The following is a 60,948-nucleotide window of genomic DNA, read 5'->3' as shown; positions in this document are numbered from 1 at the left end:
CTTGTCTGGGCTCTGGCTATTTGTAGGTTCTGAGAAAAATGCCCATGAGTTTGTCTGGCTGAGGGAATCACTGCAAGTCCCCCCTGCCATTTGCTAAACTCTGGCTGGAGGTGTTCCTGGTCAGCTTCTCACAGTGCATACTCACACTGCTTTGTCAAAATCTTTCTGTTAGGATTCCTATTCTTTCCCAGATATTGAGTTATCACCAAACCTAGGAGAAGCAAGTTTGTGTTATTCCTGACAAACAGTGAGCATTATGCCGAATTTTGTGAGAGGTTGGAAAGTAAAATCTCTGATCACAGCACAAAAGTTCATTTTCTACTGCTTCTCTCAGTATCAGGGGGTAATGTTAAGAATTTCCTACTATTTACTTTAAAATTTCTCAACTTCAAAGACATTACATAAGGAAAAAAAAAAAAAAACAAAAGAGAAAAAACCCAAAAGCACGATAGTATTGGGATCAGACCTTTTGTCTATAAAAAAGTCAGCTTTTAGGTATAGAGTAAGTGCCATTTCTGCCCTGTTTCATTCATTATTCATCACCTGGTAGTAACATTTTAATTTATCACTTCAGTAGAAGTTCTATATGCTACAGTCCCCTATTTTAGCCAAAGAAATATGAAGCAGCTCCCTTACTTTAACCAATCTTACAGCCACACCATAATCTAAAATGGTCTCATATTTTCTTTTCTTTTGTATTTATCACCGTGTATTTTACTCAAGAAAATATTTTCAGCTCTTTTCAGCTAGACTTCTATTTATCTTTCATGTAAAATAATAAAATAACTCACTTCATCCATGTGAGAGATACATTCTCTGCTCCATCCTGAAGTTTCCAGTTTGCCTCATTTCTCTTATTTAGCTTTAATTCTTCATTAAAGTACACAGGGTAAAAGGAGGAGATACATTTAATACAGCTTTGCTACTGTTAAATATCTATTTCCCCCTTTCAAAAAACCCCAAACAAAAGAGCTACTAAAGTGGCAAAATGACAGAAACAAGTAGACAAAGGGACGTGTTAGAGGCAACTCAGAACTAATGTCCATCACGTGCTTTTCGTTCTGGTGTTCCCTTTAAAGGCTGTTGGGTTGGAGGTGAGCCATTCTTCATCAGATTCCTTTCTCCCCCTGCTTTAAGAGGGTTTAACTTTCACCAGAAAAAGTTTATTGTAAAAAGAAAAAAAAAAAAAAAAACAACGAAAAAAACCCACCCAAACACCAAAAAACCAACCAAAACCAAACAAACAACCCCACCCCCAACCAAACAACTGTTATACAGCCAATGCAATGTGCCAGACTCTGAGAAGTGCCACCTTGGTTTTCGTCTTTCTGGGATTTAAGCAGTTGTGAGGGGAACAGCTGCATATCTGTAAGTCCAGGGCAGGTGGCCCCAGTCAGACACTTGCCACTCACAACGACAAAGCTGAAAAATCTGACCAGTTCCTTGATAGTCTGCAAATGTTCATGAGTTCCAGTTTCTTCTCATTTTACTTTTGTATAATGCAAAATAAAAATCCAGTTCAAAACTGATGAGTAGCTTCCGCATGGTTGCATTCAAGAAAACTTTCACTGCCATAAAAAAATATTCACACCACTAAAAAAACCCCACAATTTCCTCTGCTGTCTGTATGAAGCCCAGTGGTTTTGCATCACCATCCACAATGTGATTTGACTCTTTCAGAGTAGTCTGGCTGCAGGTCTGGGTGTGGGGTCTGCTTAAATAGAAGTCCAATGTCTTTGGCTCTCCTCTTGCAACAGAACGACTTTCATCTCCGAAACAGTCTAAAGCACCACCCTTGCAGTGCCAGGTCCTTTTAAATCCCGTTGTCTTCCCCCGAGCAGCAGGGCCTCTGTGGGCTTGGAAAAGGGCAGGGGGGATCTGAGAGTCTTTGAGTCAGCATCAGCTCAGAAGGGATCCACCACAGAAGGAGTAACGGCGAGCTGCAAACCAAGATCAGAAGCTGTTACAAACTGACCCGATTTCAGCTCTGAATGCCACCATGTCTAACTGGTAGAGAGCTACAGGGGAGAGCCAGGGGAAGAAGAGTGAAGGACAGCTCTAAAACCAGTACAGATCCTTGCTTTTATCCTGAGGTTGCAAACCTGAGAATGGAGAGAAAAAAAAAAAAAAAAGGAAGAAGAAAAATAGGTACAGGCATTTAAGAATAGAGGAAAACAAATTTCATTTCTTGCCAGCTGAGATCAGTCTAAAGCATGGAATCTCCAGAGCCCCAGAAGGCTGTGAAACAAGGAGAAGACCCCAAGCCAGACTGGAGAAAGTCCCTCCTGTTTAAATTGAGGATACCATAAGGAGCCATTAGTGGCTGCAATAACGAAACCAGCATGGAGCAGACTTTCCTCCCCTTCACAAACACTGACTCAGGTCACTGCTGGCTGTGCCTGTGCACCCATTTTTGTCAGCACTACAGCCACAACCTTGGTTCCAGACACCCCAACAGGCACCACCAGGGGAAGACCACTGCCTTTTTTGCTCAGCAAATGCAATTGTCCTTTCATCTCAAAACCTGGAAGGAGAAGACCACTGCCTTTTTTGCTCAGCAAATGCAATTGTCCTTTCATCTCAAAAACTGGAAGGAGAAGGTAATTAAGGACAGGAGCTAGTTCATGAACCTGCATGGTGTCTAGAAATGACCCCTCAGGGCAGCACAAGGATGGAGCCAAGCAGTGACCTCTGGGGCTGCTCCATTCTGCTCCTAGCTCTCACTGCTCGATGCAGGAGCAAGACCAGGGCCAGGACAGAAGTACCTGTAGCCTCAGAAATGTTTGAGGGCATCAGAAATTCAAATAATGATGTGGAGATGTGATGTGTTGGCCTGTCCCATCCTTGCTCTCCATTCTTCACTTGCCTGGCCTGAGAGACCCAAGAAGATCACCCAGGGCAGAACTCAGGTGTCACACATGGGGCTTCCACCCTCACTTCATTCCCCCACAGCAGAACCTCAGCCACCCTCTCTGAGTCCTTCCCTACTGCTATGGACGGTGTGGAATCAGGGAGCAGGGGTGTAGCTGAGCCAGGGGACCTGGAGGGACCGAGGGCAGCTCATTACCTGTGTCCACATTGAGGCCGATGCTCTGTGCCACGTCTCCTGTTGGACTGGGGAAGGGGCCCGGTGTCGTCCAGGCCGCAGCAGCACCCGCTTCACTCTTGCCCAGTTCACAGGGGGGGCTGACTGGCGTGGATACGGAGGCGGGCGTGAGGCGGTGGGGGCGGACGGAGGCGGTGGGCACCAGGAGCGAGCCGTAGCGGGGGTCAAAGTGGGGCCCGTAGACCTCGTGCATGGCAGTGGGGCGGGGGTAGGCGGTGCCCTGTGTCCCAATGTAGGGGTGGTGGTGGTGGTGGTGGTGGTGGTGGTGGTGGGCGTGGTGCCAGGGCTCGGGGCCGCCCTGGTGCAGGTGGCCGTGCAGAGAGGTGGGCGCGTAGGGGTCGGTGGCGGCGGCGAAGGGCAGCTCGCTGTGGGCGGCAGCTGCCAGGGGGCTGCTCAGGCTGCCTGGGACCGAGGAGGGCTGGTACGTGCTGTTCCAGAAGGACGGCGGGAAGATGCGCTGGCTCATTGGGAAGGATCCATCTGGGTGAAGGAAGTGGGAAAGAGTCAGCAATGAGCACACCCCAGACTTGATCTCTTTTCCCTAGGGTTCTGTCCCTCCCTGATCCACCCAAACCAGTCCTTTCCTTCCCTTTATTCCACGAAAAACTGGCAAGCATAAGATCTTGCTCCAAACAAATATGGATTCCTCTCCGACTAAACATCCAACACACCTATACTATGACTTACCCATGAAGCTGCAACTATGTCCTCCACCTTTTCCTTACTATGTAGATGAGCAAAAGGTTGCTGCCTAAGGCAAGAGAAACATCTATTGCCTTCAGCAGTGGAAACTGAGAGTTACTATACACCACTTAAATTTTCAGGTCTGGGTTTTTCTTGTTTGTTTTTGTAATAATCTCCTTGTCTAAGATTTATGTCCAATGCTTCCTGGAAAGCGGCTGCTGCCTCAATGCAGTAGCAAAGTGGGCAGGAACAGTGAGAGATTTGACTAAAGGCAAGTTTGAATTACTCAAATACCTGGGGGCAAATCTCCATCTATTACAGCCGTCTGTTTCTTAGATATATTGTCAGCCTGTTTGGAAGCCCTCAGCAGAACTTTGGAGATTGGCAGGACAAAGACAAAGACCCTACATTTTCTTAGCCCAGTTAGCAACATGCAAGATGGACTGGTGATTATTAATATCACAAATAGATGTTATGCATAATTAATTTGGAATGCACACTGTTCTTGAAAGAAATAAAACTATGTTCCTAATACTTCTTTGCCAGGGAAGTATGTCAGCTCTGAGGCTTGGCATTTCTTGGGAGAAGGGGAAGCAGTTCGTGGTGAGAAAAAACCTCCTCTACTGCCATCAATTCCAGCACTGAATATCTCTCACCCATGAAATATTCTTAGACACTACAGACAGCAATCCGTGCAAGGTCTGGGAAACCAGCCCTGGCCAAGCAGGTGGCCCTGTGAGGGAGGGTTACTAAGGCTGCCCACAAGGAAGTGCCAGCCCTAACTCTGGCAGATGGAGTGAGGAGAAGATTATTCCTCTCTGCCCTGACTACCCTCGTGGGCCTGTCCAGTGTGAATCAAGGCATGGATACGGAGAGCTGTGCATAAGCCATGGCCTTGGCCTTGACAGCACATGGCCATGGGCAGATCTGCAAGCCCTTGTTTTCAGAAACTTAAGAGTCCTTGTCAGCGCTCCAGCAACAGTCAGGGTGGTGATACACGCAGGACAAGATACAGAGACACACACAATCGTTTCTTTTAGAGGTGGGAAGCTGATCAGATTGTTCCCACATTTGCTTTTTGCTTTGCTCCCATCACTATCACCACTCTAAACTGAAAGCTAGGGTCAACAGGGAATACACTAGTCACAGTCACACTTTTGGAGTCACTCTGTGGCTAGCTGGATGGTAGCCCTCTCAAAGTAAAGCACCTGCAGCAAAAAGACAATTTGTTTTCCCCAACCGCCTCTCAGGCTGCTTTCCCCCTGGGTCATGCCCCTCTGCATAATCTGAAGGGATTTATTCTTTCCTTTTTACCCTAGAAGGGCCAAGCAGCTGGCAGCTCCTAGCCTCGGATCCCAGGGGATGCCTGTCGGGCACCAGCCGCTGGTGGGAGGGAGGAGGGAGCCGGGCTGCGGAGCCGAGGCGGGGACGAGGTGCCGGCCCAGAGGGGCCTCGTTCGCCCCCCGCATCCCCCGCATCTCCCGCATCCCCCGCATCCCCCGCATCCCCCGCATCCCCCGCGCCGCGCCGGGCGCTCACCCCGCCAGGAGCCCGCGCTCCGCGCCGCCTTCGCGCTGCCGAGGGAGAAGCTGCTGGGCTGGCTGAGCGCCCGGCTGAAGTGCTCATCCACCACGGCGCTGATGTCCCCCTGGAAGTAGGTGAAGAGGACACAGCGGGAGCTGATGTACTCGGCCTCGGGGGGTCGCTCCTTCTCGGGGCTGCAGTCCTCCTCCTTGATGCTGGCCGCGGCGTGGCTGGAGAAGGAGCTGCCGGCGCTGCTGCCGCTCTCCGGGGCTTCCTGCATTTTGGGGTAAAGGGCGAGTTTCTGCAGGGAAGGAAAGAAAACGGAGCCGGTCACGCAGCACACCAAGGTGCGCTGGCGCGTCCTGTGCCATCCGTGCAGCGCCGAGCCCTCTCCGCGGTCCCTCCGAGAGGATGCCAAAGTCTGGTCCTCGGCTGCTCGCCGTTCCCTCAGCACACACCACAATCCCCACACCCCCGTATCGCCCTCTGTAGTCCGGGGGCAGCGACAGGACTGCAAATAGGGCTGGGGGATCGAAACCCATAAGTGCCGAACGGGATGGAGCACGAAGGCAGTCGGGTGGGAAGGCGCGGCCGGGCGGGGGTCACACCCCCGGGTCCCCCGCACCAAGCCCCGCAAAAAAAAAAGCTCTTTGTAGCTGGCTTCGGAGCGAACGGCGGCTGCCAAGGGGCTGCAAGGGGCCGAGCACCCAGGGAGCAATGCCGGCAGCTGGGAGAAGGCGAGAACGCCTCTAAAATCTATCTGGTGTAACCCACAGCAGCGAGGTAGAAGCAAAGAGGGGGGGAAGAAGATTGACAGTGTCAAACACACTTCGGGGAGAAACTCAGCATTTCCCTGGACACCAAGAAGCTCCAGGTATTTACTACAAGATTAATCTCCTTTTACTCTATTCCGCCGAGTGGGAAAACAGCGGGCGTTGTGAAGTTTGGCGGATGTTTCCCTCTTCATGTGCGTTAGCCCGCCTGCAGCTGCTGAGAGTTTCTTAGCAATAAGCGCTGGGACGCGGAGCCCGGGCTTGGCCGCCGCCAGCAGAGCCTTGGGGCGGCCGGCGGGGGAAGAAGCGAGAGGACGGGGCCGAGTCTTGGGCCAAGACACGCGGTATATTTGATAATGTCACTCGTCGCGACGACCGCCTTTCCTCTTGGCTCCCTGTTCGGCCATTGAGGTAATGATCATCCCCCTTAATAATGTCATAAAGCCGGGGGTTGAGAGGGTGGTGGGAGGGGAGGCAAAGTGGGGAAAGACATTATCTGCTGTTTGTGACGGGTTCTGGGCCACGCTGCCGGGCACTGGAGGGGGCACAGGGACCGCCAGACCGCTGCACGGCGGGGCTGCGCCTGCCTCGGGCCCGGAGCGTCGTCCCCTGTATCCATCCCCTTTTTCGTTATGCTGGGGGAGGAAGGAATTAATTTCTGGAAGGGGTAAGAGCGAGGAAAAGCTGGGCGCGCAGAGGGGTTAACAGGAGAGCGGTGTGCAGCAGGTGCAGCCGGGGAGCCGAGCCTGACCCACGCGGGACCGTGCGCGCCCCGGCGCCAGCAGATCCCGCGCCCCACGGGCCGTGCGAGCCCGAAACATCCCCGCGGCCGAGCGATCCTGCTCTTAAAACCTCGGGATTAGCTGATCCCCGCGACCGCCCGGGCGGAGCTACGCGCAGGAGGCGGCGGGACGCGGCTGCAGCTCGGGAAGCACCCGCGGGTCCCGGGGGACGTGCCGGGGTCCCGCCGCCGCCGAGAGCGCCCCGGGAGAGGGGAGCATCCTGTAGCCCCTTGCTCCCCTTCCCGCCGAGGTCTCCTCCGCCATCGCCAAACCGGGCAAACCCCGCAACATCCCGTCTCTCTAGCCTCCCCAACTTCCAGAGCGTAACTCCGGAGCACCCCTCCGAGGCGGCTGTAAAATCTCTGCAGCGAGAGGCTTCCGTGGCTGCGGCCGGGATGCCGGCGCGCCGGGGTGAGCGATGCCCCGGGAAGCCCGGCCTCGCAGCTCCCGACGGCCCCCACACACATCTCTGCCCCGACCCGCCGCGCTCGGAAGCAGCCCGTCCCGGTAAAGAAAACAAACAAGCAAACATTTTAAAACAAACAAACAAGCAAACAAACCCCCTAAAAATCCTTCTGAGGGTTAAAATCGTCCCGTCTCTGCAAAGGCATCCTGTAGCCCATCGTTTGCCGCCGGCGTACGTACCCTGCCGAGCCCCGCGCCAAGGTGGGATGCGGTTCTGCTCCGCTCACCATCGCAGGCTCCCAGATCTGCCCCCTCCCGCCCCCCCTTTCCCCTCCCCTTCTCCTTTTCCCTTTTTCCCTTTGGTGAGGCCCCAGATGGCCATCCTCCAGACGATACCCCTCCCACCTTCTGCCTCTTCACCGCTGTCCCCTACGCGTACCTGGTGGTAGGGGCTGTAGGCTGCTGCGAAGTAGGGCTGGGAAGGACCGTAGACTTGGTACATAACATCCAAACAGCTCATGGCTGGCCGCGGCCGAGAAGTATTTTTTTTCTCATCAACTCGTGTTCTGCAAAGTGGAGTAATGCTTCGGGGGAGGGAGGTTCCCGGGGGTTAAGAGGCACCACGCACTGGTGGGAGGAGTGAGGGGGGATGAGGCCGCGCTGGGCTGCGCTGACACCCCCTCCCTGCCTTCTTTCCCTGCCTTCCGCGCTTCCTATAGCGTGGCTCCCTCCCGCAAATACGCCGGGACTGGAGGGGCTCCCCGGCCGCCGGGGGAATTCAGCCCCGGGCCCGGAGGGTGGCAGAGGCGGAGGGAGCAGGGAGACCCAGGTTCCGAAGCCAGGACTGCCCGGGAGCAGCGGGGCTGGAGGCACAGGGCGTGCTCCGACCACGCAGGAGGCTGGCGGGGTGCGGGGATCGGCGAAAGATGGGGGCTCACCCAGCGAGTCAACCCATCTCCCGCTGCTTTTGATTTTATTTCATTTCTTTCATTACATTCCACGTGCCTCCTGCGCCGGGTGCTGCCCCGCTGCTCCCGGGGAGGATGCCGCCCACCCCGTCGGGCCCCGCTCCTGGCCCGGGCGAAGTGGAACTCCGGGAAAGGCAGGGATCTGGGTGACCCCATTCAAATTCCACCAAGACCGGCGTCCGCCGGAAAATGCCAACTCCAAAGCCACACGAGCTGAGAGGTCTGATAAACCGAAGGAGGAAAAACCAGTTGCTCCCGAGGAGGAATCTCCCCAGAAACTTTTAAATCATTACAAATCCCGGGAACGGCGATGCTTTTGCATTTAATAGAAACTAAAACAACGCCGAGGGCAAAGTCACGTCAAAACAACAAATTATCGTGAAGGTAAACTGGATTTACTCCCTGGCTTTCTGCTGAGTACGACACACAAAGTTGTAAATAGGTGAATGTATCGCCACTGCTCATTTTAAATATGTTGCATAGGAGGCAGTTTTTTTTTTTTTTTAACAGAGATGTAAGTTCTCATTTCAATATCAACTCTTTGAAATGTTCAGCTTCATGGTACAGGTCACAACTACTGTGAGAAGAGACCCATCTTGTTTTATTTTAAGCGCCTGTAATAAAGCAGAAAAAATTTGGAAATGCAAGGGAAATAATATTACTAATTTTTCAAATGCTGATTGGTTACAAAAGTATTGGGGGAAATCTGAAAAGAACGAACACTTTGAATTTTGAAGACCTGCAAATATTTAAACTAATTTTAGCAGAAAAACATCATATTTAAAACAAAACGTTGACTCTATTTTGTTTTCTTCAAAATGCAATTTTTATATTTCAAGTGCTAGAAATTGTTTTGAATGCCTGTCATTCACCAAAATCATATTTCAGGGCCTGATGATCATGTTTCAATGTTTTCTGCACCAGGTGCAAGGTTTAAAATTAATATTTAAATAAATTTCTTTCTCTGTATTCTTGGGAGTATGGGAAATTCGTTTTTCATACTGTGGTGTAGCCTGAAACACTGAGCCTGTGGGTTCTGCCTCAGTGTTTCTCCTTCCCCCATCACAGCCAATTTTGTGTTGGTTAGTGGTCAAGAAAATGAGGCTTTAAAATAAGAAATGTAACTTATAGTCTATATTTTTATTTATCCTGAGCAATAAGCAAATACTCACAGTAGAGGGAAGGACTCACTCTGTGGTTGGTGTCCAAATCAAGCAGTCAGCTAAAGAACAGCCCTTCCCTCCTCATGGTGAGAGACTGAGGGATCTCACTTGGGACAACGGGATCTCACTTCTCCTCTGTGTCCCTGCATGTGAGAGGTAGGGAGCTTTCCCAGCACACACAGACCTGTGCCTCTTTCAAAGATAATAGTGTGCTGGGCAAGGTACCAAAAAAACCCCATTTCTCAGAGGGTAAGTCCAATGCCCTCCTGCTCTTCGGACCATCCCTTCAGCGGGATTCTGTGCCATAGCAAAGGTAGGACCTGACACTGGCCAAAGCTGGGTATTCGCTTGTGTGGGAAAACCCAAAGTGTAACAGCAACGTGTGTGACTGGGTGCTGTGATGTGGCAGATGGTCTCCCCCTGGAGAATCTCTCCTTGAGGGCTGAATTCAGGGGTTTTACCTCACACTCAAGTATATCCTAGGGGAATCGGGTCTGATGTGGCCCCGTATGAATTAGGGCTCTTTTACAGACAGTTATTTGGCTGTAAAACTGTGCAGTGTAAGACACAAGTAAACTTCAGTGTTTTAATGCAGAGCAATAAAAACATTCGTGCAAAAATGCTGGCAGTATTTTGCCTTTGGTGAGTCTGTAAAATTAGTCCTGGTATAGGAAATTACCCTGGGAACCCCGGGTCAGAAACTATATTCACTAATGATCTCACTGTGCATTTACAATTACATAAAAACAATCTTCCTTGGTCTTAACTAAATAATTTTAGGTGGATTGAGTCACATAAGGAATTACAAAAACTTGGAAAGAAACAGCTGAGTTGCCTCAGAGAGAAAATTATGACAGCAGTAAAGGAAAGCACAATTTTAGAAAGGACATGGGTTAAGAACTGGCTGTGTCCCATCACAGCACTGGCATGGGCCTGCTCCTAAGCCACACACTAGTAAATATTTCACGGCAGTAGTATGAAAAGAAAATCTTGTTCAGAATAAAGAATGATACATTCTGATAAACAGCGAGATGCAGAAAGTTACAACTTGCCTCAAAAAACATTCCTATAAAAGAAGTCAGTGTCATCTTCCAGCTAGGCTGGAACTTTCTATAAAGCAAGGATTGGTTGCTACCATGAATGGTTCACCAGACAAGCAAACAGATCATGAAACAAAACATCAACATTCAGAAAAACTGGGACAAAAGCATGGTAGCACTGACCACATTAGTTGCTCACCTTTCCTGGAAATCCTACATCCAGTGCTAGCCTGCCAGCCCCTGGTGTGTGAAGGTTTGAGCACTGAGTATCACATTCAGTTAAAGGATTAAGTGTTTATCATTCAGAAGGGGCATTTCTGGCTTTTCAATTGCACCACATATATCATTCTTGCTGTTCATAATATACTTCTTTAGAAGCTCAGGGAGACTGTCACTGTTTCCAGTAAAGCGTGCTTTTACAAATAGAAGATACTATGAGGTGGATGGAGAATCCAGCCCTCACTGCAGCAATTTGCCACTCTCCTTAGCAGCCTTCAGTGTTTCTCTCTTCCAGCTTGGGTTGGCTTGGCTTCAGCCTCCAGCTGTTAGTTCATATAAAGACTTAGTTCATTTATCTAAACAGTCCTTTTGTAAGTACTATTTTCTCTTATGAAATTGATTTTATTCCATATAATATTTTTTCCTGCCAAAATAGATGGAGCTCCTTAACTTTCTACTGCAATTCCTCTAATAGTTTTTGTACCATTTATTTGCAACCTATGTAATTTTTCAACATTGTTCTAAAAATATCGAGGCAAGAATTTGTTATCTTTCTAATGTTTTTCTTGCTAAGAAGTGTCTTTGCAACTGATGCTTATAACCATTGGGTTTTTTTGCCATAACACAGTTTTGAAGACATGACACTGATGTGCTCTCCCACTGTGATGACCACTGTATTTTCAGTTTTGATATTACATGTACATAAAAGACATGGACTGCTTGGTGGTGTGGAGCTGATGGCATTGGGAACCTCCCAGAATTTCTTCTAAACTCTTGCATATCTGACTGAGATTGCAAGTAACTAGGCTGAAAACTGCAACGATCCCATGTGAGCCTATGACATCTGCTCATGATGCCTTGTGCAGTCATCCTTTCTAAGACATTTTCCATCACTTGTCTTCCCTGGTCGTAGATGTGCAACTTTTCAAACAGCTCCCTTCATGTGCTGTTTGCTCTTGAGAAGGCCAAGAGTTTCAGCAATGGGCTCAGGTATTGCCAAATGTCCCAATTCTCACTCTACTCACCAGCCCTCTTGTTACTCTGCTACCTACAAAATTTATTGGTGTGATTTCACATCAGCTTCCAATTTACTGATGATCTTCTTGCACAGTCCACAAATGAACTAATACAAATATTCCTAAACAGTGTTCATATACTGTACTCCTACGTGGCAGCAGTCTTATTTCTAAATACTGAGGATTGTGTGTTGACTTGTTTCTTGCATTTTTTGTTTATTTGCTGTGTGTATCACTTATATTGAGCAGTGCCTCCTCCATGAGGTGATAAGTTCAGTTTCAATAGTCTTCCTATTCCTGCTCTCTACTTTACTCTCTAATGCCTCAATCTGCTTGTAGGACTCAGCACACGTGGGAACCCAGCACATCACTCCGAATGTCCAGAGCTACCGAGAGAACCCTTGGGGGGCTAGGAGGTCTTGGAATGTTGCCAAAAGTGTCTGGTGGCTTGACTTTGACCCTTCTAGGGATGTGTCATCTGTGTATGAGGAAATGAGAAATCTTCAGGTTTGAATGGTGCAGGGATTATATTCACAGGGTGAAACATAGATTTTGGAGCACTGTACAGGGGGGGTTTGGAATCCTGTACATGGGGGTCAGGAGTCCCAAGATGGAGAGATTTGGGTGTGCCCTGTCCTTCTTTCTTCTCCTTGGCATCCATGTCCAGGATGATGTTGGCACTTGTGGATTGGTTCATGGCTAAGGTGCACTTGTTAACAAGGGTGAAAAGTATTGGAAATAAAAGTTAAATATATTATACGTAGTTTTCACTATAAAAGACACAGCCGCCCTGTGGGTGGGGGAGAGTGCATTGGGCTGCCTTGCTGATCAGACCTTGGCTGGGCAGACAGAGAACTTTGTAGATAAGAAATAATAAACACAATTGAAGACCGAAAACTCAAGAGTCCAGACTCATCTTTTGAAGCGTGGCCTGCCCAGAACCACCTTACCTGTATTGGGGCAGAGACAAGTAACAGCGAACCCCGATAAGCACATACTTTCCTTATAGCTGAATGCACTTCTTGTGAGTTTACACAGGTCAAATTTGGTTGAAATAAGATAGATAATGCTGTTCCTCTTTCTTATCTTGTCAGTCTTTGTGGTCCACATCCCTAAAAGCTTTTTGTTTTTTAGGACTTGGCAACAGTTACCATGGTGTCCTCAGGGATGTTTCTGAGGTCCAGCTCTGGGTCTGTATTAATGCAGAAGACTTTAGGCTCAAGAGCTTCCAGCTTGGTAGTTTTTGTGGATACTGAATTAACTGACACTAAAAATCAGTAATATAAATATAACAAACCCCAAAGCAAAAGTAAGGGGACACATATCACTGACTTCATTGTCTCTTTCACTGTTTTGAAAAACTCTGTGTTTCAATCTCAGAGAGCTTGTATAGTTAATTTTGATCTTCTTTGAAGGAATTACTTTTTTTTCCCTTTTCGTTTTCCCCCCCTACTCCTCTAAGAACTAACAGTTAGCTGCTGATTAAGCCCAGGCTGGGATACGATTTGGTGTGTGTCTGTGCATGTGACAGCACGTCTGCTCCAGTGACACGCTGTGCAGCAGCTGGAACGTACGCCGTGATTTTTACTCCATGATGTATTTCCAGGGGAGCTGCAGCCCAGCTCAGGGTGCAGCATCTGGCACATGTCACTCACCCGTCCTGACGGGCCAGAGGCATCACCTGTCTCTCCTCTACTGATGGCGGCAGATGAAGAGATCATTATGCAGGGCTGGAAGGGAAATCCAGAGCTGTCATGAGGGAATACATTCACACGCATGAGAACACACTGGATGCATTGAATTTAGGGCTTGGTTTTGTGACAGGAAAGTTCATGGAAGTTTTTTCCCAAGTCAGCATAGGAACAGACCCCAGTTTGCCCTCAGAGGTAGCAGCTTTTCTGATGCAGGTGCTTTGGCACATCCAGATCTGAGCTGAATCAGTGTGAACCTCTTTCCCCCTCTCAGCACTGACCCACCAGAAGATGAATCTGGCTTGTTCTGAGATTCATTCACCAAGATATATATTTTTTGTATTTGTATATAATGTCAACAACATACATTTTTTTCTCTGCTCCGAGCAGGAAGGTAAGTTCAGTGAAAATTTTCCTTAAAAATCACATGCACAAAATAGGGGAGATTTATATTTTATTTTACTTTTTAAAAAATTGCTTTTGTGTGAAAGCAGAAAAAGGTTGTGTCTGCCCTCTTTTGAGGTTTCTTAAGCACAGCCCTATTAATACAGGCACTAAATTCCTGATGTAATTGTGATATATAGATCCTCTGCAATGTCTACTCTCAGTGATTTTGATTGCACAGTCATACCTTTGCACATTTTGTTTTGAAAAAGAAAGTGGTTTTCTACAAAGGCTTTAATTCCTGTAAATGCTTTCATTTTAGAAGCATCTATCTTTCTACTCTTTCAGACAATATTTCAGACAGAGGGAGGTAGGTGGCAGAGGAAGACTGCAGCTTGAGAGAAGAAGTGGCTCGATTCAAGCAGCAACAAGAAAATCAGGTTTTCAGCAGAGCACAAACAGGTAAGGTATCTGTCTTTTAATGTATGTACAGACTTTAGTATACTGCCAGCAATATGAAACAGGGATGAGGAAAAGAAAAGCTCTTATTTACTTCTATGATTAAGTCTTCCTCAAGCGGAAACTTCAATTGCTCAGGGTGGGCAATGTTATATCATACAGAAAGGGCTCACTGCTTCTCTTCTGTTTTATTCAGTGTGTATTTGGCTAAGCTTTGAGAGAATGCCACTAGGAAATGGTTACAGACTATATTTTAAGCAACAAAATTGCAAAATAAAATAAAAAGAAAATTCATAGCAAAATACTGGAGGTGGAGCCATGCTACAGGGAATTGTGTCCTCATTGCCTGGAATTGCCCCAAATAATGTAGCTCTTGGGTTAAGTGTAAATAGGGGTGATTTCAGGGCCTGGAAAATATCCTGACTTTTTGAAACTGCACAGAGCCTACATTTAATTTTCTTTTAATGGTTATATTTAATAGAGAACTTAGTCCTCACAGCTGCAAAATCCAACTCCATCTTCAGAAGCGAGGCTGGAAAAACAAACAAGAAGGAATGAGGAAAACAATAAGAAAACAATGAACAAACATACTGACACTACAGGTATGTACTGTGTGAGGGATAAGGGGACAAAAGAATATGTCATTTGATTTTCATAATATCTAGATATTTCAGTCCAGTCCACTGAAAAACAGTGTATACATAGTCATATTGTAGCCCAGATAGGAATTATGACTTAGTTTTGTATTGCTATCTGTGTTAATTTACCTCTTTTAACCTGGAAAGATAAGATATTGGTATGCAGATGACTTATTTGTAGTAAATAGCAATGCTCCAGACTCTATTGAGGACATGTAGTTTGTGCCCCCTGCCCTTGCTTGCACACAAAATCATTAGAATAAGTATGAATTAAATTAAATCCCACATCAAAAGCAGACCCTCAAAGGCAAATAATAATGCTTATATGTGCTGGGATCTTCATGCAGGATGGTCCTACTTTTTAAAGAAGAATCTCTTCTCATGCTGAGGTGAGAACTGATCTGCCAAGAGTTTTACACATACATATGAATCAGTCAGTGAGCTGGCACAGCAGGTAAGAGCCATGAGCCTAGAGAAAGTAAACCATTCTTGTACCTCTGCTGAAGAAGGCTTGTGTGCATTAAAGAACTTTTTGTCTACTTAGTTAACTGATGGAGATACTATTCTAACAAATCAAGTTTTTGAAATGCAGATCTAGTTTTTATAGCAAGGTAACAGAATACAATTTTGATTTCAGAAAGATAACCCAACTGAGGAAAACATTAAAAATTGCCTTTCAATTTTGGTTGAGGTTCTGTATATAGCTGGTAAGAGCCAAGTACATGGTTTAGCACATACTTGGAGCTGCCACTTCACAAGAAATTAATAGACAGGATTCATTTAACCTCAGAATCTGGCATAATTTTTGAACGACATTTTTCAGAAGTTGATACAGACAGTTCTCTGGTGAGATGGGAGCATGGTTTATTGTAAAGGAGAGTATGAAAGCTGAAGAGCTGACCAAATGCAGAGGGCAAGAGGAAGGTAGCTCAAAGCTATTTCTGCATGCCTGTCTGCTGAAATAATACAACTGCTGCATTAAATAAACTGGCTTGTCCACCATTAAGGCATCAATTGTTGTTGTACTGTCTATTGTACTGTACTGGTCACAGGGACAATTTTACCAGTCTGTGTGCCTCTTGTCCGGATTTGCTCCTTTACTTCCAGCCTGGGAATAGGCTGGGACCCGGCTTTAGTGGTTTTGCTGTGCAGGGATGCTGCTGCCTACAGGAGCCCGAGTGCACCTTCCTGGGGAAGGCAGGTAGGTGATGAAGCAGCAGCTGAGGGTGATTTCCAGGGCAACCAGAAACACTCAAGAAAAGCTGATAGGGAAAGCCTGCCATGAGCTCCACGCTCCAGAGGAAGATCAGGGTACTCAGGAACCCCTTACAGCTCTTTTCCCTCCCACATGCAATGTGCCTTGTCCCAGCCCCCTGCACGCCCAAGGACTGGAGCTTGTCTTTCAGCGTGTGGCTCCAGCTGGCACGTGCCAAACCATATTTCAGTCTCTCGCCTTCCAGCACCAAGCAAACTCCACAGTCCTCGCATTCCTGCCTCATGGGACACCCTGCTCCTCCTCTTCCTACATGGAGCACAGCTTGCTGCCATGCTCTGGGGGCAACCACACCCCCATTATTGGGTGTTGTGCTCTTTCCCAGGTGTGTGTTCACATGGTGGTGGACAAATTTTATCATTCAGCAGAACACACCAAGTGCCACGCTCCAACCACCTGCAAGTGCATTTACAGTGTTTGAAGCCAGTGTCAGAAAAGATGTTATATAACCTGTTTGCCCCTACGTTCTCTCTTGCTCTGCATTCTAAATGTGCAGAATTATGGTTACACTGCTTCTTTTCTGCTTGCAGCCAAGTTGGGGTGTGTGTCCTGCTCTTCACTGGAGCTTCAGAAGCTGGTTGCAAGTTCTGTCTCATGTTACTTTTGTGCATTGCCCTGACACAGTGTCAAAAGTCAGTTGCCCTGGAGAAATAAGGTCCATCAGTTCAGTGTTTTCTAGTTTGCCCTGTTCAGGGATCTTTCCAACAGGATCCTAAAAGCAACTGTCTTGTGGCACCTTTCTGTGTGCTCCTCTTACGTGAGAAAAGCAAGATGACTCCTACTCCATGAATTGTATGTGTTAATCTCCTAATCAGTAATGCTGCCTCACAGCTTTTGCATAGATGAGAGAAAGCTGGCACAAGGGTAAAATGAATTTTCCAAAGGGTATTCAGGGCATCCTGACACTGCATGGTTTTATCCAACTAGCTTTATGTGCTTTAGCCAGAACTGTTTTCTTCTGCATCTCAGAGAGCACATGCTGAAGTAGCGATTTCACACATACATGAAACACTAAGCAGAAAAAATTATCATCCTCACTGACTTTGTAAAAAGAGAATTATCTCTTTACCAACACATTTATTTCTTCAACTGTGTTCTTCTGTACTCACAATTTGTTCTAAAACGCAAATCAGTTACAAGTTTCTTTATCATTAGAGTCAATACTTTTGCTTTTAAGAAAGAATAAAAAATATTTAAAGTATGTGTGAAAATATGCCCAAAATATATAGTGCTTTTCACACTGAAGAGCTCCAAATGTTTTGAAAGGTGTAGTTTATGTGTCGCTAGACTATTGCTACCAAGATTTTTTATCCATTTAATACCTACCTACCTACCTACCTACCTACCTACCTACCTACTTACCTATCAACCAGCTTATTATACAAATTTCTCAAAATTATCAAATACCTAAGCAGAGACAATTTGAGAGGGATATCATGGAAGGAGAAGCTGAGCAGCTAACATCTATAAGCCAAACCTTCAAATCTAAGGGATATGATTGGGAAACTTCTAAATCAAGACTGGAAAGAGCATTTTGTCATTTGGGGGTGTTAGGTAGCCTGAAAGACAATTTGTAGCAGTTTCATGGACAAAATTCACCTCCAGTCTCTTAGAGGGACTCATGTTTCCAGGTTGCTGTGGTCTTTTGTAGAAACACTTGATCAAAACCTAAGACACTAATTTCCCACAGCTCAACTGAGTTAATACTTTTCTCTTGTTTTTTAAAATTCATGTTCAAGAAGGACTGGAAATCTACCTGTATTTGGAACTTTTGGAACACCCTTAAAAATGCCTATCACACATTAATTACTATAAGCACTGTAACTGATCACCCTTTAGTTCTGTTGCATTTAATAGTTTTGACAGAGATTTCCCTGATGCTGTTGCTTTTTGGTAATGACCCTTTTCTCACAGGGGGGATCTTTCAGCTTATGTCTCCCTTCCCTGCCAGAGTCCTCCTTTCCACCCTTTTTGCTGGAGCCAGCTGGTGATCCCAGTGTGGTTCCTTCAGTTTCTGTGGTGAGACTTCACTCTTTGTGTGCCTTCAGCAGGTGTACTTCACTCCTGCAGGCCCAGTTTGCATTTGGACATTTTCCTGGGAAGCTGCACTCTCATCTCAGCCCTGCATAAGCAGCATTCCTGGTGTAGATGGCCAGCTGGCTGTTGCAACCTTTTTTCACACCACGCTATGTAAAACTACACAGGGCAGGTCTTGTTGATGTGTGAAAAATGCTTCTAACAGCCTGCTCCCATGTACTCTGAGGTTTCCAGCTTCACAGACTCCCTGACCCCCAGTGAGCAGCAGTGCTGCAAACAAGGAAATGCTTTGCTATAGGCAGGGAAGGGAGAAGAAAATGAGTGCAGGAATAGGGCTTGTTTTTCAGAAGAAGATTCCAGAAGCATGCTGACTGAGAGTTGGCACTGTGGGCCAACAGCAAGTGCAGTAAGAATAAGCCTAAAGAAGCACTTGCTATATGCACAGATCTTTTAAAAGCCTCTTTTACTGATTGGTTTACATGTATTGACTACTTTCCACTGATCAGCTTGCATACAATACAGGTACCTTTGGCTTTTCTGGGTGAAAAGCCCTTTCTTTTGGAGGGGCTCGTGAGGGCTCAGAATGGCACACCATTGGTGTGTCAGTCACATGGGATGTAATGCTAAATAAAGTTATTCTAACATCCTGTCACAGAGGGACGGTTGTGAAGGAGGCAGTAAAAGTGATTAAGAAGTGCATGCATGTTTATGTATGCAACTACACATGCACACATATGTGTATAGAAACATAATAGATGATAGATAGATATTGTGTGTATATTGTGTTTATATCTATATACACACACAATAGTCTTGCGTGTATCTAGATATACACACAAATATTATTTTTTCTTCTCTGACAACCGTAATGAAAGTCTGAAGATGAAGATTTTCAGAAACTATGAAATTATTAACTAAAAATTGGGAAAGGGGTGCTTTTCTTAAAAAAAATGTAAAATGTAACATTTCAGTTGAAAAACTTCCTCAACATGAAGAGTGTGTCCAGGCCAGCAGCTGATGCTTCTCTGAAACTAGAAGATGCCAGAAGGAGGTCTTTCTTTCTCTCCTAGAGGTTATGGAAAGTAGGTGTTCCTAGAAAGTGCCTGCAAGGGAATACTTCCAATCCCCTTAGACTGCAGCTGCTCCTGCATTACATACAACTGGATGATTGGAGACTTTGGCCAAAACCTGTGTGGAAAAACCCAAAAGCACTGCTCATGTTCATATGGCAATGTCTGGGGGAAGTGTATCAGTGGCACATAGTTTGGAGGAAACCCAGTCTGTCTATTTTCTACAAATCAAATCAGATGTCTATGCCATAAAAAATTCACTCCCAAAATCTAATTTTTTCTTATTATAAAATCTAAAGCATCTGGGGCTAGAAATATTTGCATCTGTTAATGAATATTCTGGACATAAAAAGGTCATTAATCTGTCATGATAAATTTTTGGGTTTTTTTCTTTAGTATTTACTTACCTCTAGAGCAGGTTGGAATGCTTCAGGTTTTTTCCTGGGCCAAATTTTTGAACAAATAGGAAAATACTGAGCAAATATGGAAATATTGAGGAAAAAATATTCCACACTCATTTCACCTCTGGAAAACTCTTTCACTAATCAGTCTCACCTGTGCTAAAAGATTACATCTGTTAGTGTGTGAAGATTTTGGAAATAAACTCTCAGTGCATATGGCACAACTTTAATCTAAAAATGAACTGTTAATTGAGACAGGCACAGGGGAAGAAGGTTAGGAAAGAAATAGGATTCATTGGGAAAGGGATGATTTATAGTTAATGGTGGAAGGTCATCCAGACATAAAAATAGTTTTTAGTCACTTCTCCTTACTACACTTTTCTGAACCTGCCTGTTTGTCTTTTGTGTGCTATGAATGGGGTATGAACAGATCTCTGGATGCAAAATAGAGTGGCTGGGCAATTGGTCATGGCATGGGACAGCCCTCAGGGAACTGTTCCTCTGGCTAAGCTTGTTGGAGAGAATATGTTTGGATTACAACCTCTCATGGTTTATGGTAGCGCACTTGATTGGACCTCAGCTGCTTCTCATGGTGGAAAAACCATCAGATCCAAAGAAGAGCTATGTTTTTGCAGACCTCCCAGGTCCAAAGGAGGCTTTGGTAGGGTAAAGGATCTATTCCAGTCATCTAGCACAGCATCTTTAAATACTCACATGTCAACTGGAAGCTGTGAAACATGATCCTGTTAGATTTGGATATGCAGTGGAGACAGACCTATGAAGGATTGATAGGGAATACGCTGTATACACCATAGTTGCACCTTGCTATAGGCGTTTAAAATATTGTAGTAAGATTTCTGTTTCATTACTCATTTGGAGGTGTTGAGAATAAAAATGTTTTGACTCTCTGTTCTGCTTTTGCCATTGGGGAAAAATCAGGAGCAAAGAGAAAATTTGAATCTATATTTACTTTAATTCTAGATACCATCCCATGTTTTATGAAGTCCTGGCCCTATTTGAAGTCCTGTTTTGTGAAGCCTGGATGCAGATGTGACTTCGAAAACAATCCCACAGCCCTGGATTTAGCCCCAGTGAGCAGAGTCTCATCCACTCCCCAAAGGCTATTTTAGAAATAAATGCTTGAAGCAAGATATAAAGATAGGGATCTCTGTAAAATGTACTCTTAAAGACAGTCTTGTATACATTGGTTTCATGTTATATAATGGCATGTCAGACACGGTCTGTCCCAGTCTGAGGACTGAGCCTTTTCACTCAGCACACACAGTCTCAGACTGGTAACAACCCCATGCCTTGCATGGATGACATATTTTGGTAGACAGTGAGAGGCTGGACTCAGAGCTAATATAGAGAAAATAAGAGAGACATAACATGTAAAGGAATATTTCACGCACGTCCAAATTATGCCTGTAAAAAGTATTCTTGTGAGAAAAATAGCACAGTGCAGGGAGGAAGGAGAGTGCAGAGTGGGGGGGGTGGACAAAGAGCCAGATCAGGCAAGCCTGGCTGAACAAAAGTTACTATGCTGTAAAAAATGGACATGGCAAATGTGCTGCATTTGCTAAAGGCTCCATGAAACTCCAGGGAAAACAGAGCGTTCACAGAGTAGCTCTGCCGACAGCAAGAAAGTTTCATTATTATTAGTCATATGCTGAGGATGTCAAGGAATTTTAAGGCCGCACTCTTTGCATTTTTAGAGGTTATTAATGAAATAGCATAGCAAGGTGAATTACATTAAAATATTTTTCTAACCATTCCAGAAATCTTGGTCCAAGTTGGCATAGGGGGCTGGCAAGTGGTGAACTTTTGACCTAAGCTCAGATTGCTGGGAGACACATCCTCCTTGTTAGTTTCGGGTGACAGTTCACTGTACTAGAGGGATCCACTTGTGTGTAAAGAGGCGAGTGGGGGAGGAAGATTTAGCACTGCATTTTCACAGTGGCAAGAAATTCCATCCAGCTCAAATGTGTTTTGGCCCACTGCCCGGCTCCTTGTCAGACATATGACCATCACTCGGCTTCCTATTTCTGGCCCAGGATAAGCAAGCCCCACTAGTGGTTAAAATTAGGCAACTGCCCTGTGACAACACATGTTAACTCTCCAACTGAGGGTAGACATATTTAAAAACCAGAAAAGATCTAGACACACCAAGATTTAATGTCAGCGCCATGTGCAATTCATCAGTTTGGGCTACTATAATTCAGATAGCAGCTAATCTGCTTCATGGAGAAGACTTAGCAGGATTTTCTGGCTTTCTTCTGACCAAAGACTTCTTATAATGATTGCTAAAGAGAAGATTATGCCATTATTTTTTCATGGTAGAAATCCATAGCCCTGGCTCTTCACCCTGTCATTATGTAGTTATATGATGGAAAATTTCTAAGAATAACAAACCAGGACATCTGGTTTACACAGAGCTATACTTTTGTTGGGAAAGTTTATTTCCAATTGAAACAGTAACAGAGCAGGTGGTTAATAAGGAAGCATTTTCCATTTGTCAAAAACAAGTCAGTCAAAACGTTTGTGCACATTTGGATGACTTCCTTGAATGCAGTACTCTTATAGCTATTATAATTGTTTCTGCTGTTATCACACCTACTTTCATCTGCTTGGCTAGTGACACTGGTCATGGCAATCTGTCTGTCAAGATCTCATTCACTTCTCTGAGCTTTATTGCACTTCCCTAGAGCCTGAGATACCCTCCTTGAATGCATTAATGAAGACCACTGGCTGTCCTAAGCCTTTTCTACATGTTGAGGTATATCCAAGAAAGCCAGGGAATATTAGGCTGGGTGAGCAGGCTATGGTGGTGGTTGATGTATGAATAATTGTAGAGAGCTTAAGAAATGAACATGCATTTTCATATAGGAACTACAGCCTTCCTTCATCACCCTTGACATCTGTATTGCTCAATAACCATGCTGAACCAAGAAGTCTGATGGTGCTCTCCTGCAAACTGATCCCTTCTGTTGTGTAACAGGGCCCTTCTCCCTTTGCATTGAACAACTAACCAATCAAGTCAGCCTTTAAAATCTTTGAATAGCTCAATTTAATACATCGTCCTCTCCTCTCCTCTCCTCTCCTCTCCTCTCCTCTCCTCTCCTCTCCTCTCCTCTCCTCTCCTCTCCTCTCCTCTCCTCTCCTCTCCTCTCCTCTCCTCTCCTCTCCTCTCCTCTCCTCTCCTCTCCTCTCCTCTCCTCTCCTCTCCTCTCCTCTCCTCTCCTCTCCTCTCCTCTCCTCTCCTCTCCTCTCCTCTCCTCTCCTCTCCTCTCCTCTCCTCTCCTCTCTTGACACACTGCTCAAGCAGAAGTTTCCAAGAGATCTTCAGTTACAGCACAAAGCAGATTACTTGGAATTAATAAGAAATACACTTACTAAACAGCAGAGCAGTAACAAAAGGTGCTTTTACAAATGTTTGTTGCTATTAACAATCTGGTATTTTAAATTATTCCAGTCTAACAAAAACTTTGCCACTGGAAGTGCATCTGTTACTCATGGGCTGCTTACTCTGTGGGTACAAGTGACAGTTCACGGGCAGAGAAACTCCAAGTGCCAACTCAGTGTGACAACATGTGCAACCCTGTGGATGGGAGGGTGCAGAGGCAGATCCATGTCAGACACCTCAGCACAGTGTTCCCAGACCTGTCTTGGGCTCAGGGCACAGTGAGGTGCAGCTGACTCCAGGACTGCACCCAGTGTGGTTCTCATGCTAAGCCCAGAGAGAGCCAGATGGAAGGAGCTGGGGACTAAAGCAGTAGCCACAGCCCCAAGGAAGTAATTTAGACTTTTTGATTACCTGAGATATTACTGCCTTCTACTTAGCACCGCGGAGAAGTAGCTGTGAGTGTTGGCACCCAAATTTGCTTATTGCTGAATGTCAGCCTGTGTGAGGGTGTTTTAACACTTTGCCACTGCAGTCAGGTTCATCAACATAGTCCAGGCAGAAAATGGCTCGTGGGTTGGTTACTATTTGTACAGAAAATAAAATATTAGACCTTCAGGTCTGGTGGAAAAACCTCCTTCCTCTTCTCTCTCTTTACAGTGCTCTTCACTCTCAGTTAGCAGGGTCTCACCTGGCTTTTCTGCTCTTCTCCATCATGTTCTCTGACCCACAATATGCCAGCAAATTCCCATGCTTGTAGGGTGCCAACAGCTGTCACTCAGAAGAGAAGATCAAGAAAATTCCAGGCAAGGCAGAAGCAACCTGTCCAGTTAGCAAAGGGACTGTGACCAAGTGGAGCAGGGTTAGAGGACTGACAGAGTTGGACCTGGTTTGTGATTATAATTACATCCTCACTGGTGAGATGTTAAATCTCAAGATGTAAACACTTTGCTCCATATGTTTCAGTCAAGTAATATAAAATGTTTTAATAGAATATAGAGTTTCAAAAAGTGTGTACAAATGGGTATGGTTGGAAGGGACCACAAGAATCATCTGAATCCAACCTCCCTGCTCAGGTAGAGTCACCCTGAGGACATGGAACAAGATTGTGTCCAGGTGATGCTTGAATATGTTCACTGAGAAAGGCTCCATAACCTCTTTGAGAAACTTATACCATGCAGTCACCTGCACAGTAAAGTTCTTCCACACATTCACATGGAACTTCCTGTACATCAGTTTCTGCCCATTGCCTCTTGTCTTGTTGCTTGGCAGCACCCAGCAGAGCCTGGCTCCATCCTCTTGTCACCCCCTTCAGAGATACTGATAGATGTTGATGATGACCCCTCTCAGCCATCTCTTCTTGAAACTCAGGCCCAACTCTCTCATCCTTTCCTCATAAGAGAGATGTTCTAGTCCCTTTTGTAGCTCTCTGCTGGACCAGCCCCAGGAACTCCATGTCTCTCTTCTACTAAGGAGTCCAGAACTGGACACAGCACTCCAGATGTGGTGTCACCAGGTCTGAGTAGAGGGGCAGGTTCACCTCCCTTGACCTGTAGGAATGCTCTTCATAATGCAGCTCAGGATGCCACTAGCCTTCTTGGCCACAAGGACACACTGCTGGCTCATGAACAGCTTCTTGTCCACCGGGATCCCCAGGTCCTTCTCCTCAGAGCTGCTTTCCAGCAGGTCAGCACCCGGCCCAGTATTGATCCATGGGGACACCACCAGTGACAGGCTTCCAACCAGACCCTGTGCCACTGATCACAACCCTCTGGGATCTGCTGTTCAGCCAGTTCTCAATCCACCTCACTGTCCACTCATCCAGGCCACACTTCCTGAGTTTGCCTAGGAGAATGTTGTGATAGTGTCAAAAGCCTTTCTAAACTCAAGGTACACAGTATCCACTGCTCTCCCCTCATCCATCCAGGTAGCTGCTACATCTCAGAAGGCAATTGGGTTGGTCAAGAGGTATTTACCTCCAGTGAACCAATGCTGACTACTCTTGATCAACTTGTCATCCATACGGATAGAGATGGCATCTAATGAGGTTCTCCATCATCTTTCCAGAGTTTGAGGTGAGGCTGAGGGGTCAGTAGTTCCCTGGGCCATCCTCCTTGCTCTTTCTGAGGGCTGGGATTACATTTTCTTTCTTCCAGCCCTCAAGCATCTCTCCTGAACTCTCTGAGTCTTCAAAGATGATTGTGAATGGCCTGGCTATAGTCTGTCAGCTCTCTCAGCACTCATGGATGCATCCCATCAGGTCCCATGGACTTGTGGATATAAAATTTGCCTAGATGTTCTCCAAACCAATCCTTCTTGACCAAGGGAAAGTCTTCGTTTCAACATTCCTTTACTCTGGTTTCCTGAAACAGAAATGCCTGAGGGCTGGTCTCGTGAGTGAAGATTGATGCACAGAAGGCATCAGTAGCTGCTATTCAGCATCCTCATTACTGGGGTCTTCCCTCCACCTAGCAATGGGTCCACATTATCCTTGTTTCCCAACTAAGATTAATTCTTCCTTAGATACTTTAGCCTTCACATTAAGTATTTGTTTTGAGATGCTAAATAATTTCAAACACAGAAGATTTAATTGAGTAGAAGGACTTTGCATAATTTAAAAAAATCCATTCTTGTTGCTTTTGGGTATCACTTTTTCCACTTTCTATTACCAGTTGGCCTAAGTAGTGTTGGCCCAGGTGCTGTTTCTTGATGCCTCTGAGTTGTTTCCTGCTTTCTTTTGTCCTTCCTATAACAAGAGTTTAATGTATACTGAGTCTGCTGAGTGAATTAAGCAGCACACTGATTTTGGTTCCCTGAAATGTTTAAAAATGTCTACCAGTGTAGATGGCCAAACTGTCATTAAGGTGCTCTTATGCAGACATGAAGATCCTGCTCACACACAGCTATTCATCTCAGTCCCCACAGTAGTAACAAATGTCATCTATATACAGAAGCTACTCACATATCTCTTTTGGCTGACATTATTGACGCTTGTCTTTCTGGATACATATATTGACTAATTGCAACTGCCAGTGTTCTAAGAGTCAGATCAAATAATAAAAGTTGATGGTGGCCAAGTGATACTCTGAACTCCCAGGGCCACTTTGAAATACAGGAAAATTATTTCCATTGGTTTGACAGAACAGTATATTATGCTTACCATGGAGGCAATGTTTTAAAAATGTGCTCATTCTCTACACTTATTCCTGCAAACATGCCATCAAGAGAACCCTTTCCTGAAAAAAAACATTCTCTGCATAATTCCTGACAAAGTGAGCTGGTGAAATGGAGGAAAGAAAAGCAATCTTAATACAGCACCTGCAATCTTCTGTGAATTATTATCATAGTTAAATTCTTGCTTAAATCTTGTGTGGAGTGGAGATCCTTAATCAATTCTTGCTCACTTTTCAAGAAACTGTTCCCAAAAGGTGACAAGTTTAGGTTGACCAGAGGAACTTCCTCTTCATGTTCAGAACTGTTCGTGAACCTTTCTGGGACTTTCACTCCTCTGTAGCGCTGAAATGTAAATGTGGTTTTTCTGGCTCTTGAGCTTTTCCAAAAACAAATTCATGAATAGTAGCTAAACAGTATTTTCAAATGGATTAATAAAACATTAGAATCATAGAATACTAAAGGTTGGAAAATACCTCTAAAATCATTGAGTCAAATAAAATTTGGATCAGCTGCCTTCCCTTTTAGAATATTTCTTTTGGAAAACAAGAACCAATTGTATGGTGAGAGGTGCTGGTTATCCATGAGCTTACCATGGTAATGCAGGCTTTTTGAAGGAATATTAGAGCACTGCATCTTTGGTGTTAGAGAACAGGTAAAGATGAATGAAAAAACAATACATTCTGAATTCCAGTGGGCAGCAAGGTGAGCCTCAAGGTAATCATGCCCTTGGTTGTATTTTGCCTGAGGGGACACATGATATTTCACCACTCATTTTTCCTTAGGCTGCACTCATGCACATTTTACATCAGCTTTACCTTTTGATAATTTTTCTTCTTTTACAGAAGTTATTCAAGTAAATAATGTGATTTCCTATCCTGCAATTTCAGTACCAGATTCCATGGTTTTAGAATCATAGAATGGAATGGTTTAGATTCTAAAGGATCTTAAAGATCAACAAGTCCCAAAATTCCCAACCCCCCGCCATGGACAGGGGCACTTTGGGAAGTTTTCCCTGTTTATTGTCATAAGGCATAAATGTGCCTCAGAAAAGCATTGTAACCATTACATCATACAAACCATTTCTCTTGCTCTAAATGTCCAGGCAGTACAGTCATCTTGTTCAACCTCATGGAACTGCTTTTCAAGAGCAGCTGTAAGTTCTTACCCCTTTTGCTGACACAGGCAGAATTAACTAGCACTCACCTGACCTGGTGTAGAAGACACTTTCGTTCACCTGACATTTAATAACTTGTTATCTAACACCTTGCTTCTGTCCTCCTAGGCATCCTGTCTATTCCAAGCTTTCTCTCTTCCTAATGGCATATGCATGTTATGTTCATATAGCCCTCATGTCTAACACTTTCTCTGCCAGGCCCATGCAGCCATCCCATTCTTCTCCCCCTCCTCTCTGACATTTTCTTACCCTGAACATGACTTCTGAGTCACTGTACATGACCTTATTTTCAGCTCTTGCTGCAACACAGTGTACCTGAAGAGAAGATTGGCAAGGTGCTATGTTGAGCAGCCCTTGTCTTTCTGCATTCCCCAGACTACAATGAGTACAAGGCAGTTGTTTGTCAGGTAGGCACAGAAATGGGTCCACTGTCACTCTGACATGACTGTCTCTGTCTCCATATCACTTTTGATCCACAGGATGGCATTCTGTGAAAGGCAGGGTCTTGGTCTTTGCTTATCAATACAGACTTTTCGTTAGCAGAAAAGAGAGATGGTGTGATCTTGTTCTCTCTCGAATTAATCTGTAGCAGTAGCTCACTAGTGTTACTTTTAAATTTTGGTGTAGTGAACATGGAGAGACTTAATCATTTTTTAAATCTTTGCTTTCTTTTCTCTCACCACAACATGGGCAGTACTTGCATTGCTCTTCCAGAATGTTGAGTGGGATAGGAAATAGGAGAAAACAGGAGACATGGTTGAGGGGAAGAGGCAATGTGTCTACCCTCATTTGTTTCTGGAGCTCTTCTTGGTTCACTTTGGCTATATCACCAGGCAGCACTCTCCTTTCTAGCCTGCAGTCCAGGCAGCACATACTTTATTCCCAGTTGAACCTATTTAAGTAGAGGGTCTCCATCTCCCTCTTCACAATGGATTTGTCTTTTCCTAAAGTGGACAGTCTTGATCCTGAGCTTATCACACATGCATTGACACTGAGGAGCCACCACCAAAATTTAAATCTCATCTTCAGATTTGAGGGTCTTTCTGGAAAAATATTCTTTCCTCATCTCTGTTAAATGAAGTAATTAAAATTACAAGTACTTTCTATTTACCTAGCTCATTCATTAAGGCTCATGTAGACTCTTCACAAACACCAATGCTTGCTGCCAAGAGGAGGAACTCCAGTCCAATTTTGTGCAAATAACTCTGGGCTTACTCTAACGACACCTTTGTTTTTCAAAAGTGCTCTCTAAGTTGGCAGATGCTATTTGGTTACCCTCCATCAAGCACCTGACTCAGGCTTGCAGCCTGGAAAATGTAACCTCATGTTAGGCTTTGTGGATTGCCTAAGAACCTGATATTCCTAAACTCCTTCTGCAACCACCTCCTGAGATCTCATGGTGGTGACATATCATTATTGCCATATAAAAAGGGAACACAAAGTAAGAATTAAACACTGCCAAGGAGGCCATGCCTCTGAGACATGAAAGAGGAGCTAAGGAATGGCACAGTGTCTGTCCTCCCATGACGATTACAGAAGGCTCTTCCCTCCCGTTCATCATGACATAACCTTCCTCTGGGGATTATAGCATTTGTTGACAAGGAAATGTAATAGTAGGAAATTATCTGATGCATTTTGATATGTCTAAGTGATATCTAGCAGGTGGAAACATGGACAAAAGCCTCCATGTACAAAAACAGAAGTCCCATGCTTGTCTTCTATTGACAACACTTTATTATTTATATTCTGCAAGGACAACAAGTAGAAATGCCAAATCTAGGCCAGGGTCGAGAGAGCCAAGTCATACAGCTGGACAAAGGAAGGACAAAATACTTAAGTACTCAAAGAGGGGGAGTAGGGGTGTTGGGAAAGGTTTCAAGAAAAATGAGAAGGAAGATGAACAGGGATCACGAGACACATCAGGAAAGGAAGGCAGATATGTTATTCCATCCTGGAAAAGACAAAGATGATGGTCCTCAACGAATTTAGGGAGCGTGGAAGCTGCCTGTTTCATCAATGTAAGACGTGAAATCACACCTACATTCACAGTTTAAAGCTCTTTCATGAAAGACTGTGACAGGACACCTCCCATATTCAGCACATCCATTTCCAAGTGTGAATGTTGGACAGCAGTTAGGGTTTTATGCCTTTCTCAGCAATCTTTTTTTTGCTTTCAGACTCTGACTAAAATTAGGACAGGACGCAGAACACACAAACAGGTGCCTCCAGGCCTGGAAGTGGATGACTATGGGATGCTGTTTTGGTTACAGCAGATTCAGCAGTGATGTCTACAGCATGCTTTGCATCTAAGCAGTGTGTTTATTGTTCATGGCATTAAGCACTGACTTATCAGTGAAGCCCAGATGAGATAGGACCACCTTCTTTTAAACAGACATGTCGGCATACAATGACTTGCACCTTTCCCTGTTTAACTTCGTAAGTGGCATTGTCACTGTACGTTGTCTGGCCTCGTAAAATGCAAATGACAAAATTCACTCTCATCTTAATCTGTCTGAACACAAAGAACACATAAGATCTGCTGAAAACAGTGTAACTCAGCTACATCTTCTTCTTGCTCAAAAAACAGGAGGAATGCTGAGTGATTCAGGTGAATCTAGAAAAGTAATCAATGACATCCTTATGATAGGAAGAATGCTTTAGCATTAATAGTCCTGAAATCCTGCTACTACATTCCTTGCTCAGCTTCTGTTTTCATAAAAACAGGGTTTACCCCTGTTGCAGGCTATCACAAAGTGGTCTTTGATATGTGCATTAAAGTAATAAATCTTGGTGCTAGCAGCTTCCGTACTATGACATAGTAAGCTCAATTATTTCAGATTCATTTTCAAGGCAGATCATGTAGATTCTTTTAATACTTCATATTAAGACATAGTTGTAACCTGTTGCTACAGAATAATTCTTTTTTGCCCAGATTGGATCTTCATTTTATATTAAAACTTCAACATTGTAATATTTAATTGAATCAGTCTTGAAGATGAGTTTGATTAGGCAAACAAAATTTGAGCATGTGAAATAGCAGGCTTCTGCCTAAGGAATTACATTATTGACTATGCATGATGTAGTGGTATGATGGCAATATCCCTCCCTCTAGAGTCACAGTAATAGAGAAAGCTCTTTCCACTGCAGTAGGTGGGTGTCAGTTGACTTCCTGAAGGCAATCTGTCACTAGGTTTCCAGCAAAGAACTTTCCAGTACTCAGTAGTGTTCGTGTGCAACACAAAACCACCATGGGAAAAGCTGGCGTCAAGCCTGAGCTATACCTGGTACTTGGGAAAATGCCTGTACCTTCAGAGATACAGGAATGGGAAGAATCCCTTGTGAGAGATGGTTTGTTTGCTTCGGCCTCAGAATTCCCATTAATGTTCCCACAATATTCAAGATCTCAGGTATTCCCTCACACCAAGTGGCCACAGTTAAATACTGTCTGTAAGTTTGGGACTGTTACACATTTTCACACTTAGACAAAAGGTGTGATTCCACCCTGAATCACACCACAGCACTTGCTCTTCTGGTCATCAGGCTAGCTCTCCCTTTTTAAAAATTTTGACCAAACCTGGAAATGCTTTCCCCAAATTAACAAAATTATGCAAACATGCCAGGCTTTGCAAACACTATTGTTCTTGTCTAACAGCAAACCGAGTTGGGATGTATCCAGTGTAGAACTTCTCCTATAAATACAATAGTTATGTCAGTTGAAACTACATAACTAGAAATTTTAACTCCAGTCCTCCAGAGGGATTAGCTTTCTCTCTGCAGACTCTATGTCCTGGCATCACATCACAATTTATTCACCTTGTTTATCTTGTTTTAAACACATAAAATCCTAAGCATATCTTCCCTCAAGTATGTGCATAAACCAAACCACGATTTGTCTGGCACCGCTCACATAAGGAGAGGCATCTCTCTGTGCTTCCAGTGTGCACTCAATATACTACGGGTGTGTGTTTCACTGTGAAAGTGAAACTAGACAGAATGCCATTTAAAGAATAAAGTGAGGTGACATCACTCCCTTTGCTTACTTGAATTAGAAGATTACTCACTGCATCTTTGAGTCTCAGCTGACCTGATTTGGATTTTAACCAACAAGTAAACAAGCCCTATTAACAACACTATTCAACACTACTTCTAGCAAGATGCCAATAGGTTTATAGTTAAACAGTATTTCAGACCATCAGCACCCAGTCACTAATTTAAAAACTGACCTTTTGAATTCACCACGTGGATGAGCTTGGGAAGTCAAAGGACAAGGAAAAATCTTATAAAAAAGAAGAAAGACAGCTGCCAAGGGTGCAATTGGATCAACTTCAGAGTAAGTCTGTAGAACAGAGTGGCATTTGCAAAGGCACTGAAGAGCTCTCATGGCATCAGGCTGGTGGTGGTGACAGAGCCATCTGTCCTGTCTTTTTTGCCCTTTCCTGTCTGCCATTAATTTTCCACAAAGGCTCCAAGCGACAGTCCCCTCATAGTGACCATACTTGGAAACAAGGTGTATGACAGGCAGGGGGAGAATGGCAATAATCTCTAAGAGCCCCCGTGTTACGGCTCGGGAAAAAATAGCTGAGAGTTTGCAAAGTAGCAAAGAAGAAGTGAAAACCGAGAAGATCTGCTGACAGGAGGATTGGGCAGGCACGCACCCCCTCGTTACACGCGGCGCAGGAGCGGAGGCGTGCACTCTGTGTGCGCGCTGCCGGCGGTAAACAAGGGAGTATTTCTGGAGCAGCTGCCCTGTGTAAGAGGAGAGGTGCCTGTTGCTGTCCTGCAAAGTTACACTTTTATAGTAGTATGTATCTCGTGCTTCTGAAACACTCTAATTTCTGGCACTAATCGTGCCAGGCTTTCAAACAGCGAACTCCTTCTTGGGGTTGAAGTCCGTGCTTAAAAAGAAGACATTTTGCTGAGCTGGATCTGTAAAACATAAGACTGCATGTCATACTCTGGCTTTTAAAATGAATAACTATCAATCTGGTCTTTATCACAATATGTGAAGAAATTAGTATTGTTTGTTTCTTGTTCATATTGGTGCTGGGTTTTTTTACCCTGTGACTTGTTGTGTGTGACTTAGCCATGGAGAGGGTGAGAACTGGGTGTTTAACCAGACTGTGACTATACCCAATGATGGGTACTTCCACAGCCCTTATTCCTATTCCAAGTTACTTTTCTCAGGACCCAGTAGGATAACTGAGCTCACATGATGAGTTCACTTTTTTATTTTACACTATTTCTGTTACTTGCAATTTGGCAGAACACCATGACCTGCCTCCAAGTGATTTGTGTAGATATTCCTGTCAACAGATAAGACCTAGTGCTTCTTGGAATCAGTGACTTAAGCGTTTGTTTTCTTCCTTTCTATCTATTATCCTGGCAATGGTTATTTTTCTTACAGTACAGGAATCTTTGATTCTTCTTTCATTTCAACTTCTCAGATGGCCTCTGCTTAATAAAATAAGACATTATCTTCCTCTTATATTCATGGTTAAACCAAGAGGTCAAAACAGCTTATTTGTTCAGCCGCTTATTAAATGTATTTTTTGAGGCCCTGGGTAATTTTTTTGTCTTCTAGTTAGAGTTGGAGGTGCAAAGTTTCTGTAAGTTTTGAAGCTCTAGGAAGTAGCATCCCTCCACAATGTTTTTCAGGTTTTCTTGAAGCAATTTATTTTCTAATAACTGAAGATTGAAATACCAATGTGGGCTACTTGCTTGTTACCAAAAGAAATTTTTCCTAATTTTGAGAATGTCAATTTTACTGTTAAGTTAGAAGAACAAGTGTATGTTTCTACTAGAAGTAGTGGAAATACAAGTGCTTAATCCTGGCTGGTTTAAGAACACAAGAGATTAAAGTTTTGCAAGAATAGTAATCTCTTTTATGTGCTTGTCTAACTACATCACCCCTTCCTAAGAATTTTGTATTTGCGCATGTGTACTTTGTGTTTAAATAATGAAAATTTATCTAATAGGTAATACTCAGCTTTACTTCATGAACATGTATATGGAGATGTTTTCGTATTGCTAACACTACACAATACACAATTCCATTTGACCCAAGGAAAATGCAAGCTTTTCAGTGGAGTAATGTCATGTGGAAGGTTAATTTCATAGGTAGATTATTGATTGCTTGATGTTCAGCAGTTACATCCTTAAAGAAAAAGACATTAGAGGTTCTCTTACTGTTTCTTCCAAGAGAAATTATCTTTTGTATGTGGAAAATGTTTCCTTCAAATTTTTTTTCAAAGCTTTCTGATTTCTTTCGGTAGACATTCACAGAAAAAAAAAAAAGTGAAAAAAAATAGTTTTTTTTCTTTGTAGTTTCCAGGTTTTCTCCCAGACCCTCAGACCTTTAAGCAGCCTAAAGGGGTCCAACAGTTGTGCCATACCTTTGTGAAGTTGTCAGAGAGGATGTCACTGGATGGAACGTGTGGCAGCTGTAAGAGAAGGCAAATATCAATAGTGTAGCCTTGCCTCTTCCCCTTCACTCATCTGAAAGCTGCTATAGAAATACTTCTGTATCCTGAAGAAATTGTGACTGTGCTTGGCTAATGCTCAGGATTCACCCAGGTGAGAGTTTTTTTGCATGATCTTTATACTTGTGAACCTGCTCAAAGTTTAGATCTGAATTCAGTCTTTGGGAGTGTTGAGATGTGTAGTTTTCTTCATAGGTGATATCTGGGGATGCCAGGGACTGGATAGCTTTGTAAGTAGCCTCCAACACAAATAATTTAATTGCAGATGGCAACTCTGCCTGTGCTAAGGTAGACTGTGCTTTGAACCTTCTTCTAACTTTTTTACAGACATGTGAGAGAAGTTCAGGGTAGAATCAGGTCCAAGTAACATGCTGGCTGCTGATTCTAGGCCAGAGTTGTTGGTGCTACAGCAAAAAAGGTGTCTGGATGCACAGAACTGGCAAGAAAGATGCAGGCAGATTTTGGGTTTATGGGCATATGCACAAGCGTAGGCATGTTGCTCCTCATGTTCTGGACTCTATGTTGGCCATCAGCTGGAGTAAATCACCTTCGTTTCTGAAAGGATTTTTGATATTCAAGAGAGTCCAAATTGTTTTGAGTCACCAAAGATGGAATGTGAATGTTCAAAGGAAATCTCTAAAGGGTAAAGAGCATATTACTTGGATTTACTCTTCACCAGAACAGCCCACTGAAATCAAAGACATGGAGAGTTCATAGAGTTCCAGTGGCAGAACTCTTCACACGACTTTTGCCAAACTGAGAATTTGGGACAGTTTTGATTCAGAGATAATTAGTTCCTTAAACATTTTCACTCAGATCTATGTGTGTGAAGGAACCCTGTTGCTTGATTGTAATCTCTAGGGCTCTATTTCTTTTGGTAGAATTAGAGAAGCAGTTTAGACTAAGGCTGGTGGGAGTGCACAGTGAGAGGATGAAGTTGCATTTGCATAAAATGAATGTAAACTCAGGTCAGGGCTATCCATGTTCACACCATGTTCACTTCCTGGGCTGCCCAATCAGTTGGAGGAAGCTTGAAGCACCTCTATGGTTTGAGACACCAAGAAATTAAGTTGTGTGGTGCGCATGCAGCACCATAGTTCAGTAACTCCAGTGTGCAAGTGAACTGAAAAGAGATTTAGACATCCCGGGTGGATACAGTAGCACAAATAGAAGCTCATGAACACATTGCTTCATGGTTATGTAATGGAATTGGTAGCCATCTATAATTGTCCAGCTGGACTACTTAAATGAACTGAATAACTAATTGAACCTATCTCATGTTATACACTTTTTTAATCTGCATTTTTTTTTCATTACATCCCTCATTACATCCCTGTAATGTCATTGTGGCCAATTTTAGATGCCGTTTTCCCCTTGAAGGTATTTACCAACATGGTTCCCTCAGCCTCTTGTAGTACAGGAAAATGGGGCTGCAGGATATCTCTCCAGGCTGAATGCTTTCCTGTCAATGATATCAAATTATAAGTAGCTGCACTAATCTGTTTGTCATCAGAAATAGCCAAAGAAAAATGCACAAATGTAAACATAAAAGGGAACTCTCATAATTTACATACTTGTCATAGTTCACCATAAATCAATGTAAATATCAGAGGGCTTGTTCTTTTTGACATGACCTGGAAGCTAGTTTTGTCTGTTGACATCTTATCTTCTCACAAGATACTGTATATTAGTAAAGTTAATTGACTAATCATTTTCATCACTGGATGTGTAAGTAAATAATTCCATCTATTTCTACCTAGGCTTCTGTTTACGGTCCAAGGGTGCCAAGCATTCAGACTAAATGAAAATATACCCTCTGGTAACCATGCACGGCATCCCCCATAACAAGCTGCAGAAACTCTCTGAAGCATTGCTGTTATGTTGTGGGGAATCCTGAGAATCTTAGGCTTAACTCACCATGCTGGCCAGCCTCCTGCAGGGGCAGCCAGGCAGAGGCTGGGACAGCAGGGGGATGAATCCAGGCAGACCTGTGCTAAACCACTGACATCTGTCAATTTTAGGGGAAGGAGGCAGGTCTGAAAGTAATTAATTATAGGTGGCTGGGAATGTGCATGAGACGATGTGGGAACACGTGCTTCAGCTAGAGGAGAGGAGCTGGAGGGTTATCTAATAGCTGGTGCTTTTCACTGTTTTGAGTGTCCCTGCATCATCAGCCATAACCATTTTGTATCTTTCTGATAAAATAAACCAGTTTCCCTTCTCCCTCAGAGGTGGGGAAAGGAAATTTTCTGCTGCTTTTTCCTTCCATATCTTTGCCATCTGGTGAATTAAAGAAAAATTGACTGTGAGATAGCCTTTGCAGTACTTATGCATTTGCTGATAAGACTTCATTGGGGATGAAAGCTGGTAGTCCTCAACTTTTTCTTGAATTTGTGATTAAGATTTTCTAAGTGATGTAAGAACAAGTTATTAAGTCACTAGCTTCCCATCTGTCCCAAAGGAACACAGGACCAGTTTGTTCTTTTGCAACTGTGCCTCAGAATTTGTTAGAGAATGCTTAATATTTCCAGAATGCCCATATAGTGTGCTGTGTTCTGTTTCTCTCCTTGTGCAAAATTTAACTTTGTCTAGAGAAGTGTCTCAGGTTTTCTTTGGACATTGTGCATCTAAAAAATACAGCCTGAGCATGGTCACTGATTCCTACCATGCTTATTCGTTTGTATGACTTGCTACAGAAACCTTTCCCTTTACTCCTCTCCCTCCTGTTTAGAGGAGAGTGGGGTCCTATGTATTTTCCTGCTTAATTTTGTCCTGGCTCTTTCTGATGTGACTTCTGCCATCAAGGATATTGCTTATGCTGGGGATTTTTGCCATGCACAACCGCCTGGGCTGGGACCACCAACTCAATTTCCCTGCTGGGTTGCAGTCCAGAGAGGCAACAGCTGCTTACTGCTGCCAAGGCTGACCTCACTCACACCTGGGATTTACAGGTGAAAGGCTTCCAGGGAAATGCTGAGACCAGGATGGTTTATTCCCTACTAGAATGTGCCAACCTGGTTGCCCTCAGCAGCTTTGGCCTCAACCAAACTGAATCCTATATTTTCATTTGGTCACAAGGGGTGATGGCAGCTAATTACTTCTGCACAAAATGAACAGGTATTTTAAGTTAAAAAAGGTGAATGGCAGTTGAGAAAAGGACCTAATCTATGCTTAAGTATTGCTATATACACTTGCATTTAAGGAAGGGCTCTTGAACAGGCAGGGACCTGAACACTCAGTTAAATGTTTCTAGTAGTGAAGATTGTAGTTCACAGAGCCAGGGAATGTGCAACTTTGTACCCTTATTTAAATAGTGCAATGTATTTCTCCAAATAAAAAAAGCCACTTATACTTTAATTTAAAGAAATAATAAATACTTCCATATATGTTATTTCACATCTATAGCTGTTCCTATTTCCAAAAAGCTGTCATATTAATTGCCCAGATGAACTTTTTTAACATCTCTGTGTATTTGTCTTATGGATGGTACCAATTTGTGAGGCTTTTACCACAGGTCTTCTCATTATAATGTGCAAAAAAACCTTTTATATGGCTATGTCAAAACATAGTCTTGTATGCAAGTCATATTTGTTACAGATCAAGTTGTCCTCTGAGGAGCAGTGTGGCATAAAATGTACAGGGGAGGGAGTTAAATGGAACACTTAATAGGGAGTTAAACGGAACACTTAATAGGAACTAATCTAGCAACTGGAACTGATGGGAACAGACAGGGTTGTGAAATGTGAGCCTACAAGATGTCCACTGAGAGGTATCCATTCCACTTCACCCTCCCAAGCCTTGCTTCCCAGAGATGTATGCTACCTTTTTTTTTTTTTTTCCAATCAATTAATGTGTTTATGAGAAAGAGCAGTACAACAGTGATTTCTTTTTAAAGGTATTTCTCAAAATCCCAGAAACCTTTCCAAAAAGAGTTGCTAACAGCAGTTTAGGCTCCTGACTTTCTGAGGCAGCATGTTGTTTCTTTTTGCTACCCAATGCAGTGAATGGATCTCTAAGCTTGATTTGATTCCCACAGAAAACAAAACAACTTTTGCTTATGTTTCCTCAATGAAAAGAATTTTAATAATTGCTGTTTGTTGCATTAGAGTTGGCAACAGTTTACATAATCCTTGGGGATATAGGAGACGTTAAAGAGTAACAGCACCTTGGGCAAACCTTTCTGTAGAAGAACAGCAGAGATTACTGTAGTTAATGAAAGAGAGAATATTTTAATGAAGGAAAATATCTGCAGATAAGCATGCACTGCAGGTTTCTAATTCTGAACATCTGAAATAATTCTGTATTGGACATTGAACACTGTACAATATGAACACTTTAAACATCTGAATATTTTATGTATTGGGGATATCAGGTAGAAACACTTCTGTATGTTCTTCCTGGTCAAAATTCAAATTTTGAGATTGGTGTAATCAGCCACCTCTAATAATTTGAAATTAGCTTTATTACTTTGTTAGTGCCAGTGTATCCTTTTTGTCAAGCTCATTTTGACAACTGCAACAATGCCAGCCTAATTCAGGCTACTGACCACCATGCAGCTCCAGACACAGAGGACCCTGACTATACTGAAAGGGAAAAAGTACCCTCAGAAAGCAGACAGGACAAAGGAATTCCCTGAGCTGGTAAAAAAAAAAAAAAATTATTTCAGAGTGCTGGAGAAAAAGGAGAAGGAATGGGAAAAAAAAGTCCACTAATAAGCTCTAAAGTTTTATGAGTGAAGACTGCAAATAAAAGCAGTTTCCTGGGATGCTATGAGGATTTAGGGAATCCCACACTCACCTGTGAGTAATGAGGTATTCCAGGACATCTGCTTTGCATGGATCAGTTTTATTATTTTCTTGGCCATCCAACTGGCTGGAAGGTGTCTGTCATGGTAGGGAGAAATCTTCTGGACCTACATTTAATGAAGAAGTTTGGTGAAGATCACCTTTGATATTTATGTTGTATCCTTCTCCTCATAATAATCTGAGCTGAAAATATCCCTGATTGCAATGATAAGGGGAAGAAAAGAAAGAGTATGGAAAAAAATATGATACACCAGCAAAGGAATTTTCACTATGAAAAGCACTTCCATAAAATTCTTCTTTAGTGACTAAGTTGCTTCAGTGGCCACAACCAGGGAACTGGATATACTGGGAAGTCTTAAATGCAAACTGGGAGCATTACTAGGGAAGCTGGAGCTGTGGTTCCAAGAAGAACACTTGCAGTCTGTACTGGGTTCAAACCCAGTATTACTGTTTCATTGATTGAAAGATGTTTAGGAACAACTAGGGAAATTTCCTTTAAATCAGTAGCACTGTTCTCATCTCTCCACTGATGCTGCCAGTCAATTAGACATGGAAGGCAAAAATAAGCATGGGCTACTGTATGTTCTCTTTTGTACAACAGATTTTAATCAACCTACCCACATTATATAAACATTATGTCAGCATGTAGTTAGAAAATGGCAGATGTGTAAAATAATTCACATGCTTTTCTGCCTGACACAGTCCTGGAAGTATATTAGTGTTTCCACCAAACAACACGATGATCATATTTGCTTGGGAATACCATGCCCTTCCAAAATTAAATCTCTTGGTCATTGACTAGAGGATGTATATTATAAATAAAAATAGAAAGAGATGGAATCATCCCTTTCATACAAATTTTGGTATAATCTTAACAAGTGCGTCAGGATCGTAACAATAGCTTTTCTGTGACTGCAACAATACATATGCTGCACAGAATTAATTATCAAGAAGTGAACTGTGTGGGTGATTTCAGCCTGGAAATAGCTAATCAAACTGTCTGCTGGTAGGCTGCCTTTGAACACACAACCTACTTAACCTGCAACATAATGAGAATAACTGTGAAGCATCAAGTGGCTACCCAGCAACTCTGGCTATTGTTTGGAGTTTATTTATGTTTAGGTAGTCTGGTACAAAACTCCAAAATACAACGCTTCTACCTGCCTGGATGGTTTATTGTTGACTCACAGCTGTTTAGCAAAAAATGAGCTATTGTTTGTGCTACTGTTTGTATGGTTTTTTTAGTGAGCTTGCCCAGAAATATTTTTTGGCCATTTAAGAAAGCAGTTCAAACCAAATTTCACACCCCTGCCATCCTTATCCCTGGACACAAGGCAAAGAAAGGCTCATTGAGTACTGGAAGCACTGAATCCAGTCCTTCTCTACTTAAGAACTTAACAGGTAAATAATAAAGTTGAGCCTGGAAAGACCCTGTGTCTCCACTTCCCAGGGCTGCTTTCTTGGCTATGGATCATTATTGTGAGAACTAATCAACTGATCCCTCCCTTGTGTATTTTCAGTAAAATGATTTTGAAAAGTTTTCCCTACTCCCAAAATTATAAACAGTTAATTTCAACTTTTGCTAAGCAATTTAACCACAGAAGTCTAGAGAGGCTCAGGGCTGCTCATCCTTCTACTTTAACTAAGAATATAGAACCTGTTAGGTACACATACATGGAAAACTACACAACCATATGTAAGCCAAATATTGGAATTTAAAATGCATTAATATTGTTTTTATCCAATATTTGTAAGGTTAATACCAGACCAAGTGGTATAATTAGCAGTCAGATGTATATTATCTAGACATAATATCATTTATGCTTGGTAAAAGATTGTCGTGGAGCCTTGAACTAATGAGTATTAAGTACAAGATATGATCTTCCTGCCCCTAAACTGTCATCACCACCAAATGTGTCAGTAACTTGAAGAGTCAAGACTTTAATATGCTCTGTATGTCTTGTTTACTTGTTTCTTGCTACAGGGTCAAAAACATTTACCAGGGGTTATTTCAGCTGAGCTATCAAAGCCCAGCTTAGTTTCCTTTTCCTGAATGTAGCACATGCAAACCAAGCAACTAAAAGATCATTTGAATTATATATCTTTCTGGAACAGATACTATGAAAACTATCTACTGGTTGGGTTAAATTGGAAAATTACAGCTATCTCAGAATTTACATTGTCTCCACCTTGCAGACTCTACTGTTGCTCTGTGGCAGTCTATAATATATAGCTCTTTGACATGCCTAGAAATGCCACTTCTATATGGCTCTTTTTTTCCCAATTACTTTTCCAGAAACTATAATCATTTGGCTGGTCAACATAATTCTCAGCTGTGCTGCAGCAGGGAAAACACCAAAGAGGGTTACCCCAACTGAGAATAACAGCACCATGGCTTTGTCAAATCTCATCTGCTGTACACTAACTAAGAAAGGATCTGTTATACTGGAAAGGTGTTTACAGTCAAAATGAATGAAACAGGATACAGATAATTGGGAGGGCCATATTATTGGAAAACAAACACGGAACAAGCTCCTAATTCCATTTGAAGCTAATTAGGTGGCCTGTCTCTTTAATAAGATGTTTGGGCTCACAGATTCTGCTTTGTTGAGGGTATTTCTTCTTTAATTGGCCTGTCAGTTACAATTTGTCATGAAATGCTGCAAACTCCTTAGGGCCTATTCCCAGTCTGTCTTATAAAATGGGTGCCAGAAAAGATTAAAAAAAAAAGGTATTAAAATATATACTTGTTTTTATTCTCCCAGTTAATCTTAAATACTTTTACTGTTCAGAACTGAGTTACAGAAGTCTTCCATGACTGAAAAGGTAGGAGTTACACTTGTGATGCAAGTTGCAATGGAAAAATTAGATTTAAATTGAACATGGTACAGGGAACACAGTGTTGCCCTTTCCTGGGGTGACAAGCTGAGAATGCTAAAGCTGAGCAAGAAAAGGCAGAAGAATGGGTGTCCTACTGGAACAAAATATTTTTGATATCTTTAAGGCTTAGTTGAGAAATTGAAAATTAACAAGTAGCTTTTTAGAAGGAGCATGGAAAATAATCAAGCGTGAAATTGCAATCTATTGACCTCTGGTAATACGATGTCTTGATTTAGAAAACTGCCTTACAAGCTTGACAAACAACCTAATGCCAGCGATACTGGACTTTTTATGGTAGCTCGCTAGTTACCCAGATGAGGAACAGTCACCATGTGACAAACCTTTGACAGCTGACTCAAAGGCATGCTTGGTCAAAGCAAAAGCAAGTGTTTTCCATGTTGTAATTATTCGTTTCTCTTTTCCTGGCTGAGAAAAACAGTTTGGCGGAACACAAGGGTGCGGTAAGCTCTTGCTGAGGAGCAGTTTTCCTTTAGGAAGCAAAGACTGGGAAGAGTTTGCTGCCAGCTTTTACTGTTGATGAAAGCAATAGTGTTAACCAGTACATTAATTTAATTTTTGTGTTTCTGAGCATGCAGAGTCTGTATTCTCACAAAGCTGCAGTAACAAGTATCTAGTCTGTTTTTGTCCTCTCCCTTTGTACTGTTCAGGTGGTATGAAAGAGTTATTGTAAAAGAGTTTTCTACAAGAAAATCACACTTTCTCTCCAATGACAGACAGAGATGAAGCGGGCAGGAGCTGCAGTAAGTACTCTTCAACTGTGTGTGGAATTAAATGGGTGCCAAAAATCCAGGAATAGGTGATTGTGGATGTAGATGTCAAAACCTAAGTCACTATTGGCCTTATAACTCTCATAATTAATGGAACTATTTGAGGTTTCTGTCTAAGCCAAATCTCGTTTCTTGCCTCTTAGGAATTGCCGTGAAGTACACTGATCGTAGGAGGTGTGAAGTGTGTTTTGCAAACCAACACTTGTCTGAAAGCACTCAGCCCCACCTCAAATCTGAATGGAGAATAGTCTGCTTTAAAATTTTTTCCAAAGCTTGGATTAGGTAAGGAAATAGTAATTTCCTCTCTGGATTTCCTCTCCTTTTTTCCTAAGGCCAGGTTCTATTAACACATATTCACCGACTTTCCTCTGCAACAAAATGTTTATTTGTTTGTGACCTTTGCTTCATTTTCAGACTGGAATAGTTCAGCTGGAAGAGGCCTATGAGGATTATCTAGTCCAACAGCCATTTTAGACTTTTGCCTTGACTTGGATCTGAAGTGAGGTGGCTTCAGCCACAGCACAGAACAATGACCACTGTACAGCCACAGCTGCCTGTTGTCCAGTGCTACTGCCACACATGGGCCCTGAAAGCTTGCCTTATTCTGATGCTATGTCTGTTGGTGACTTAGCACTTGATTTGGGTAAGAAAATTAAAAAAGCTAAATAAAATAATGACTCGAAACACTACACATTTGTTCAACCCCTTGAATAGCTGTTTACACTCCTACTTTTACTATAAATTGGTACCTCATGGCTTCTTTGTATAAGACAGTGAGCTAGTCTAGCGGGATGACCTAGTTATTTTTAAAGTCTGCTTATGTCAATACTCTCTGTCCTGTGACCATGTTGGCCACCATTATTTCAGGGTGAGGTCAGTCTTTTTCTTTGCTCGGGCCCCCTGCCAGTTTCTCAACACCTGCCTTGAAAGTGACAGCTCTACGGGTGTCCTCATAAATTAAAAATCATGTGCCTCTGCCCTGATGCCTTGGGACAGGCACAAAGTTAGAAACTGTCCTGTAACCCAAGCCCTGGGGCTGCTGCACGGGACAGCTGAGCAGCAGGCAGCGAGCCCCAGCAGCGGGGGGCCGGCTACGCCGCAGACCTTGGGCAGCGCCCAGCCTGGTGCCAGCGGGCATGTGGCTGTGCCAGTGAGAGCCAGGGGTGGCCCCCAGGTACTGATCCTGCCCCATGGGACAGGTGGAGGGACCAACGGGCTAACAAGGGGCTGCTCTGTGTTCTGTGCAGCACCTTTGCCTTTGCGTGCCTGGGAGGAGCTGAGCTGGCAGAGGCAAGATGGGGAGTGAGGAGTGGGGAGCAGACTCTCTACAATGAAGGGCAATCCTGTGTACACTTGTCATTGTCCTTTGCCACCTCCCAGCTCCACCTTTACAGCTCTGGCACGTGATTGACTACAGCACTAATTCAGTCACAGGTTTTCCTTCTTCCAGTGTGCATGTAGACACTCAGACAGCATACATGCTCTCCACAGCCTGACAGAGTCCTAAAGCTTCCATTCAGCAAAGCACTTAGGTGTTCTCCTTTCCCCCAAATCTGGCTTCTCAGTCTACACCTTTCACCACCCCCACCATGAGGGATACATCCACCTGCAGGGAAACTCAGACAAAGCAGAGAAGCTGCAACACCCCATTGCTCCAATCTGTGTGCTCCTGCCCCAGGTGTGTGCTGTGACCCGTTCCAGGATCCATGCCTGGAAGTGCCCAAGGTCTGAGGAGCTGCACCTGCAGTATCACAGCACCACAGTCACCTCTCAGCTCCATAACTGTGGGTGCCAGACAAGAGTGCTGATGTGACCCCTGGTATGGAGTGAGGTCCTGGCATGACAGTTCCCAGCATAAAAAGCAATAAAAGCAGTGAATGGAACAGAAGCTGAACAGGCATCCTTTTCAAAACATTTGGATGCTGCCTTCAGAGGCACAAGCAAAATCTGTTACCCTGTTGGCATAGAATCCTTATATGGCATAGAATCCTTCTATGGATGAATAAATTTACAGCAAAGTAGAACCCTCTGAACCCTTTTTTTTTTTTTTTTTAATGATCCATGACTTGTGTTTTAACAGAGACTACTTTTTGTCTTCTAGTCTTCTCGTGAGCATCTTTTAAGTTCCTTCTAACAACTTGGTATTGTATGGGTGATACTCTTGCCCATTCATTAGTAAAAGGCTGCAGATGGGCGCTGCTCAGGGTTTCTACAATACAAACTGAACACTATCATTATAAGATCCCAGTCCCATTTAATACTTCCCATACTCTCTCCCAAAATAAATGCACGAGCATCCACTGGAGTGCTACTGGTAGTGATGGATGCTGTATTTTGGCAAGTCTCTTGGTATGTGTGTTCCTTGCATTCCTTTCAGGTGTTCTTTGAGTTCTTTTCCTCTCCCAGACCTGTTGGCAACTGGCAGTATTGAGGATTCAATGTCCCTTTCTTCAGCTGGTAGCAGCAACAGCAGCATTAAGGCTATGGGCACACACACTTTGAGACCTTCTGCCTTAAAAACAGATCTATCATCCCATCCCTGCATCTGGTGACATTTTATAGGTAGATAGGACAATCCAGATGAAATAGTCTCTGGGGAAGGCTGCTCTGCTGCTGGCAGAATGAGGGGCCAGCTCCTGCCTCTGTGACATCCCCTTCCCAGTTGCCCCACCTGGTGCAGAGCCGGGCAGTGTGCCGAGCAGGGAACATACCTCCTTTCCTATGGGTCTGGTGGTGACAGCAGCTCCTGGCCCCTGGCCAGGGTGGCTGGGGCCTGGGAGGAGGCTTTCAGAGGTCTGAGAGGCATCTGCTGGCCCAACAGCTGCTCCCAGCAGGCAGGCAGGGGACTGGGACAGAGCAGCCTGCTGGGCGCTGGAGCACAGCCTCATGGTGGAGAGGGGAAATTGTAGGGCTGCAGGAGAGATCAGTGGGAGCTGAGGCATGATGATACTAGGGAAAATGGGAAAGACCCCACTAGTAATGAGAATAAGTAAAGATAATTCTAGCGCAGGACATAAGTTTATCTTGCCATGTCTTGTCTTTTCCTAATGGAAAGCACACAAAAAAACAGTACTATCAGTAAACTCTGGAAAAACATCACCTCTCATCTTTTCAAATCTTGAGGCAATGAAGCCATTTCCAAGGTGATCATCTACTTGTCCCCTGTGAGTAATGCTAACAAATATTTTAAACCAAAGCAAGGCATCACCCCAGCAGTAGAAGAGCAACAAGAATTTCCCATGCCTTTGTTGGACTAAAGTATTGGGTATATCAGCAAAGGCTGGTCTCAGATTGCCTTGGGGAAAAGAAGGCAGTGCTAGTTACACTGATCTATTAGCACCTACGGCTGCCTTTGTCAGATTAGCAGTAATGTGGAAATAAGGAACCATCCACTGGAATAAATTTTTCAGGGAAAAAAGTTATGGTAGTTGTTGAAGAAGATAGAGATTATGGTATTTCTGCAGGTGAGACCACACAATTGAGATAAAATATGGGGCTTAAAGAGTTAATACTTGAGCTTTTACCTTTATGCAAAACTTGTGGTCTGAGTCAGCATTGTTCTGAAATAAATGGAAAATAAATCCTTTAAACTATTAAAACCATGATGCTCTAGGATTGCACTTGCCTCCTAAAGTCAGTATTGCTTTGTCAAATTAGAGCATGGCATCAGGTGACAGCTCATTTTATTTTTGCTCTGTGACACACCTATGCTTACTGCATATCCCTAAAGAAGTAATTTAAACTTCCAAAGCTTTTGTTTCCCTTCTCTGTGCTTTCTTTTCTCATCAACTTCAACCTCCATTGACTGGATATGAGGCCTCTGTCTCCGTTTGAGCTTCTCAATCCTCCAGTTTAGTTAAGGGGTCATAAATAAAAGCAGTGCTGTGTGAAAACACAGAACTGTTCAGTATTGAACAACTTGTGATGCTGAATTAATTACACAGAAGGAAAATGTCAATTGTGGGAATCATGGTGAGTTGACTGCACAAAACAGTGATTTGTCTGCTGAAACCTTTCCTAGCTGTTCTTCACTGGGCATAGAGTGTGGTTATGTTTGAATTTCTGCTGTTGGCAATGCAGCTAGGGATAAACACAAAACAAAAAGGAAGCTTGCCTTTCTCCTGAAGGATTGATAACCCAAGGTAGGTCCTGATACTGGCAATACACATGAGCAAATTTTATTTCATTAACATAACTGGTAGAGACTAACTTGAGTGAATGTATCTACTTTTCAGCTAGAGTTACTCTGTCAAGAAAGGTCTTGACAAAAAGTTTCTACCCATTGGGATAATTTTTAATTTTTATTCACTTTTCTACCCACCAACATTAGGTTACTTGGTCTGATTTTTGTGTGGCAGTTCTGTAAGACAACAAAGTAGCTTGAAAACTAAAGAAAGCCTTGGTAGAGTTTGGGATGTTTAACAGCAACTTGTGGCCTTGCTTCAACTTGTGAATAGCTTTCAGTATCTCCATGTTTAGCCCACAATGTATTTAAGAATTCAACTCAGACTGTAACTCTAGGAGGTAAACATTTTTTTTTTTTTGATCAGGGTCTTAAATATTTTCTTGGCTGTGCTCTTCTTGTGATAACTTCTGAACTAAAATTTGCAAAAGGTTATACTCACCTTCTAATTTCATTATATACTCAGGTTTTTATGAAGAAAAATTAAAGAGAAAGGAGACCAGTGTTGGCAGACCAATTTCATAATGCCAACACTTTTAAAAGCAAAAGTTACTAATTAATGTTACATTGCTACAGAGAAGAGAAATCGTTCATGTTGTAGGGATCCTTTCTCAGAAGAGAGAAAAACAAGAGCTGATTTCTGTGCCCACCTATGTACAGAGGGGAGCCTATGTGAAAAGGAAACGTTCATGGGTGTGCCCACAGTGTGCCAGTGTCAATTAACGTTGTATCCTGGTGCCTGTTGATGACGAATCATTAATCTTCACAGCACGTTGTTTCTAGTATTTTAATATATCTGAAGAGATGTACAACTGTCACTGGCAACAAAGCATCTCCTGATCATTGACCTCCCATGAAAACTCTAGGTGTTTTCTATTACAGTCCAACAAACAGAACGGGACAATAAAAAGGATTCCAGAATGTGTTTACAAATACTTCTGCTTTGATTCTGTTGAATCACTGCACACACTTTGCTGCATTCAGAGAGTTTGGAATTCAGGTCTTGCCTGAAGCTAATGACAGAAACACCTCTCATCCCTGTGAAAGCTGAAGGCCTGCTTTAAGTGCTGTGGAAACAAGTTCAGCACCTCTTGATGTCAATTTGATTATATGTACATGGATCTGCTTACACTTAATACATACAATGCCTTAATACACTCCAAGGCCAAGAGAATTCAAAAAACGGCACTTGCTGAAAGGTTTCTTTCCTCCAGCTTGTTCCTCTGAACTCAGCACCTCATTGGGAAGCGTGACAGCAAGTTTTCTGTGCTAGCAGTATTTCAATAGGGCACAATGTATCAAGATGAACTGGAGGCTATCCAGTACTCCCTGTTCTTGATGTCTTCATCACAGGACAAATTTAATGCCTATTTGATTTCACATGCTGCATTTTGCCTGATTTGTGCGATGAGATGGTTGGCATATTCATGCACTGTTCTCACATATGTGTTGCCTAAACACTGTGCTGAGAATAGCAAAACATTTGGGGGACTTCTTCTGCCCTCATTCTGCCCTGGAAAAAACTTGCTGTTGACATGCACAACATCTTAGGTGCAGTAATAAAAAAAAAAAGGAGGGATATCACATTGATTTGCAGATTTCTGTCTGCAAGGTATGCTAGAACCACTTCATCATTTTTAGTGCAATTAGTCTAGACTTCTCCAAAGGTTGGTATTTTCACATAAGGTGAAACAAGAATATGTTTTCTGTCTCCCTCCTATTTCCCTGTCAGTCTCCAGACTGACATCTCCACGGAGGAGTGAGTATCCACAACAAAAGTAGGTTGCAAACTGTGCTTTCCATGCTTCAGCTGCACAGGAGCCATCAGGGCTTCACGCAACAGGGTGCACTGATCTAGCTTCTCTCTCCCTTTGGAGGATCCGATTTTCTAAGTGCTTAATGGCAGAGACATTCTCCTGGTGACCAGGCTGGTATTGCCTTCCTCACAGGGACTGTTAAAGCACACTGACTATTATTCGCCTACTCAATTAATTGCCAAGGAGACAGAGGAAATATGTACCCAGAGGAGAAAATGAAGCCATTTTTATTTGCTGGCTAATCAAAACCCAATGGCTTTTGAAGACAGTGTGAAATGATCATTAATTAGAAGAGATACCTAAATCTGAAGTTTGAAGAACCTTGTGCAAGCCAAGGAAACAAGGCCTGGAGGACAGAAATTGTTCATCCACTGGGAAAGGGTGGCTGCATGGAAGTGCATGAGTCCCATGACCTGTGAAGCAGGACCTGCCTAGATGCATAAATTTTTCATGTTTTCTTCTTAGACTTTATCCCAGAAGGGAGACAGTTAATGATTTCTACCAACACAGACCCTATTCCCCCATGTTTTTTTTGTTGATTGTCCTGCCAGGGATCTGGGCATGGCATCTCTGAGTCTCTGTGGTGACCTGAGAGTAGCCACTGTCATGAAACAGGTGAGATGTACCTAGGAGGTGCTTAAGAGTATGTAAGGCAGTAAAATAAAACAAAATTAATTTTCAAACTAAGAAAAATATGGAAGTTTGAAGGTCTTCCAACAGTTAGTGCTCTTCTTTTGAAAAGGATGTATATGCAAAATATTATACCTGAAGGTATTAGAAAAGATATTCTGCAAATACATATTAAAAAGAAAATTTAATACTGTCAAGGCTGTGGTTTCGATCCCCATATGAGCTGTTCACTTACTAGTTGGACTCAATGATCCTTATGGGTTCCTTCCAACTGCAAAATATTCTGTCATTCTTGTGTTTTTTTCAAAACTGTATCCATGAAATATTTTGTGAGTAAAAAACTCTCTTCAGACCCAAGTCAGAGTTCGACTGTGGTTTTGAGAAGAACTTTTCCCAGCATTGTGCCCATTTGTTAAGATAACTATGAGGTAATCCCAGCCAGCTATATGCAAACTGGAGGATAACAGAAGACAGCAAAACTAGAGGAACTTAGAAAATAAAGTAAAATTATCCCAGAGTCAAGGGGCTGGGCTATTTCTCTCCTGGGAAATAAACACTTTAATATGTGTAGATCTGACCCCAACCACTATCTTACAGATGAGACTGAAAGATTGTGCTCTGGAAGGGCACGCAAAGAACTCCATGTGATAATTTCCTGGAATTTGTGGACTGAAACAGATAAGAGCTGCATGTTGACATCTGTGAATGGATGTAACCTTTTGTTTGCAAGCTGATCAGACTGTGATCAACAAAGAACCATGATCAAAAACCTTAGATAAAGGATTCAATGAGTTAAATTTGGGAAAAAGAAGTAAAAAAAACCAAACCTCTGACTTAAGTTGCTCATATATTGAAGTGGTTTTTGCAGACTCCTTTACAGAAGGATTGCTTCCTGGTTAAATTTACTGTTTTATTTCTAAATGCTAAATCATATTAAAATGTGTATACTGGTCAGAAATCTTCAAGAAAGCAGTACCTGTGGATCCAAAAAGTACAAGCATGTGAAAAAAAAATAGAGTAATTTACAAATACATCATATTTGGCACTTTCTCCTTGCAAATGAGGAAAATGAGGAAAAATGGACAAGATATAAAAAAATTTAAAATCCTATGATTTTGAAGACTACTATACTAGCCAAAGTTATGTTATCACTACTCTTCATAGAGAAAATTGGAGCAGATCTTCAAAAATAAGTACTTCCTCTTAATTTTTAAAGTCTAGATATTTTCACTGGGGTTATCATTTCCTGTAACAGTTATACATGGTTTGTGACCAAGGTGAGAAATGTTGCTTAGACAAAAAAAGTGGAATTTTAATAAAGTCAGATTCAGGCTTTGCTATGTCTTCTTTCCAGTACCATGCCATTTGCCTAAGACAGTCACAAGCCTTAGCAGCAACCTGCATCTGATGTAGTGCAGTGTGAATAAAGACAAACTGTTTATGGGAGAAAAACTACCTAGTCCTGTTATTTAACTATTTAGACCTGAAAAGCTATTTTCAGCCCTGTATGGAGACATTTTTTTATGTCCTAGTGTAAAAGCATCGAGCAAGCATGTGGCCAAAAGCTGAAGGCTGAAAGTTCATGCAAAGCACAGTGAAATATATTGCTATGAAAAAAAAAATCACTTCCTCTCAAATTACTCTCAAGATTTGTCACTAAAGACATGTGTGGACAGCTTTCCCAAGATTTATCAAGCCAAATTTTCAAGGATGGAAGTTCACCAGCTTTTCTGGACAAGTGTGTCAGTGCTTGTCATAAAAGATACTTTCCTCAAGTCCATCCAGCACTTCTGTTGCTACAACTTGTGACTGCTGCCTCTTGTCCTTTCACTTTTATCTCTGCCTCTATCATTTCCACAGCTCACTGTAGATACACTGCTAAAAGACTGCTCTTAGATTCGCCTTCTTGCTTTGTCTTCTGCAGGCCAGAAAAATACATCTCCTTCAGTTTTTCCTTTTTTCTTGGATGCTCCATACTCCTAACTTTCTACTAGTCCTTTTCTGGACTATTTGCAGACTGACTGCACCCAACCACTCCCAGGCAATTCTGCTCCTGGCTGGGGCTGTGGAACATCTCTGGCTGCCAGGTCCTTCCCTGTCACCTTAGGTGAGCCCTCACTGCTCCTGGTCCCAGAGGACGTCCCTGACAATCCCATATCTACACTCCCATGAGCAGAGGAGAGCAGAATAGTTCCTTCCCTCAGTGTGCTTCTTAAATTCCTACTATCCACCATGATCTCTGGTGACCAGTGTCTAATCCTCTGAGCCACAACTCCAGCCTTCTTTTAGTAGACAGCTCTAACTACCCTTATGAAGCCTCCCTGGTAAAATGGCTGTCATAATGGTGCCCACTTTCCAGCATTTCTGTACAATGGTAATTGCAGGGAGTATTTAGATGCACAACATACTTTATATGCCCCATTTCTAATTACCAAGATGCTAAAAAGAATGTGTAAACTGCTTGATAATAACATGTGTGTTAAAAACTGGCTGGAGCATTTATTAGAAGAGCATTTCTTTATTCTTCAGCATGTCAGTGTATACAGGGAGTATGGTTTTCCTGTTCCTTTTAAAAAGAAAATGTTAGGCTTTGATTCTCTGCTTTCTTTTCATCTTCATCTAGCATAAAAAGCTTCAGGGAAGGAATACAAAAAGACAGAATAGCAAAGAAATCACAAAAGGAAGATATCAATAAGGAGCACCACTGACTATTCTCTAAGCAGTTTCCAAGCAACTTTTAATGGAAGGTCAGGCACAAGCAGGATAGAGGGAGGAAAACCCAAGACATTATTTCATACAATAAAGTGACTGTGAATGCTGCCAGTTACAGAGGAAATAGATTGGCCAGCCTGAGCACTTATTTATGTTTTTCTGTGAATACAAATGAAAATCCTCTACAAAGGGTCCTATCAAATTTGAGCGGGAGTGTTAATTCCAGCAATAGGTTTGCAATACTCCTCGGAGAGGCTTTCATCACTGAATATGTGATGTTGACTTTGTGGTAATAATAATGATCCTGCTGGACTCCCTCAGCTCCTTCTCTCTGAAGATCTACAATGCTTTCCATAATTAATTAATCACGCCTTATATTTGCAGCTCCAAGAATATTTGACATGAGTTATGCGGATGGGACAACTGAGGGACAGAGACAAGGAGTCACTTGACAAAAATTGCTGTAGCTGCCCACTGACATCCTAACACAGACAATGGAATGGCCAGAGATGTGCCTCCAGTCTAGGAGAGACAACCATTTGTTCAGACAAAGCTTGCTCCCCAGCACTGTGGGCTGGCTGCCACAGTTAGTGGTGGCAAGAGACACAGGTTGTACCTGAAGGGCATATTTCTATATGTGGAACTCATGTGTGGTGTTTACTTATTTCTTCATCCAGCAGCTGGCAGCTTTAGACAGCTGGCAGCTAAACTAGTCCTTTTGAACCTGAGTGCCATAACAGGCAGTCTGAATGCATCACTTTGGTCCCAAAATCATAGAACACAGAGCATCCCTCCATGCTCTGGGGCTTGTTATCATGGTCAAGAAGCAAAACTCCATGTGTCCATGTCAAGAAAAGCCCGAGGAAGAGTTCCAGGGGTTGATTTGGAGGCCTGAAATTGAAGAAGCCAAATTATTAATTACATTGGGAATGCTGGTCCACTGAGTAGTAATAGCAAGTGCAAAACAAAACTTTTCTCTTTTAGATGCAGTCTTGGAGTAAAATGTTTAGCTGACAAGATGATAAAGTTTGGTTTGCTAAAACTGCTTTTCATGGCTGGATGTTCGGATGTCTGCGCCAGGATGATAATACAGCCTGTCTCTTCACATGGCACTTCTCCTTCCCCATCCAGCCTGTCTTCAGGTTAAAAGAAAAAAAAAAAAAAAGAAAAAGGTAAGTGAAATGATAGTCTGAATTTGATTTTTTAACCAGAGGACATATTTTTGCCAGAAGTTACTGATGATGAGGTTCTGGGTCAGTGTCCTGTATGCTCAGGAGCCTGAACAAGAGAATGAAGAATCATTTACACTGGGAAGTCCTCAGCCTTGATCTTGTGTTTAGTCTGATAGCCCCACAAAACTGTCTTGGATACCCGTAGGACATGCCAGATTCATGCACCATCTCCATTGAGACACTGTTAGGTCAGAGATTTAATGCTGTAATGTTGTCAAGCTGCAAAGGCTTTTTGCTGTATGGGAATATGGGAATTGGGGTGACACACACACACACACACACACACACACGCACAAGAGAGAGGCTGTAAGGAAATGTTGCAGCTGAACATGACACTCTGGGAAGCACCTCTCTGCACATGCACTGCTGTGTGCCTGCCACAGCTGAGGGGTGATGCTGAGGCCACTTGTTTTGCTCCAGGTCCTTGCTTGCCAGGCACAGCTGGTTCATAATCCGGTCCACTGGGATCCTAAAGTGGAAAGAAGTCACATTATGCCCTTGAAATACATGAGAGCTAGTGGCCAGATAGTCCAGTATTTAAAGACTGAGATTTGAGTACAAGCTTACAACTGTGATGTCTGTACTACATTTTGTTTGGAGAAATTGATTACAGATATTAAAGGGAATGGATGAGCTTCTTAACATGATTTCAGCTACTGAAATCTGTGCAGCTTTTACTTTCAATTGCCAACATTGTACATAAGAAGACTTTCCAGAGAGCACAAGAAACAGTCTCAGAGTTTATTCCACAGTATGAATGGGTTAGTTATAGTGCATTTTACTTGTCCTAAAAATAGACTGAGTGGAGGTTTGAAGGTCAGGTTTTGATAAACAAATCTGTTTCTTAAAATTTGTTCTTAAAATGTGTTATGAATAAGACTGCTTTTTTGAATCATCAAGGGTAGCTTATGAACCAGAGTACAGATGTCTGACAATATATACTTATGAAAGAAACTGTTACAGTTCAGAAGAACATTGTCTGTAAAATACTCAGGTGTATCTGAAAAAATGCTGTGAAAATCTTAGTGTTTTTACAGTCCTTCTCCTATTAGACATGATTTTTATTTTTTATTTAAATCACAGCCCTTTCCAAACTGTATGTAAACCACATGCACTTTAAGCTTCTTCCTGCAAAGAAGGACACCAGTAAGAGCTAATTACATCCTTACTGAATGTGCTGAATTTGACTTGAAGCAGAGGACAGATTTTTCACAACACATGCTCAGCAGTGAACATGGCAACTAATTATCAGGGGTGCAATAACATCTTAGGGCTAGTGAAAACTGAAATAAGACCTTGAACAGTGTGAATTGTGCTACATATACATTGATACAGGGACCAACAGTTGAGCTTCCCTCTATTGTCTCCCGGAGCTGCTCTAGACCAGCTTTCTGCTCCAGACCCACTTGGCTGAGGTCACCTTCTGGTTTGAAGTCAGTGGTGTAGCTGCCAAGTCTAGGTCAGAAGAGGGATGTGAGAGAAGATTTCTACCTCTAAGTAGGTTGATGCTGGTTTTATCTGGGCTGCTCTGTTGTCCTCTGCAGAAGTGTGGTGCCCAGCTCTGAGTGTGTGGGTTATGCTGTGAGTAGTTGGCTGAGAAGTGCTTTGGCAGGGCAGCAGCACGTCTCTGTCAGAGGTTTGTGGTGGGTGTCTCTTCTAAGACAAAAGGTTAATAGAATTCCAGTATTTTACTTACAAAGACTTTGTTTTCTTCGTTTGCTTTTAATTTAACATTGTGAAACCATCTTCTGCCATGATAGGAAGATAACATCTTGAAGCCCATGCAATTGCAATTATCTTAATTTAAACTTATTTATGTGAGTTATTCATCATGCTTCAGTTTTGGACTATAAGCACTCCTCATGTTTGCTCACTACAGCGTTTTCTGCCCTTATTATCTAATTTCTTCTTTACTTACTTTTAGGTTTTGGGGGGTTACTTTCAGAATCACTCAAGATTTTTTTCAAAGCAATGGTCTGCACAGCAGCCAGCAGCTGGGCTTCTTGGTGGGACCACAATGTGAGTATATTCCACAGAACTACTTGCTCACTTGTTTCTGAGGCAAATTTGAAGCTCTCATCTCAGCCTCCATGAAAAATCTTTTGAGTATTTTAGAAACTGTCTCAGCTGGAGCAGTTTCTTTTAAGCCAACAAAGCTAATGGTGCCTAATAAAATTCCTTGTAGCTAAGGAAAAAGCATGACTGGATGAAATCTCTGAGTGGAATTAACTACCAGAAGGAATGAGTTTAAGCCCAGTTTAAGTTGTTTTTGGAGCATTTTAAAAAACAGGCTTCTTTCAAAAAACAAAGAGCAGAAATGACAGCAATAAAAACAGGAAATTTGGGAGTTTCAACTCATTCTCCATAATAGGCTTTAAAGAAAACATTACTAATGGGATGTGGTAAGATAATATTATGGTTATAAAGACAAGGGACTGCAGGTAGGAGCTAAGAAATCCATCTTTCTGACTGTTGCTTTCAGGGCAGTGACATCTTAAACAATAATATACAGATCTACCTTTTAATTCCTAACCTGTCTTCTGCCCAGATGAAATCTTGTCTTCTCTCTCCTGTAATACTTAATGGGTGTTTAGTCACTGTTTCAGGATTTATCTAGCTAAAAATGGCTCTTTTATTTTCTATACCTTTTTCTAACACTGAACCAACATATTGTCCCATGGTCAGCACCATTCTCAGCATTCCATTCTCTCAGCTTTTGGCAGAGGAGTGAATTCAAGACGACACCCCCTGAGTCTCCTGGTAGCTGCTGTGCCCACCCTGATGCCCATTCCATGTTCTTCCTCCCTCTCTTCCTCTGTTTGTGCTTGGTTCAATATGTCAGGCACTTCAGTGAGCCCTGCTGCTTCAAGACAATACTGATGTTTTTGGAAGATTTGGTTTTCAGCTCTGTAGGTTCCCTGAAGAACTTCAGTGTGAGGTTTCATGGTCTGCAGTGTCAATCTGCAGGAAGAGAGCACCAGGATTTCAGCCGGGTTAGAGTGCTACAGAGGGGTACCTTAGCTGATGGCATTTTGATGTGTGATCATGAAAAATGTACCCTTTCCCCGTTCACAATGCAACTTTTGTTACTGCAAAATTATCTTACCTGGTGTCATGGTTTAGCAATGGTATTCCCCATTTTAGTGTTCCCACTGAACGTCTCCAAACTATGCATTGTTTGCCCATTCCCTCCTCCCACTTCAGCAGGCTGGAGAGGAATATTGGAGGCACAAAGGGGAAAGATCCCGGGTTGAGATAAGAATGATTTACTGGAAAGAGCAAATAAAAAGAAAAACGAGCAGAAACAGTAATAATCCTAATGACAGAGTGCAGAAGAAAAAAAACGTGAGTGATTCACATGTGATTGCTTACATCCCAAGGAAAACACCCTGCAAAAGCTGACTATTTCCTCTACCATGCTGTGTGACTCTTCTCAAATCCCCTCAAAATGACATCAGGTGTTACAGAGTAAACTCTGCATCCTGGCCATGCCCCCTCCTGGCTACTGCAAAAAATGAGCCCAGTCCTGGCCAGAACCAGGACAGCTGGTCTTGAAGAGAACATCATCCTATTTCATCAGTGTTGCTGTAACAACCATTCCTTGGCACGTCATGTTCCCTGGACAGCACTTCCCTACAAAGCCTCCAACAATTCCCCATGTTTTCTGCTGCATTAAGTGCCTCAAACTCAGGGCCCCTCCTGGACATTTTTATCCTGCCTCAACAGGTCTTAATCACTCTCAAGTATTAACTTCCTTCTCCATTTGTACCCTGCTGCCATCACATGCTCAGTTTCAAGATGTTCTTGACCAGAGTTATCCATGTTCTACATATCCCTGCTACTATCTTCCCTGAGACATCCTCTTAAGAGTCCTTTATTTTGTGAAATCTACAGCATGAAAAAAAGAGAAATATGACAAATTGCTGGTGTGCTCAGTCTGTAGCTACTGTGTCAGCCAGCATTGCTGTGCATCGTCTCATGTTCATGTCTTTTTCAATACTTATTTTATGTTGATGCAATATCTAAGAGCAGCACCTTAGTCCAGATTTCTTACTTGTGGGTTTGAAGGAGGTTACTGCTCTGTTGTTATGGACTGCTCCATCTTTACTAGGTGAACAAGTTGCCAGTGTATTGATCCTTACAACAGTCCAAATTTCAAACCAGAAGGCAATATGCAGCCATAACAATTATCTGAACAGCTTATTCATGTTGCTAGACTCACATGTAGAATAACTATCTGGACTGATATCAGCAGAGAATTGTCATTTGAATTTGTTTGGGAGCTTCACAAACTAGGAAAAGCTTAAAAAATTTATGTAATCAGAATTAAACTAAGTAAAACAAAAGTTTTGGTAGGACTTTGTGGCTTGGCAGACTTCAATGCAGGCTGAAGAGACCCTTTTCTCTGCTCCAATGTTTGTTTTTATGAAGACATTTTGTATATAATGATGTGGTGATATGTTACCGTGGATGAAGCACTAAATATAGCGTGAGAATATGTGTGCTATTTGAAGAGATCATGCAAGGGTGTGTAGTGGGGGCTGCATTTGCTGTATGTGCAGTACCCTATTTATAACAGACATATAGGATGGATTTAGTGTACTAGAAGTGAGCACGTGAACTGAAGACTTGTAAGGACATAGTGGTAGAGCTCAACAAACCAGAGTATCTAACGTATCAAAAAGAATACTGAATTCATGAAATGCACTCAAATTTAGCTGCTTTTTGCTATACTAACAAAAAAAATCTCTGTCTTGATTTCATTTTACACCTAAACTTAGTAGTCAATAATAAATATGACCTTGATCTTGATATTTTTGGTGAGTGAGGTTTTTGTATCCATGCAAATCAAGTGAAATCAAGTAAATCCTCAGTGCTGTATTCATGTGGCAAATTACAAAATTATGTACAAGTGCTGGTACATACCATTAGGGGCCATGGCCACTAGGCCTGGTCTCTGTTTTCTGGTAGGAGATGTTTTTCTAGAGATTACTTCTTTCTTCCTTACAGGAAGCTGAAACATCTCGAAATCAGAAAATGGAAGGTATACGCAATTCTGACTTATTCATCTGTACTTATTTCCAAAACGAATCATTACAATTTAATTGTGAACACAACTTCAGAAACTTTTAAAATTCTAATCAGCAACTATATAGGTAGAATATTATGAGAGATCAGCTATCTGTGTACCAATACATAATTTTTCTCTTACTTGCATAATTTCTTCAAAAATCAGGAGGATTTTTTTGGCTTTCAGGAATAGCGAAGATGCCACAGGAATGTACCATCTGCCCTGTTCCAAGAAATCTCAGTCCACCTTATTTTCTAAGGTCAGAAGCTCCTTGTCCTCTGATTCCTAAAGGAGGGAGTACAACAGGAAGCTGGTTGATATCTGTCTGCCATGTTCTCCTGTTGCTGTGATGGGAGAGGTGCCTGTTGCCATCCTGCCCTTTAGAGTTTAACCCAAACTCCCTCACCTGCGGAATGCAGCAGCTGCCTCTGGGTCTGACAGATCCATTGCAGCAAGGTGGGGATGCTGCCTTTGGGAGCACATGGAGACTCTTGCACAGCACCTCTCTTTCCCTAGGGAACTTCACTGTGCAAGGTCTATCATGAAAGGAGAACTCAGCATTTAGGAGCCCTGGTCAGAGCTAAAGTCTCTTGCTGTGTCTACTTTAAGCCTGACCCTGACCTAGGAACACTGCTTATCAAGGCTGGTACTCACTTAACTCTAAGTTTTTTAGTTTCTATCTCTACATCACACAGGTGCCATTAACACAGGTGAACAGTCACTGAGCATGTGTTTAGAGATCCCTGTGGTCACAGCCTCGTGCCCTTAAGGAAAACCTGGGCAAGAATTCAGGAAAACTAAAGAGTTTCCCTGGTTTCCTCATTGCCTGGCTCACGACTCCCTTTTACTGACTCCAGGATGAGAACAGAGATCTGCTACAGCTGCCAGAGACTGTCAACATACAGTGACTGAGGGAAACCTATATGCTCATCCACATTACAGTGATGTAGGGTGTTTTTAGCTGAAGGCCCATGACCTTTGAGGAAAGTCATGCAGTGAAATGCAGACCATGGCATGGTCTGTAAATTCATTCAGCCTCTGGCCCTGTGGCTGCACCTCCACAGCCAGCAGTGCAGGAACACTGCAACATCTTTTCGTGAATGAATAAGGAGGAACATTCTGTTTGTTTTCATTACCTTGGTCTTGTATACACCGTTGCTATATAGAAGAGATCAGCATTGTAGGCAATCTAGACCCTATATATTCCGTTTCTGTTATAATTCCAGCTTTCCTGAAAGCAGAAGTTATGAGAGTCTAAAGACAGTATTTTCAAGAGAACTTTATTCACAAATAGGGTTTATAAGGCTAGACTGTGTGTGAGAGGAGCTGAATGTACATTTGGAATCCTGGATCCAAATGTGCCAAACAAATTGTGCCCAGGCTTGCAGCACTTGTGAAAGTCCAGCATTCAGACCTCAGAAGAAACTTGAGGCTGGAGTGGAACCCAGAACTGGCTTCCAAGTTTCTCTGGCCTAAGATGAACATTCCAGTTTACTCAAGAGATCATGCCATGTTAAGCTTCAAGTGTAAAGGAAAATTTGGTCAGTGCAAAGTTACCAAGACCGTACTTTGGCAATGGTGCTGGATTAAAATACCAACTCTTCACATGAGATTTAATGAGTGCCAGTAGTCAAGGTGAGGCCTGTTTGAAACTTTTTAAAAAAGAATTTTATTTAGTCAAGCCAAAGCATTTTAATCAAGAAGATAGAGAACTTTTTGACCAACAAATGGAAATTATTTTCTAATACAGAAAAAGGGACATACCTGTCCTAATATTTGGTCAACATACATGGTCTCCCAGAAGACAACATCTCCTTAGTCATAACCATAAAAGTGTCTGACAACTCTTCTTTCCTGCAGAAGGTTTTGATTCTGGTCTGTGGGAGCAGAGGCAGCCCTGTACAGTCCAGGGGTAGCTGGGAACAATGCCTGGAAGAAAGCAAGATGAGCCTTCTCACCATGGGCACAGCCTAACCAAACCCAGGCACAAGCATGGCGAGAGCTGCTCCAAAATTGGACAGCTTTGAACAGAAATACTCCTGTGGCATTTTCAGAGTTTGAAAGATTTTGTCTAGCTCTGATAACAGTCTCTGCTCTAGAAAGAGTGTGAGGACAACTGTCTCCCAGTGTCATCCAGATAATGGGGTGATTGTCTGCAACTAGCTCTGTTCTCTTACCAGCCTTCACACGATGGAGATCACTCAGCTGTGTGAAACTGGTCTTGTACAGGCATTTTTCCATTCTCTGGGGCATAGGTCTTCCCAAACACTGCCAGATTTGGTTTTTGGCTTATTGCATGGATGGGCCTCTTGAAATGACTGATTGTGAAGGAGGGGAGGTAGGTCTGTTTTGTTTGGGTTTTTAAAAAATTTATTAGTAGTAGATGATGTTTTGACCCCTTTGGCCTGGCATCTTCTGCAGCAGAGAGGAGAGCAGGACATAAGTAATGATGGAACCCTGAATAGAAAACACTATTGTTTCAATTAAAAAAAAAAAAGTATACTACAAGGGCTAATTGCATGATTTAACATTTGAAAACTTTGCATTCCTTCTCTGCTTTGGAAAGTAAAAGGGCCTATTATCATTTCCAGGCCAGATGTTTCAGTTTATTGAGCCTGTTTGATCCCTGCACCTGTCCAAGACCAGCAGTTGCTGGATTAGTGGAAGGAGCTGAATTAAAAAATCTGGACAACTGTTACTGAACAAGTGAATGGTGTGAAAATGAACAGACTTTTGGTATAAAGGATTTACTGTTTGTGACACAAGGCAGTACACATCATTTATGGTGCAAAATGAGCATGTAGACTTCATTCTACATGTCCATGTGCTGGAATATACATTACAAAGTGGCAGTGAGGGAAAGAAAGGAAGGGAGGAAAGCAAGGGAAGCAAGGGACATATTACACCATCCATCTGTGAGACAGCCGTTCAGTTACAAGGAATTATATATTATTTCTGGTGGATTATGCT

General features: G+C 42.9%; 1 protein-coding gene and 1 long non-coding RNA gene across 3 annotated transcripts; one reads left to right on the top strand and one right to left on the bottom strand.

Annotated features, from left to right (window-relative positions):
• Positions 1-832: 832 nt before the first annotated feature.
• VGLL2 (vestigial like family member 2) lies at positions 833-7,845 on the bottom strand. Its single transcript, XM_064415840.1, has 4 exons — positions 7,714-7,845; positions 5,330-5,615; positions 3,068-3,586; positions 833-1,940 (listed from the first exon to the last, which is right to left on the bottom strand). Exons 1-4 carry the CDS (start codon positions 7,792-7,794, stop codon positions 1,900-1,902), a joined length of 927 nt encoding a protein of 308 aa, XP_064271910.1. The 5' UTR covers positions 7,795-7,845; the 3' UTR covers positions 833-1,899.
• Positions 5,883-43,022, top strand: LOC135298070 (uncharacterized). Of its 2 annotated transcripts, none has more exons than XR_010360041.1 (6): positions 5,883-6,188; positions 14,104-14,217; positions 14,696-14,816; positions 33,706-33,954; positions 42,477-42,615; positions 42,748-43,022. It is a non-coding gene; the product is annotated as an uncharacterized LOC135298070 (long non-coding RNA). The 2 variants fall into 2 exon arrangements; XR_010360040.1 differs by lacking the exon at positions 5,883-6,188 and adding an exon at positions 6,229-6,498.
• The last annotated feature ends 17,926 nt before the right edge of the window (positions 43,023-60,948 follow it).

This window comes from Passer domesticus, chromosome 3 (assembly GCF_036417665.1).
Source record: "Passer domesticus isolate bPasDom1 chromosome 3, bPasDom1.hap1, whole genome shotgun sequence".
Lineage (NCBI taxonomy): Eukaryota > Metazoa > Chordata > Aves > Passeriformes > Passeridae > Passer > Passer domesticus.
Note: the sequence above shows the minus strand (reverse complement) of the source record. Positions and strands in the feature narration are given on the sequence as shown.

Coding starts and splice junctions, on each gene's coding strand:
- VGLL2 (XM_064415840.1), bottom strand. CDS start 7,794: ATGAGCTGTTTGGATGTTATGTACCAAGTCTACGGTCCTTCCCAGCCC. Junction 3,587..5,329: donor GAGCGCGGGCTCCTGGCGGG/GTGAGCGCCCGG, acceptor TCCTTCACCCAG/ATGGATCCTTCCCAATGAGC. Junction 1,941..3,067: donor CGGCCTCAATGTGGACACAG/GTAATGAGCTGC, acceptor CTTGGTTTGCAG/CTCGCCGTTACTCCTTCTGT.